The sequence below is a fragment of the Acartia tonsa genome, chromosome 9 (genome assembly GCF_053477335.1).
Source record: "Acartia tonsa isolate MP-2025a chromosome 9, ASM5347733v1, whole genome shotgun sequence".
Lineage (NCBI taxonomy): Eukaryota > Metazoa > Arthropoda > Copepoda > Calanoida > Acartiidae > Acartia > Acartia tonsa.
This window is the reverse complement of record NC_137268.1, coordinates 28,824,521-28,885,468: the sequence shown is the minus strand read 5'-3', so window position 1 is coordinate 28,885,468 and position 60,948 is coordinate 28,824,521. Positions and strand designations below refer to the sequence as shown.

At 32.2% G+C, this 60,948-nt stretch overlaps 1 protein-coding gene across 1 annotated transcript; it reads left to right on the top strand.

The window, feature by feature from the left end:
• Nucleotides 1-349: 349 nt before the first annotated feature.
• LOC145328708 (putative ATP-dependent RNA helicase DDX43) lies at nt 350-20,834 on the top strand. Its single transcript, XM_080172509.1, has 28 exons — nt 350-421; nt 1,286-1,341; nt 1,851-1,910; nt 2,121-2,235; nt 2,545-2,666; nt 2,998-3,049; nt 3,824-3,855; nt 5,560-5,635; nt 6,125-6,190; nt 6,674-6,808; nt 7,070-7,127; nt 7,333-7,399; nt 7,710-7,782; nt 8,136-8,219; nt 8,535-8,644; nt 9,222-9,275; nt 13,350-13,447; nt 13,793-13,842; nt 14,280-14,345; nt 16,286-16,331; nt 17,227-17,275; nt 17,651-17,721; nt 17,911-17,998; nt 18,430-18,486; nt 18,629-18,718; nt 19,650-19,787; nt 20,275-20,356; nt 20,691-20,834. The coding sequence occupies exons 1-28, from the start codon at nt 374-376 to the stop codon at nt 20,700-20,702; spliced, it is 2,055 nt and encodes a 684-aa protein (XP_080028635.1). The 5' UTR covers nt 350-373; the 3' UTR covers nt 20,703-20,834.
• The last annotated feature ends 40,114 nt before the right edge of the window (nt 20,835-60,948 follow it).

The window sequence follows — 60,948 nt, the reverse complement described above, 5'->3', positions numbered from 1 at the left end:
TTGCAAGATGTCAGGGTCAAACAGAGCAACTATTTTGACCCCTCCCTTCTCAACATGCTGATAGAATTCAGGGCTAAGAATCCACATTGCTTGGTTGAGATCAAGAAAACGAAAGATGATAAAGAAACAACCAACAAATGAACTCATTATCCAAATCTAATGAATATTATTGAATATTCTTTGTCTCAAAAATTATCCAAATTTCCTATTGATTTTCAATGAAACTAAAGTTGTAACATATAAGTGATTACACAAAATCGGCAGAAATGAACCCCCCTCCTCAAAACTAAGAAATGTTTCCATTTCTGATTTGTTATTATCTTTTTTTGAATATTTTATTATTTTTTAGATTGGTCAATTATAAAAATCTAAAATGAGTGATTGGAGCGAGGACGAGAATTATAATATTCTTCCTGTTCAGGTATTATTCAGCAGAGATGAAAAAAAACAGGTTTTTAAAAAAAAAGAACAAACCAGTTTTTTTTTTGTTTAAACCAGTTTTTTTTTGTTTTTTTTTTTATAAAAACCAGATTTTTTTTTGTTTTTTTTTTAATAATATCCAAATTATAGGCCAGCCCCCCCCCTCTTTTTTCACCCCCTCCCCCTTTTTCTCACCCCCTAAACGGAGGTGCCTAAATCTGCCCAAAAGGACCCGAAAAAGGGCAGCCCAAAACCGCCCGCCCGATTTGACAACCCTGACTTACAGTTATTTACTGTATTATTTACGTTATGAAAAGATATAATTGGAAAGATATAAATATTTAAAAAAAAAAACACATTTAAACCATACCACCTTGTTTTTTTTGGTTTTAACCACTTGATTTAAACCACGTGGTTTTTTTTATGCCAACTCTGTTACTCAGGGAGGAAAGGGACATTGGGCTATTAATTACACTGGTCTCCATAGTTTGATTATCACGTTTTCTCATACGTTGGCTTAACAGCTTTGGGGACTACTAATGGGTCTATTTTTAAATAGACATTGCTTGATTTTTTTTATAGATAAACGTATACTTAAAATGTTAATATCCCTTTACATGATTTGAATCTATTATTTCTTTTTCGTAAAGAAGCTACTATATAATTCTTAATGTCCGTCCGTCTGTCTGAAAGAAACGGTTAGGGGGAAGCTTGAATTTCTCGACCTCTATCAGAGAAACAGCTGATTTTTTGTCAAGATACTTTGACAATGACTTTTAAAATCACCTTTTCCACATTACCATCAACAATTTTGTGCTTCGCTACTCATGAATATTGACATTGTTTTATTTCTATCTTATTCCAGGAGTTAAACAGGCCAAAAGGCAGAGGTCGTGGTAGAAGGATGGAGAATAATTCAAGGTAAATATATTCTATTTCAGGGATCTAAAGGGATAAGACAATGGCCGATAAATTAATGTACATCCCATTCCCCAATGATGACATAATAAAATTACCCCTTCTGTAGATTTCAATTAGTTGTTTTACGTTTGAACACTCAACTTAATGAAACAACCAATCAAAATTCCCAAAGTTGTAAAGACAACGAATAAGAAACCGTTTTTATAAAACTTTGGGGAATAAAATGCCCATTGTCCCCTCTCTCTCTGATTCTATTTAGTCCGTAAGTCTTTGTTTGAAAACTTTTGCAAAAGTAACAAAATATAAGGCCACGAAAAAGATAAGAAAAATCAGGGCCAACAAATGAGAATTAATCCTTTATTTTTTATTTTTCTATCAACGAACTGCATAATAATTAGGAGATTAAAATACAGACAGGTATTCAAAAAAACACGACTTTTCCAACTATCAACTTTTTCAATATAAACTCCTTTAGAACCTACCTATTGTATTTTTTTGTGTTTTATTAGAGACTGGAATAATTCAAATGAAAGAGTTGGTAACAGAAAATCCTATGAGCCAAGATCAAGGTTAGCTCGATTAGGATTTTGTTTGTTTTAGATTTAATTTCAGAGGTAAAGCTTCTTTATAATTCCAAATTTTTGTCTTGCCAGTTAGAAATGGTTAAAGATGAATTTCTTCATAGTTTTAAAAATACATATCTAAAAAAAACTCCTGGTCAATATCAAGTCTATTGTTGTCCTATCCATGAAAATTATTTAAACATTTTGATAATTTAGGGAGAATGAATGCGAAGAGGTGATGGAGGTTCCAAGTGATTGTATGGGAAAAATCATTGGGAAGGGGGGCTCCAGGATCAGTGAGATTAGACAGGCATCTCATGCATACATCCAGGTAGTAATAGTATGGGGAGTATCATTGGGAAGAGAGGCTCCAGGATCATTGAGATAAGACAGGCATCTCATGCATACGTCCAGGTAGTAATCCTTATATAAATGTGACAGGATATCTTGCCCATCTGACTGTAGTGAAGCATCTTCTAAAGGGTGGCTGTAAAATCTCACAAAATCGTCATTTAACAATTGAATCAAATCTTCATTAATTTATTTGCTATTTTGTCTACTCTATGGAAATGGACGCCCACCTTAAATGGGAAAGGATGTTAATATATACTCCTTTCAAACCTTTGTTTTTTGTAATCAGGCTGATAACAGAACAATTGGAGGAAAGAATTCCATCCTAATCAAGGGAACTACAGATCAAATAGCCAAGGCTAAAGCTTTGATCCAGGAAATAGTTGATGATGATGATTCTCCTAGGCTAAGGTAACAATATAAAAATGTAACAGACGGAAAAAAATGAAAACAGATGAAAAAAACCTTTTAACAGTGATCTTGCGGACGATTTCGCGACCGTTTAGTGTTTACTTTAGTGCAATTGGATGAAATACTTATAAGTCAATAATTTGCAATAAATATCAAAGTGTATAAGTAAAAACATGGCCTTTCTATATTTATTGCTAGACTGACCTTACGTTTTCAATTGATAACTGTGCTCAATAATTAAGTTAGAATTGTTTTTTCGATGTGCTAACACTAATTTATAATGTTCGTTAGTCCGACTCTCTCATTTAAACATGTGGTCATTATTATTTAGAAATTCTGCCCGCAAGGAACCCATCCCACCCGTAAACAATGGAAATACAGAGGTAAATATAGAATTTAGCAAGGGATAGTTGCACGAAGTGCACTTCAATGTGAATCTAGTGAACTGCATATTTTTTTCCGTTAAATAGTTTACATCTATAGGACATATATATTTAAAAGACTTTCAATTTGTACCAGGTACTTTTAAAAATATTAATACTTGAAATCATACTTTTTTATATATGCATGCAACATAAATGACTATTGTTTTCACAAAAACAGCATGATGACAATTTGTTGGTGCCTAATTGATTGTTATTAATTCAATTGTAATACAAAATTATATATACTTAAATGGTATTCTTGTAACTTATACTTTCAACCAAACTTGTTAAATGCGCTTCATGCAACTATCCCTTTTAGAAGCGCAGCTACTTTATAAATAAGATGGTCTGTTCATATTTTTATATCTTAAAAAAATTACTATTGTTATGTCAAAGAACATTATTTCATGTCAATTTTATCTAGCATGTTTATGAAGTATGTTGTATGCTTTGCCACAATACAAATGGATATCATTGTATCAGTTTTTATTTTATTAAAACGATTCTAATCATTTTGATTTCAACAAAACATTTGTCCAAGCGTTAAGATTAATGTCATTGTTTGGTTTCAAACCAAATTGTCAATTCATTTCTTGGTGATTTTCCTCATAGGGCCTATCGAGCATTGACCCTCCCCCCTCCTTATTTTGAAAAAGGAAATAAGTAAGGGTAATATGCCCAACCCCTGCAGGGAGACGCCGATAACTGATTTAATTTTAGCTTCGTTTTTAGGAAGATACCTTCGTTGACTGGAATGCTATAAGGTAATAATAATTTCTTAGTTTAACCACTTTGTAATTTTTCACAGATATATTAAAATCAGGGATAAGGGATGGGAAACCTGACCGAAAATTAGGTCTCAGCCTCCTTTTAAAAGTGATGGGGCAACTTTTCTTTTTTGCCTATAAAATCAACTCATTTCCCCCAGTTCCTCATTGGCTGTAGGCCAATATCCAATAGCCTGAAACTTGCTTTTAGCATTAACCAATTAATTAATAACAAACGCGTCCCCCAGTTCATTATTGGCTAAATTAATTCAACCAAACATAAATTTCTGCTATTAGAAAGACAACAATGGAAACTTTCTGCTATCAGAATGACAACAATATATATGACGTTCAATCACATCAACTTATTATTAAATTTACACATTAATAAATGTCCATATAGCAAAACATAAATTGAGAGATCGTTTTTTGAAGACTGAGTAGGATTCAACATTTTATACTTTAGAACAATGTGAAAAACTCATGTCTTTAGACAATTTAAAAGTTACATTTCATGTGGAATTGATAACCCATCTAAATGATCACAAATACAAAACTAGTTCAATATGTAAATAAAAGTGTACTGTGTTTTGTTAAAAAAAAAATTTCATTAATTTTGGTAAAAATTATTGCACACTTAATTGAACTTTTCTGTTAATATTTAACGTAAAATAATTTTTTTTAAAAATTCTTAATTTATATGTTTGCTATGGAACAATTAGTTGATAGAATGTTACCCATGTACTTATTCAATTCTACTTAATTTATTTATTAAAGCTGGGGAGCTAAAGCGGTGTTTATTTCTATATACAAATTTTGGGGTGAAGTAGATCCCCCCTAAAAATGTTTGAAAATAAATCAGATTTAACCATCTCAAAAAAACTTTTTTAAATGGGGGGGGGGGGGGTTGGCGAAGTAATAACGGGATTCTACTTAAAGCCACTGACATATTGGTTCTTTGAAAAGTTTTTATTATATTTTATGATAGGTGAAATCAACTACCTGAATTCTATTCTATACTTTTTTTCTTTGCATTCATATAATAGCTATTTCATCATTGTTCATAGTTTTCAAATCTAACTACTGCGTCATCCCGAAACTAGTTTTTTAGGCCTAGTTGGAAAATAGGCCTGGAATAATATTTTCTTACGTTTCCCATCCCTTATCCCTGATTAAAATTAAATATGGGAATAAGAATGTAATTATTAGATCAAAAGTATACAATTCACTTAACAAATCCAGTATTGTAAAAGGTAATCAAACCTATTTCACTGCCCCTAATTTTACAAATTCTTATTAAATTGATACAGGTATAGAACCCTTTTATTGTACATCCGTTGTCATTGTGTCTGAAAGATGGGTCATGGCATATTTCCATTCTAAACATCACACATCTTACTCAACAGAAGTAGGAACTTTTTTGGTTGTTTTTGTGTATCACAATGCCGGTCTGACCCAAGAAAAATAAACTATTTCATGATTTACAAAAATGTCCAGCTCTTTATCATGAACTAGTGGCTGCGCTCCTATCATGTTGATTCACATGGATGCGGTGATATATTGCCTAAAACCATACAAAAACATAAATCTAAAAAGGAAATAGCTTAAAATCAACCTGGGACCTATAAAAAGCTACCCTAAAAAGGGAAAATTAGAAAATCAATAGGGTGACAGACAGTCCACTTTTTTTGTAATTTCTAGAGCTGGATTAGAAGAGGATCAGAACAAGAAATGGGAACACCTCCCTAGAATTGTTAAGGACTTCTATCAAGAACAGGTATAGTAATTTCAGAATCTGGTACGTGATAAAGTGAAATATAATTCAGGGATCTAAAGAGATAAGACAATGGTCAATGAATTAATGTACATACACAATGATGATAAACAAATTTAGCTATTCTATAAATTACATTTAGTGGTTGAAACGTTTATACACTCAACTACATGACCCAACCAATCAAAATTCAATTAAGTTTTCAGTTTAATGTAAGACTTGGGGACCAGTGTAATAAACTGCCCAATATCCCCTTCCTCTCTGGAAATTTGACTATTTATTGGTTAATGGAAATGTTTCTTTGTTTTTTATTGCCTTCGCCTTAGCTTTATTTGATCTACAAGCCTTTATACTAAAATAACCGGATGTCTGTCTGTCTAGAGGAAAGTGGCAAACCGACTTTATAGGATATGCGATAAAAAAAACTGTTAGTCCATGTTCAGGATTGAAGACAAATATTTTCCAATCAAAGTTTAATTATTCTTATTTTAGGAAGCTGTAAAGAACCGTACAAAGGATGAAGTTAACTTCTTCAGAGATAGAAACAACTGTATTCAGGTTATTTTAATTATACACATTGTAGAGAGGAAAGTTTCCCTCAAAAGTCCTAAAAGTTTCATAAAACGTTATAGTTGTTTAAGTCTTTTTTTTGTAGAGAGAGTAGGTAAGGTTTATCGCCCCTTGAAATTTCTGGTGCCCTTCTTACCAGCTCATACCAATAACGAAATTAATTCGGAAAAAAATCACGAAACCTATAAGTGTTTTCAGCTGTCGTTAGGGGGCAACACATCGTAAAATTGACGACCTCTCCATTTGCCCCCCAAATATTATTTTAGATTTAATTCCCTTGTTGGTTATACCTTATTCCTGCCTTCTTACACTTCAAATAAATTAGGATTAGATAAAACTACCCAAAGTTTTTAAGCCATGGGTACCAGTTTATTCTTTATCACAGTGTACCTCAATCAATAGACAGAACTGGATTTTTATTAAAAATAATAAAAGTTGGGGTAAAAGAATCAATTTAATTCCATTTTTAAGGTGAAAAACTTTAATCCCGAAGACAAGACTCCAATCAAGAACCCGACAGAAACGTTCGAGGAGGCATTCTCCCAATATCCAGATATTCTCAAAACAATCAGAGCCCAGGGATTCGAACGACCGTCGCCAATCCAGGTATGGACTTTCATGAAGCTTCTCATATTTAAGATTGTAATATTTGTTAAAACCTTTAAAACTAATATTTAGTTTGTACTCTAGTAAATTCAGTATATAAACCTTTAAGAGCCAGTATGATTTATAGTCCAATGTCCTCTCCCTTCCTTCGTAACAGTACACCTGTAACACTGCTGGAAGGTACTTAAAATCACTTGCTCGCGTTCATGCATATAGTTCCCTTTAGGTTTTGTGATAAATAACTTATGCATATTATTTTAGAGTCAAATGTGGCCGTACTTGTTATCTGGCAAAGATGTTATTGGAATTGCTCAAACAGGTCATTGTTGTTTTTAAGGAGCACAGCTACTCTAGTTAGGTATTATAAGACGGCATAATTAAATTAGACAAAAATCAGGACCAAGGGACCGGGATTCTGACAAACAACTCAAAGTGAAAATTTCCCCTTAACCCACTGTGTTCTTTTTCCCCCTTCTTACTTACTTCCATTTAGTTACAGCACAAAAATATTTATGATTCCTTAGGAACTGGAAAGACCCTGGCATTCTTGCTCCCAGCTTTTATCCACATTGAAGGACAAACAACTCCAAGGTTAGCAAAGATAAAAATATTTTCTGTAAGATAAACCCCTATTTACGGGGGGGGGGGGTCGTTAAATGCCAAATAGATATGATTGTAAAGTTAAATCTTTTGGTTGTAGGGTAATTTTAATGCGAAATACTTCAATGCCTATTAAAACTTTTGTCCCAAAAAAGTCACAATTATTTGTTTCTATGTTTATTCTAAGACATCAATTATTGTTGGGAAATCCCCCTCCCCTCCCCCCCCCCCCCCGAAATCATCAAAAAATATTGTTTTGGCGCGGTACATTTCTAAATGTTTTGTATTCTCTTTGTTTCAGAGGACAAAGAGGAGGTGCAAATGTGTTGATCTTTGCGCCCACAAGAGAATTGGCCCAGCAGATTGCTAGCGAGGTAAATAATTCTTATTACATGGTAAAAATATAACAATTCTTTATTAGTACCTACGGATTTTTCGGGTATAGTCCCTTTCGTTACATCGCCTCTTAAGGAATCGCGTTTAGTCGTATTTCCACAGTAGCTTTCCTCTCTTCAGTTACTTTGAAAGTACGACGAAACGCCCCTTAAGACGCCTTATTTCTCGGGATGGTATTTGGCTACCTATTCTATTTTAAAATTCAACTTTGTATAGTTTAGGCTTTTACTGACCAATTTCTCCCTTAGATGATAATGGCGCAGCTTATAATATCAGAAAACCCACCCCGCCCCTCCCCCCCACTCCTCAAATAAAAACATTTAATATAAAGGTTAAGAAGTACGAGTACCGAGGAATAAGATCAGTGTGTGTTTATGGCGGGGGAAATATCAGAGAACAGCTCAACATTATTAAGGTTAGTTTTATTTCTGCGGATTTTTCACCGGTAATTTGACTTTAGTAAAGTGTTTGTTGCATTGGAATATTTTAGTTTTAGAAAACTTTTCATAGTAAATTAAGTTCCCATATTTTGAGGCATCTTTAGGGATAAGACAATGGACGATGAATTGATGTACAGCGCATTGATGATAATCAAAATAGCCATTTCATTGGTTGAAAAGTTTGAACTCTACTCGTTTCGAACCACTCAATAGAAAAATTTGAGAAATTAAACTTATCATTTTGCAATATTAAGTGATTAAATTTTCCCCTCTAACTTTTTTTGATATAGAATGGTGTAGAAATCATCATAGCCACCCCTGGAAGATTTAACCATTTCGTGGAGCAAGGCAGTATCAACTTGGAGAGTATCACATACCTGGTTCTGGACGAAGCAGACAGGTTAGCTCAACCATTACCTCATACGGGCGAGGCTGCTGTCTAAGACACTCTAACGTCAGGTCCAACAACCCAGGATAAATTTAACTAATTGGAGCCAAATATCTTATTTTTCCACCCAAAAATGCGGGAAATTAGGTGAAGTAGCACCCATCAGACAACCAACTCTTTGATTGCACGACCTTTGCTTGAGTTGCGCCTTTTTTCCCCTACTCTAACTATATATATCGCGCACCTGACATTGCAGGGACCTTTTTAACGTCTATAGTAATGGCGGCCGAGATTCGATCCTATCAACTTCGCGACGACAAGCGGATGCGCTACGTGTTGAGCCATGGTCGCGGGTAGTTTGACCAAACCATTATACAATTAAGTTTAAAAACATCCATATGAAATGAATCTAAGAACAAAATAATTATGGATGCACATTGCACAAAGTGAGTTATATTGTATATTGCAGAGGTTCATTGTTCATTTGCAGTTTTAAATGATTAAATGAGTAATCAACTAAAACCTAATAAGTCTTTCATAGGCCTGATAGACTCTAATACATAAATATCTTTCACTTAATATGTTTCAGAATGTTAGACCAAGGATTCGAATACGAGATTCGTAAGACCCTAATTGATATCAGGTATCACATTTTACAGTATGGATTCGAAACCGCCTTATATCCGCTGGATTAAAACTGGTTTTCAGCCATACTGAAACAACATGTATAGCCCCGTATTACAGACAATTTTCCACAAATATTGTAATAAAATTCAAAAAATGAATGCCAGTTTTGTTACTCCAGGCATTTGGCCCCTTGCGGTTAACTAAACAGGTTTTAATCTTATATTTTTTAAATTTAATATCCGCGGAGAGCTGTCTATTACACGATGCTATACATAGTGCACTGCACGCACATGTTACATAAATAGTGACCATATAATATTAATCTGGCTAATACGGTTCATAAGAAGGAAATGAAGAAACATCCGTAATATTGCAAACAACTAACTCTTACATGGCACATTGGGGCAAATCAAGCAAAAAGGGGATTTAATTATTTAGTACCCTTAAAATTCATCCCACAAAAATTTCATTTTATACTTTTTTGTAGGCAACTTAACAACGAACAAACTTGCTTTTATGTTTTTTTTCTGTCATTTGAAAGGAACATGGAGATAAAGGTCATTTAATGAAGGTAGATAGAAAATTACCGGAATAACACCCCACGAAAATAGCCCCCCTTTACCCTATCCATCTATCTATTAATCTCTCTATCCATCCGTCTATCTATTCATCTATCTATCCATCTATCTATCCATCTATATATCCATCTATCTATCCATCTGTCTATCCATCTATCTATCCATCTATCTATCCATCTATCTATCCTTCTATCTATCCATCTTTCTATCCATCTGTCTATCAATCTATCTATCCATCTATCGATCCATCTATCTATCCATCAACTATTTATCTATCTATCCATCAACTATCCATCTATCCATCCATCTATCTATCCATCTATCTATCCATCTATCTATTCATCTGTCTATCCATCTATCTATCCATCTGTCTATCCATTTACTCATCATCTATCTATCCATCTATTTATCCATCTGTCTATCCATCTATCTATCCATCTATCTATCCATCTATCTATCCATCTATCTATCTATCCATCTTTCTATCCATCTGTCTATCTATCTATCTATCCATCTATCGATCCATCTATCTATCCATCAACTATTTATCTATCTATCCATCAACTATCCATCTATCCATCCATCTATCTATCCATCTATCTATTCATCTATCTATCCATCTATCTATCCATCTATCTATCCATCTATCTATCCATCTATCTATCCATCTTTCTATTCATCTGTCTATCTATCTATCTATCCATCTATCTATCCATCAACTATTTATCTATCTATCCATCAACTATCCATCTATCCATCCATCTATCTATCCATCTATCTATCCATCTATATATCCATCTGTCTATCGATCTATCTATCCATCTGTCTATCCATTTACTCATCCATCTATCTATCCATCTATCTATCCATCTATCTATCCATCTATCTATCCATCTATCTATCCATCTATCTATCCATTTATCTATCCATCTATCTATCCATCTATCTATCTATCCATTTTTCTATCCATCTGTCTATCTATCTATCTATCCATCTATCGATCCATCTATCTATCCATCATTTATTTTTTCTATCTATCCATCAACTATCCATCTATCCATCCATCTGTCTATCCATTTACTCATCCATCTATCTATCGATATATCTATTCATCTACCTATCCATCTAACTATCCATCAAAGTGTTCAAAGTGTCAAATTTGGGGTCATAGAATTCATTTCAGTAGAAGGGGAGAGGATGGTGTAAAGGGGGTGGATGGGGATTCTTATTTTAACAAGCTACAAGTTTCACTTAATAATAAATCCATTATAAATGTGGGCATTATTGACATAGATTTTTATTAGCTAATATCTATATTTATAATTATATTATGATTCTTGTTTACTGTTTATATGTATACTAGCGGCTTCGCCCCTAGCCTCTATGGGCTTTGCTCCAAGAGGTAATTAAACAAGGATGACAACATCCATAGAAGCGAATTTCTGAAATGGAAGGACAAACGAACATTAACACTTGTGAAGTGTAAGAACTGAATATTAATGCATGTCTATAAAAGATTGTAATTAAAACTGATTAAATACATGTTACTGTTTAAGGACATACTGACGTTTTTAGGGCTTGATTATAGAGATGCTTTGCTTATAACACTATACCTTAATGTACTAAGAATAAGTACTGAGTATTCAGTAAATCAGATGAATAGGATATTTTTAACATTCAAAACCATTATTTGTTGTCATAAAAGTAAAAAATCAGCTTGTTATAAAGGACCAGTAGATATATTCCCTGAAGAGTAGAATCTAATCGGATTTGTGGTTACCGAGATCTATTGGTACGGACGGACAGACAAACATACATCAAGCTACTTTGTTTTATAGATTAACATCCAGGGATCTAAGGAACAAAACAATAACCGATTTGGGGACTAGTGTAATGTCCCCTCCCTTTCTAAATAAAACTGAAGACGCTAAACATGAATACCATGTAACTACATAATTTAAAAACAAAGCATTACCAATAGACAGACAGATAGACTACTTGCTAATTCATATTTAAAATGATTATAAGAACACTACGTTATTTGAATGTTAGCTTTACCTTTCCGCAGTGAGGGAGGGGACATTGGGCTGTTTATAACACTAGTCCCCAAAGTTTTACAGTTGTGTGTTCAAACATTTTAACTACTAACTTTGATCTACACAAGGGGTAATTTTTTGTATTATCATTGGGGATGTACATCAATTTATTGACCTTTGTCTTCTCCCTTTAGATCCCTGATATTTGTAATAATCCATAGAAACCCTTATTTAGTTACATTAAAACATCAAACATAAAGAGGTTTAGATTTAGGTTTAGCACCCCCCCCCCTTCCCTCCCCTCCCCATCATTTAGTCAAGAGAACTTGAAAATATTCATTATCAACCTATATTCAAAGTCTGATGAAATAAATATTTCTCATAACTATGTTTTTGCGTCTTTTATTTATATGTATTACATCTTACATTTGACTTTAAAAGCGCATTTAAAAGCTTTTTTTACAATCTTTTCTTGCACCCACCTTTAGAAAACGGGCTAAAAACCCCTACGGGGGCGCGGGGGGGTAAATGAAACCAGTACATGCGATTATAATATGTCTTTAGGCAATCAAATATCGTTTTTTTAGTCGGTGGCAACCAGTGAAAACATGTTTCCTGATACTGTCTACTTAAATGTTGATTTTAAAACAAACAAAAATAAACTAAAATCTTGACTTCAACTAGAATTATTTAGGACTAATTTCTTCAATTTGTGTTTTTTTCTTTTATACTGTCAAAATATATGTAATGCATGACTCATCAAAAGTTATTTTGTCTAATTACGTTAATTCTAAGAGATTTTATAATACTTTTAAAATTGTTGGTGAAACACAAAAAGTATGCCTTTTTCTGTAAGAAAATTTTTGCATTTCTTGACTTCCATGCATTAGAATGCTTACTTGAAAAGCGTATTTTTACGATTCCTTTGAAATCTGATGTACATTGGGTATGATAATACTCATAGAATGTTTAAAACTTGATTTGGGGGTGGTGAATTGATGCCCCTTGTTGCCCCTATGTGCATGGTGATGAAGCTGCGCCTCTTACGAGTCAAGGCATTCTCCATACTATTACTATTAATGTCTCGCCTCTTAAATTAGTTATGACATGATTTTGACTGAAATTTTAACCCATTACTTCCCTCAGCGACGAGTAGAAGACCTGTTGTTGACGCTACATGGTATCTTAATAAATGTACAGTTCCGATTTATTAAACCCATTATCGGTGTCGGTAACATTAATGTTCAAAAAAATTTAATCTGCGCCCGATTGAACTTCATATGGACAAAAGCCGGTTGGATGTACAGAAAATTTTACTTCACAATCCATTTAATAAATTTAATTGCCTAAATAAACGTACTTTAAAGTCAAATTAATAGAACAACTCCTTCCCACTCCAAATGCCCATCTAAACCTCGAAAATTGCAAAAGTCGTCAAAAAAAAGCCGCCGTTTTAATGAGATAATGTCCATTTAGACCTGACCGAACCACAGTGATGACCAGTGCTACCTGGCCGGAGAATGTGCGACGACTGGCGGATAAATACATGAAGGATCCAGCCACTGTTTTTGTGGGTAATTAGTCACTAGTCATAGTACCCTATTCTAAAAAGTTGCTACTATTTGACAGATTTTGTTTGCCATAGCTTAGTTTTAGGCTATTTTATTTAGGATGTAAATATTTTTTTTGTAATATTTTTTTGGTATTTTTTAGCAAAAAAAACGCATTATGTTGCCTTCTTTTCAGCTTATACCAATAACAAAATTAATTCGGGAAAAAATCACGAAACCTATACGTATTTTCAGCTGTCGTTGAGGGGCAACACATTGTAAATTTGACGGCCTCTCCATCTGTCCCCCTAATATTATTTTAGATTTTGTCACTTGTTGCCTTCTTTTAATCAATTTTGATTATTACAGGGTCTTTGGATTTGGCAGCCGTTCATTCAGTGACACAAGAGATCATCCAGGTACAGAATTATTATTTTACTAGGAAATATTCGGCATAATTTATATCCTATTATATAAAGTAGTAAGTAAAGTTTGTCCTCTGTCTAACCACTGTAATTAAATAAGAGGCATTTTAGGAAAACTACTCATAGGATTAGGTTTTGTCTTAGGCCATTTTTAAAATAAAGTTAAAATCCTAGTCGTTAGTCTATAAGATTAAGTAGTGAGGTTTTTTTTTGGTTAAAGCTAAAGATCTTAGTAATGGCTGGTCTGATTTGGTTAGGATGTCTCATATACCTCTTATGGCGGGGTTTTAGGCTAATTTTGTCCCTCTTAGAAATTAAGGCTACTTGTAAAATTCCATAACATCTTATTATGGTTGTAATAGATCTATCTTATGATAATTAAATCTTTAATTTAATTTGATGACCAACGATACATCCTCTTTTGTTTAAAGGCGAAAGAGGAAGATAAGATTGATGAGCTGTTCAAGTTCTTTGATTCCATGGGGCCAGAGGACAAGGTTTGATTTTCTTAGTAGCGCAGCTACTCTTAACATATGTTGTAAGGCTAGCTATACTTTGTATTTATTCATCCATGTGTTGTGAAGTAATTATGTTGTGACTGTTAATGGACAAAACAACTCACAATTATGGAATCTCGACCACAAAGATTTTTTTATCCAATCTTGACAAGTGAGGTATTTTTGGAAAGAGGAATATATATAGAAAACGCCTATGTAAATTAGAAAATCAGCAGAAATCATATTTGCAAGTTATTTGCAAAAATCTGCAATGTTAATTTGCAAAATTAATTTCATCCCTTAAATGACAGATTTAGAAAACAAAATTTATGAAATGTGTTTATCTATAAGTTTAGAACATACTTAAGGCAAAAAAAATTTCTTTAGTGTTACTTTTTTCACCTTATATATGAAAAAGCAGTTTCTCACATTTTATGATAGAAAAAGGTATAGGAACAAAAAATATGTTTTTTCTTGATGTAAACACAATAATTGGCATAAAATCTAATATCCTAAATGTAAAAATCAGATATAGAATCCTTTTTAGAGCAAATATAGTGCAAAAAGTAACCAAGACATTTTTGCAAAGTATGAAAATCTAAAGAAAATAGTTCTTTTTGATTTTGATATACATATCATATAAATGTATATAAAATTAGTGATCAAAAACTATAAAACATGTTATAAGTTTTTTCAACACTGTCATTGATTAAATTGCACTTTTAGGTTTAGGAATTGCCAAAGTAGTGAATAAAAGCTCTTTTTATGAAGTGATTAAACAAAATAAATTCCAAATAACCAACTACAAAATGGTCTACTGCATTATAAAAAATGCCTAATTGTTGATTTGAATTTATTTTGTTTAATAACCTAATAAAAAGAGTTTTTATGTGCTACTTTGGTAATGAGTAAACCTAAAAGTGCATTTTAATCATTGATAGGGTTGAAAAAAGTTATAACTTGTTTTATAATTTTTGATCACTAATTTTATATACATTTATCTGATATGTATATCAAAATCAAAAAGAACTATTTTCTGTAGATTTTCATACTTTGCAAAAATGTCTTGGTTACTTTTTGCACTATATTTTCTCTAAAAAGGATTCTATATCTGATTTTTACATTTAGGATGATAGATTTTATGCCAATTATTGTGTTTACATCAAGAAAAAACATGTTTTTTGTTCCTATACCTTTTTCTATCATAAAATTTGAGAAACTGCTTTTTTCATATATAAGGTGAAAAAAGTAACACTAAAGAAATTTTTTTTGCCTTAAGTATATTCTAAACTTATAGATAAACACACTTCATAAATTTTTTTCTTCTAAATCTGTCATTTAAGGGATGAAATTAATTTTGCAAATTTTCATTACAGATTTTTGCAAATAACTTGCAAATATGATTTCTGCGGATTTTCTAATTTACATAGGCGTTTTCTATATATATTCCTCTTTCCAAAAATACCTCACTTGTAAAGATTGGATAAAAAAATCTTTGTTGTCGAGATTCCATAACTGTGAACTGATGTCAAACGCTTGACATAACAGTAAAAACATTGTGATGTCTTGTAGTTATCAAGCGAGGAGATAGAATAGTTATTTCTTTCATCGTATTATAAACGGCTTTCCGCGGATATAGAATGTACAATTATAAGATTAAAACTAGTTTTTTTAGCCCCGAGGTGCCGGAGGCACCGGCTAAAAAAACTGGTTTTAATCTTATGATTGTACATTTCTATATTCGTAGAAAACTGGATATAATACGATGCTAGACATAGTTTTTTCGTATGGATGAGAACCGGTTCCTATCCACCGGATTCGAATGAATACGAGAAAAGTGTTTAAATAATAAAACTTTCCAAATCTTCCTTTTCTTTAAGCCAGTTTATCCTGTAAGAAATATCATTGACCTCGGGTTTGATTATTCTTTGAAATTTTAGGTGATTGTGTTTGGAGGAAGAAAGGATACAGTTACTCAACTTTCAGGAATTTTACAAAACAAAAACCTTTTTTAAATTTACAGTATTTAAAATGTAGATATATTCAGTAGTTCTTAAATTTTTGTAATAAAATTTTATTATTTGTTGGCATAACAATTTTTGGGACTTTTAATTTTTTATTGTTTGGTTTATTAAGTTATGTGTCCAAACGTTTCACTCAATTATTTTAATCTACTGAATGGGTAATTTATGTATTATTATTAGGGATGTACAGTACATCAATTTATCGGCCATTGTCTTATTCCTTTAATTCCCTGAGATTTATACTTTTATGTTTTATATTAGAAATATATTCGCTTCAAAGATTTGAAATATTGTGCTTACATACAATCCATCAGGGTTTCGGATCCGCATTGATTTTATGCGGATCCGGATCCGGATCCGGATCCTCAAAATTTGGTCAGTGCGGATCCGGATCCGGATCCGGATCTTTGACAATAAAAATAAAATCACCAAATTTTTCAAAAAAATTTATTCTTCAATTCGAAGTCAAAAATACTTTTAATTTTCAAGTCTGAACCTAAACCTTAAAGATTGGCTCTCATCAAGAGAATGTCTGAGATTTTATATAAATTTAGGTAGATTTTTCCATTTTTTCCGCATTTTTTGGAGTCTAAGGATCCGGATCCGGATCCGCATTTTTTTTGCGGATCCGGATCCGGATCCTTGGACTCAAAATATGCGGATCCTTGCGGATCCGGATCCGGATCCGGATCCGGATCCGAAACCCTGCAATCCATAAACCTACACTTCAATACCAATATTCAAGAATCAACTCTTTTTTAGATTAATTCATTGGAATAAAACAGAAATTAAATACATTCCTACATTCGATTCTATTACCATTATTGTTGAAGTTATTTGCTTGTTTAAAATTGTAGTTGACCTCTGCTTCAAAGGAATTTCCTGTCAATCCATTCATGGCAACAGGTAAATTTCAAATTGTTTTGTCTCGATCTCATAGAGCAGATAGTTCAAATTTTAAAAGTTTTCTTATTCTTAGTTTAACAACTTTGTGGACTTTGATTGGTTAATTCATTAAGTTGAGTGTTCCAACGTTTCAACCACTAATTTTTATCTACAGAAGGGGGTATCATTCTAGGGGATGTACATAAATTTATCTGCAGTTGTCTTATCCCTTTAGATCCATGGGTTCTTCTGCTTTTGACCAAATTTTGGTAATACTAACCAGACACATTTTTTCGGGGTTAGGAGATTTTATGTATATAATTATAAAGAACAGTTTAAATCAGCTGCTGCTGTTACAAGAACATCCTTTTAACTTTAATTCTGATATTTTGATAGAGCCCAAGAGGACAGAGAGTCTGCCCTGGATGATCTTAAAACTGGAGAAGTCAGGATTCTCATTGCCACAGGTTTCAAATTAAAAACACTAAGCTTATGCATATAAATGGAGCCGGGGGGGTTGGAGTGGTTAATCCAATGAAAAGTTGGGCTACCTACCAGCAGATTATGAATACAATATTTTGCTATTTATCTATCACCCCGAGAGGATTAGATATCCAGGATATTATTCATGATATCAACTATAACTATCTATCTAGATGTTGCTAGCAGAGGATTAGATATCCAAGATGTGACCCACGTGGTTAACTATGATTTCCCCAAAGATATGGAAGAATACGTTCACAGGTTTTTTAACATTTTTGAAAGATGAAAAAAGAACTTGTTCTATTAATTGAAAATTACTTATAAAACTTTAATGGACCTAGGGACCTCTTAAACATTGGTCTCCATAAAGTTTTGTCTGTTTAACACTAAAGTTCTAAATTCCCAATTTCTTTAACGTGAAGTATTTCTGTTCAAATGGAATCATGTATATCTTCGCCTTTTTCTTTGGATTTTTATATTTAGCTTGTATGTTTGTATAAGTTGTAATGTCTATAAACAATAGGACAATTTATTTATAAAGGCAACAGTTTTCATGAAAATTAATCTTATTTTTTAAGTTCTAAAAATAAGCTTTTTACAAACATTTACTCCTATCTCAATTTCTTTATAGTAATAAGCAGCCCATTGTCCCCTCTCTCGCTGGAGAATATTAATTTATCTATTATTTCCAGAATCGGACGGACAGGTAGAGCTGGTAGAACAGGCAAGAGTATCAGTCTTTTCACAAGGAAATATAATATAAAAATTTTTTAATACAATATTTGTCTGTTCTGTGATAATTTCTGTTCTATAACCCCTAGAAAATACTATTTATATAGATCTTGGAGTCTAGCCGCTAGCAACAAATAAATGATTTAAATAAAATATTAGAGAGGACTGGAGGAAAGCTCCGGAATTGATTCCAATCCTGGAGGAGGCAGGACAACCTGTACCTGACTGGCTCAGGGGAGAGGCTAAACGGTAAATTCAGGGATTTAAAGGGATAATTAAAGGCAGATAAATTGATTTAAATTACCAATAATTATATACAACTTACCCTTTCTGTAGATTACAATTAGTGGTTGAAACGTTTGGACACTCACACAACTTATTGAATCAACCAATCAAATTTAGTAAATTTAGTAATATACTGGATAATCATTGATAAAGGGAATCTTTACCTTAAAGAACATCTGTTTGGCTTAAATAGCTTTAAAAAAATCACAATTCCCCCATAGTGTTACAGATGTTTTGACGTACAAAGTTAATTGCAGAGCAGGTTCGCCAAAAAAAATTATTACGTTTTGCGCAATTGATGAATTATTGATTATATTTTAGCATTGCCAAAGAAATAAAGTCATTTGATTTGCTTGAGATTAATAATTCTCGGATTGCTTAATAATCCTTTGTAGCAGGGCTCAAGGTTCTAACATCCCAACTATTTCAGACAACCAGCTTTTTGATAACACGACCATTGTCTGAAATATATTTTTTATTAAATTTCAGTATTTTTTTGTTATTGCATTTTTGTGTTTTTAATTTTACCATGTTTTTGCATCTTGAACAAAACAAAACTTTTGATTATTTTTAGACAAAACTTTTTTGACAACGGTTATTTTTTCATATAGAAGTGAGGGCTGAAATTTTATAGTTATTTATCTATAAAACTTGTAAATAATCCTAAAGCTCTCGTTTGTGTAAAGTACCCGCTTATAGCAGAAGTCTAAAGGGATAAAACAATGGCCGATAAAATGATGTATAATATATCCCCAATTATGATGCACAAATTTACCCCTTTTGAAGATTAAAATTATTGGTTGAAGCGTTTGAACACTCATATTAATTTTAGTGCCAACTAATAAAAGAACATTATTATAAAACTTTGAGGACTAGTGTATCTCTGCATTTATAGGTATGTAATCTGGAAAGAGAAACGGGCCCACGAGAGAGCTATGTTTGATGGCAGGGGCCCGGGGGGACAGAGCTCTGGTAGGGGTGGTGGGGGAGGATTTGGAGGTAGCAGAGGGGGAGATGGAGGTGGCTGTTTCAGGTAAAATTTTCATATTAGAAATAAGATATAGCCAACAAGCGAAATTTTGAAAATATAAACTAAAATTACCAAATACTTTTTCGAATTAATTGTTGGTTACAACTGTTTTGATGTTTATAGCATTTTAATAACTTGCTGTTTCGCCCATAGCCTCTGATAGGAGATGATGGGAAGTACCTGAAAAATAGCATAATAGCAGAAAAGGGACTTTTATAAAATTTCCCTGAAATATTCAAACCATTTGGACCAGCAACAAATTCGAGGGGGGTCTTGTTGACAACCATAGTGGCAACCTTCAGCTTCCATTCGTATCTCATTGATCTCATTATATTATAAGGCCAACAGTTTCATTAAAATAAAAGATTTACGGATACAAATTCCTAAAAAAAACTATATTTTGAGTTTTCTTTTGCCGCGCTCTATCAGCCTTTGAGGTTGACGAATAAAAGACTTTACCTCATAATTTTTAATGAAAAACCATTTTTAGATGTGGTGAAAACGGCCATTTCTCGAGGGAGTGCCCTAATGGAGGGGGTGGTGGAGGTGGAAGGAGCAGAGGCGGCTCTAGGAATGTTTATACGAGTCAAATTATGGAATTTTTCTTTTGCCTAACTACAAATAATCTTTTAAGCTTGACAAAAAAAAGAGTAGGTATATAAAAAAGTTAAGTGCGCTGTAAGAAAACCGTCCTATGTCGTAAAAAATTTTGCATTAACATAATGCACAGGTTCAGTCGTTTATAGAGTTTATCGATTTTTTTAGATAATCTATCTGATTCCTTGAAGATTTACCGTGAACTACCATTAATCCGAATTTTTGCGTACCCAAGAATCGAATTTACAACCTACTTAAGTTTCATTATATTTGAACAAAAAAAACAATTGTGTAAACATCGATTTCAGGTATAGAAACTAGGCATTCATCCATCCATCCTGATTCTGATCTCAACAGCTGTATTAGTAATTAAAACATCCGTGAGTTTCAATTTTTATTCAATGAAAATTCTTTTTGAATGATGTCTTACTCGAAAATTAATTTATTGAAGAGTTTACCTTTTACTAACTATATTTTTAAGTTTGATCTTTTTTTCATGTAGTTGCTTTAATCCTGCCGAGGTTTAGTGTTTATGTATAAAAGGTATTTCTATTTTCTTAACTGTATGTAAATATTTTTTCCAGCATTTACCTATCATGTAATTTTTAATGTGTATAGTACTTTTTACTGTGATAGTCATATTTGATTTAGACAGTTTTAGTTTGTGTTAAATAAAGTAGTTTTTTTCTCTATACATTAAACTATTAATATCTTTTTAAAAGCGAAGCAAAAAATCTTAATTTTAAAGTAACATGATGTTTGATTGTCTATGTGTAGCAGATGATCTCGCTCACCACTGAACTGATATGGATCTCCTTTACAGTTCAACTTTTTTTTAGGTCCATGTAAAGTTTAGAACTATTTTAGGGTAAGGCACCTCTGGTATTATCGTTTTAGGATTTTTTTTCAATGTTTTTTTTGCTTAATGAGGCCTCTAGGGGTGCAGCTGCTAGTAAAGTATAAATAACGTCTAATCTATCGATTTCGGACAGTAAATTTTCAATGGGTTAAAGGCTGATATATAAAAGCTATGATGCATTACTGACTTAACTACGAATACGCAAGACTCCTTTATCTAAAAAATCTTTATTCAAACAAAAGAAGTTTTAACAATAGGAAATCTAAATGTCAAAAATATTTAGGATAGGAGAGGATATAAATCCTTATATAAAAGTAACAGGATGTCTGTCTGTACCGAAGGATCTCGCCAACCGCTGAACTTATTTGTTCTCATCATTAAAGGATTTTTGTGGAAGGTTACAACCAACCTACCACCTTTTGAATTAAAATCGCAATCAGATTTTTTTTTAATTTTGCCTTTAAAACTAAAATTGAAAGTTGGTGGGGGTGCGAGGTAGACTCCCCCCCTCACCTCAAGTGGCAATTTAGGCCTCTAGGAGCGTTTAGGTGCTTTAAATCTAGCAAAACAACATTGGGTGCATAAGATTTATTCTGATTTGTTGCCTCCAATTTTTTACCAATAATTTTAATTTATTGAAGGTTAAATTTTGTTTATCATTATAGGGGTGTATTAATTTACCTCCCATTTACTTATCCCTGCCAATATAGGAGTACGTCGCACAAACAGTTTTGGAATGCATAAATGTTGCTTATCTTACACATTTTTTCACCCCATGTCACTATAAGCAGGCTCAGATCTGGGATATGTTTTACAACAAATAAATAAAACATCCAGAAAACATGTTCCCTTGAATTTTATCCTTAAATATAAAGCAGGGAGGGAGAGGACATTTAATTGTTCATTACACTAGTCCCCAAAGTAATATTTTTTCTTATTTGCTGGATTTTCTAGTTGGTTTAGTAGGTTGAGTGTCCAAACGTTTCAACCACTTTTGAGGATAGGGGCAAAGCAACTATTAACCTATATTATAGTGTCTGTTCTAAACAAGTTATTTCATTCACAGTCCTCAAAACTTTGAGGTCAATGATTAAAGCATCATATTAAACATCAAAGTCAGTTTATACCATCTAAAAAAATCATGAAACCTATACGTGTTTTCAGCTGTCGTTGGGAATCAACACTTAGTAGAATTGACGACCTTTTGCTTGTTGGTTATACCTTATTCTTGCATCAAAGCAATGAAACGTACATTTGTTTTAAGGTTCCAGAATTTGGCAGAAGATAAAATTCATTATTATACATTTTCCGTTTATTTTTCAGTATCTTTATCCTTAAATAAACAGACAGACATCCTGGATCTATGTTTTAAATGGAATAAGAAAGTGTTTTTTGATGGATGTCTTCTCAAGCCTCCCTATTAGAAAACCTTTTTGTGATCTTATTTTATAGGGGAGAGTAGTTTTAAAAAGCCCACCCTTTAAGCTGTAGCCTTTATAATTTAATCTTATTAAGAGACATATAAGCATTAATATGTTATAACAAGAGAAATATAAAGTAATAAGAAGATGGCTTTGGATCTATGGGTTTTAATTATTCACTCGGTCCGTCAGTAATGCTCTAAATGTCATTTAAATTTTATTAAATGCTGCTATTGTAGTTTGACAGCTGAAATTTTATGTGATGCTTCCAAGTAATAAATGTTTGTAAAAAAGGTTATTTCTCATCTGATAGAAAAGACAAGTTGCTGAAATCTTGCATAAAAACTCATTTTCTGAAATATATAAATTAATATGTATCTATCCTATATCGTTTTTTTCCATTTGCTTGGCTGCTCTTATTTAAGTTGCTTATTTACTTATGGAAGTTGTCATCCCTGTTATGTTATAGATATTTCTTAGCTTCGCTTATTCTCCCTTTTGCCATTCTTGATTCAGACTAAAGTTAAGTAGGGCCAAAAAAAACAACACATTCGATCTAAAAAGGAAAATGGCATTTTTGTTGGTTTGAATCCATTAGGTTGAGGTGTAAATGGTTTGGTCTGCTTCGTGGGAGACTGAATACTTGTAATTCCGAGGCAAAAATGCCGCAACCCATTGTTTGATTTAGGTAGTTCAGACAAAGCAGCTAACTTTTTTAAATGATAGGCGTAGTTCTTTACCAGACAGAGAGGGGACATGGAGGATTTTTAATGCACAGTCCCCAAAGTTTTATAATGACGTTTTCTTATTCGTTGGCTTTAAAACTTTGGGGACTTCATTAATGTTGGTTAATCAAAAACGGTGTTTTAAAGAGAGTCAATTTTGTGAATTGATTAATGTTTTTCTATGGGTTCCTTTAACTCCTAAAAAGATATTTTTTTCTCTGACATGTATGTTGTTTTGTTGGAAGGCCATTGTTTGATTTTTTTGCACTAATAAAGATGCTAGATTTAGATGGAAATTTGTTTTCCACTTTTAGTAGCAAAGCTACTTTATACGTGTCTTTCTTCTTAATGGTTTGAATCAAATTCTAGTAGCTCTATTATTATACTATATTTAGTAAGCAGGGGTTATATTTTATAAATATGAGATAGTCTATGTATATGGTTAGAATCTAATTCTAGTTACTCTATTATTATACTATATTTAGGAAGCAGAGGTTATATTTTATAAATATGAGATGTAAAGTATGTATGTATTAGGGTTGGGCCGGATATCCGGCCATTTTCAATATCCGGCCGGATACCGGATATTGAAACTATCCGGCCGGATATCCAGCTATAACTTTTTTTATATTTTACACCAAAAATCTCTGCTTATTAAAATTTTAAATGGCTATAATTTTCTTATTATTGAAGGTAGAAGAACATTTTTTGAATATGTTTATCTTTATGTAAATTTTATATATGAAATCTCAAAAGTTTATTAATAAATTTTTTTTGCTTCTTTAATATCTGGGTAATTTAGACGGTTATCCGGCCGGATATCCAGTAATTTGGCCGGATAACCGGATATTTGCCGGATATCCGGCATTTGAAATCAGCCGGCTATCCGGTATCCGGCCAAAAAAGTATCCGGCCCAACCCTAGTATGTATATTGTAAAGAAACTTCATTGTAAAAGAAGTCATTATTTTAAAACAAATCAATATAGTACTGAATAATGTGTTCCCATAAGATTTCGAAAACGACATTGGATTGAAAATTACACTGTTACTTAAAGTTTTGTAACCGTGTTACCATATTCGTTGACCCAAATACTTTGGGTACTTTAATTAAATTTTGACTTGTTGGTTTATAAAATAGTAATTTTCAATCAAGGGGGGGGGGGGGAAGTTCTGACACATTTGCGTAAACGGTGATTATTGGCTTTATCTTTGGACTGAGAGGATAGGTTATTAGGGATAAAATCATTCTTATATGATGAATTTCCCCCAGATTTAAGATTTTTTGGATAGGCCTCCAGGTTCCGGAGCTCCAGGCCTCCAGGTGGTCTCTGGACAGGTAAAAAAAATAAAAAATTCTTATTTGAACAGTTAGAGGTAAGTTTATAAAACAACATAAGCTTCTTTTTATATATTATTTATATATTTGAAGAAAAAATTACAATCGGCCTCCAGGTTCAGGTGCTGCAGGCCTCCAGGTGGCCTCTGGACAGGTATAAAATCCAAATTTCTCATTTGAACAGTTAGAGGTAAGCTTATAAAACAACATAAGCTTCTTTATATATATTATTCATATATTTGAAGAAAAAATTACATTCGGCCTCCAGGTTCAGGTGCTGCAGGCCTCCAGGTGGCCTCTGGACAGGTATAAAATCCAAATTTCTTATTTGAACAGTTAGAGGTAAGTTTATAAAACAACATCAGCTTCTTTTTATATATTATTTATATATTTGAAGAAAAAATTACAATCGGCCTCCAGGTTCAGGTGCTGCAGGCCTCCAGGTGGCCTCTGGACAGGTATAAAATCCAAATTTCTTATTTGAACAGTTAGAGGTAAGTTTATAAAACAACATAAGCTTCTTTATATATATTATTCATATATTTGAAGAAAAAATTACATTCGGCCTCCAGGTTCAGGTGCTGCAGGCCTCCAGGTGGCCTCTGGTCAGGTATAAAATCCAAATTTCTTATTTGAACAGTTAGAGGTAAGTTTATAAAACAATATAAGCTTCTTTATATATATTATTCATATATTTGAAGAAAAAATTACATTCGGCCTCCAGGTTCAGGTGCTGCAGGCCTCCAGGTGGCCTCTGGACAGGTTTAAAATCTAAATTTCTTATTTGAACAGTTAGAGGTAAGTTTATAAAACAACATAAGCTTTTTTTACTATATTATTTACATATTTGAAGAAAAAATTACAATCGGCCTCCAGGTTCAGGTGCTGCAGGCCTCCAGGTGGCCTCTGGACAGGTATAAAATCCAAATTTCTCATTTGAACAGTTAGAGGTAAGCTTATAAAACAACATAAGCTTCTTTATATATATTATTCATATATTTGAAGAAAAAATTACATTCGGCCTCCAGGTTCAGGTGCTGCAGGCCTCCAGGTGGCCTCTGGACAGGTATAAAATCCAAATTTCTTATTTGAACAGTTAGAGGTAAGTTTATAAAACAACATCAGCTTCTTTTTATATATTATTTATATATTTGAAGAAAAAATTACAATCGGCCTCCAGGTTCAGGTGCTGCAGGCCTCCAGGTGGCCTCTGGACAGGTATAAAATCCAAATTTCTTATTTGAACAGTTAGAGGTAAGTTTATAAAACAACATAAGCTTCTTTATATATATTATTCATATATTTGAAGAAAAAATTACATTCGGCCTCCAGGTTCAGGTGCTGCAGGCCTCCAGGTGGCCTCTGGTCAGGTATAAAATCCAAATTTCTTATTTGAACAGTTAGAGGTAAGTTTATAAAACAATATAAGCTTCTTTATATATATTATTCATATATTTGAAGAAAAAATTACATTCGGCCTCCAGGTTCAGGTGCTGCAGGCCTCCAGGTGGCCTCTGGACAGGTTTAAAATCTAAATTTCTTATTTGAACAGTTAGAGGTAAGTTTATAAAACAACATAAGCTTTTTTTACTATATTATTTACATATTTGAAGAAAAAATTACAATTGGCCTCCAGGTTCAGGTGCTGCAGGCCTCCAGGTGGCCTCTGGACAGGTAAAAAATCAAAATTTCTTATTTGAACAGTTAGAGGTAAGTTTATAAAACAACATAAGCTTCTTCTTATATATTAAAAACTACTTGCCTAGAAGGTGAATCTATTAACGATGTGTCCATTATTTCAGATCTTGTTAAGTAGTCTAAACTGCCAGTAAATGTTTATATGAAAATTATGTAAAAAAAATTTGCACCCCATCCTAGATTATCTGAAATTAAACATTTAGGTATTATCCTCTTAGGATTTATTTTTCTTCAATTTAAAATTTTGAGTACAATAGAACCTGGCCGCGGCTCTCGGCCTTCTGACCTGCCTAGCCATGGGTACTCAGCTTTTAGCCTATAATCTAACCAAACCTAATTGTAAAAAAGTGCCGCTGCCAGGTTTTATAGTTTAGTCGGGGGATAGCAAAATTTTCAAAATTGAAAAAAAAATTTTAAGAGGATAACGCCAACATATAATATTATTAGGTCCTACACATTGAGACTTCAAAGGTTTAAATTGTAGGAGTTAATGACATTATCTTTTTTTATTTTTACCTGTTCAAAGCCCGAATCTCCTGAGCCTGGAGGCCAATTGTAATTTAAAATTATACTTATTATAATATTATTTTGGAGGCCATTTGTAATATTGTCTTTAAATATATAAATAACATATAAGCTAATTTTTTTTATAAGTTTACCGCCATCTGTTGAAATAGGAAATATTGATATTTTACCTGTCCAGAGTACAACTGGAGGCCTGCATCACCTAAACCTGGAGGCTAATTGTAAATTATTCTTCAAATATCTTTAAAGCATCTAAAAATAAGCTCATTTTGTTTTTTATGTAAACTTGACCTTTAACTGTTCAAATAAGATTTTTTTTGATTTTTTTAGCTGTCCAGAGACCACTTGGAGGCCTGCAGCACCTGAACCTGGAGACCGATTGTAATTTTTTCTTCTAATATATAAATAATATATTAAAATAAGCTTATGTTGTTTTATAAACTTACCTCTAACTGTTTACATAAGAAATTTGGATTTTTTACCTGTCCAGAGGCCAACTGGAGGCCTGCAGCACCTGAACCTGGAGGCGGATTGTAAATTTTTCCTCAAATATATAAATAATATATAAAAAGAAGCTTATGTTGTTTTATAAACTTACCTCTAACTGTTCAAATAAGAAATTTTTATTTTTTACCTGTCAAGAGGCCACCTGGAGGCCTGCAGCACCTGAACCTGGAGGCCGATTGTAATTTTTTCTTCAAATATGTAAATAATATAGTAAAAGAAGCTTATGTTGTTTTATAAACTTACCTCTAACTGTTCAAATAAGAAATTTGGATTTTATACCTGTCCAGAGGCCACCTGGAGGCCTGCAGCACCTGAACCTGGACGCCGAATGTAATTTTTTCTTCAAATATATGAATAATATATATAAAGAAGCTTATGTTGTTTTATAAACTTACCTCTAACTGTTCAAACAAGAAATTTGGATTTTATACCTGTCCAGAGGCCACCTGGAGGCCTGCAGCACCTGAACCTGGAGGCCGATTGTAATTTTTTCTTCAAATATGTAAATAATGTATAAAAAGAAGCTTATGTTGTTTTATAAACTTACCTCTAACTGTTCAAATAAGAAATTTGGATTTTATACCTGTCCAGAGGCCACCTGGAGGCCTGCAGCACCTGAACCTGGAGGCCGATTGTAATTTTTTCTTCAAATATGTAAATAATATATAAAAAGAAGCTTATGTTGTTTTATAAACTTACCTCTAACTGTTCAAATAAGAAATTTGGATTTTATATCTGTCCAGAGGCCACCTGGAGGCCTGCAGCACCTGAACCTGGAGGCCAAATGTAATTTTTTCTTCAAATATATGAATAATATATATAAAGAAGCTTATGTTGTTTTATAAACTTACCTCTAACTGTTCAAATAAGAAATTTGGATTTTATACCTGTCCAGAGGCCACCTGGAGGCCTGCAGCACCTAAACCTGGAGGCCGATTGTAATTTTTTCTTCAAATATATAAATAATATATAAAAAGAAGCTTATGTTGTTTTATAAACTTACCTCTAACTGTTCAAATAAGAATTTTTTTATTTTTTCACCTGTCCAGAGACCACCTGGAGGCCTGGAGCTCCGGAACCTGGAGGCCTATCCAAAAAATCTTAAATCTGGGGGAAATTCATCATATAAGAATGATTTTATCCCTAATAACCTATCCTCTCAGTCCAAAGATAAAGCCAATAATCACCGTTTACGCAAATGTGTCAGAACTTCCCCCCCCCCCCTTACTTCAATATACAGACGGGATCATTTTGTTAATTCTAATTGAGAACGTATATAATTTTATCTTTCTATTGTCTTATCCCTACAAAAACCTGTAAAACTTTAATCATCTCCCATTTACCCATCCCTACATTTAACTCCTTATCCGTGTTACAATCTTGAAGTCACTTCCTTTTCAACCCAACTTTTTAGGATTAAAATCAGGGAGGGAGGGGACATTGGACTTTAAATTGTACACGTACTCTCAATCAACGATATGTCCATTGTTCAAACTTTTATTTTTAAAAAGGGGCAATTTTGTTTTTCATTATAAGGGATGTTTGCAATATAATATTCAGGGATCTCAAGGGATAAGACAATGAAGAACTAATTGATATATATCCCAAATGATGATAAACAAAATTAACCCGTTTAAAGAAAACATTTTGTTTAAAAAGTTTGAACATTACTTATTTGGAATCAACCAATAAAAACTCAATAAAAGTGCCAAAAGTTTTTAAGCCAACGAAAAAAGTTAAAACATTATTATAAGACTTTGGGTAACAAATAATTTACAATCGAATGTCCCTTCCCTCACTGCCAAACTCAAATATTAAGAATAAAATGTGTAATTGTCAGGGAGGGGGAGGATATTGGGTTATTTATCATACTAGTCTCCAAAGTTTTGTAATAACGTTTTCTTATTGGGTGGCTTGACAACTTTGGGGGCTTTTATTGAATTTTGATTGGTTCGTTTATTTAGTTGAGTGTCCAAATCACTAACTGTAATCTACAAAAGGGGTAATCATTGGGGATGTAAATCAATATATCGGCCATTGTCTTATCACTCTAGCTCTCTGTGTAATTGTAGTATATATGTGATTGTGATGAAAAAAAGGTGTCTTGTCATTCAACATTATTTGGTCAAGTCAAGACTAATCAGGGAACTTAAGGGATAATGCAATGGACGATAAATTGATATACACTCCCAATGATGATATACAAAATTACCCCTTTTGTAGATGAAAATATCTGTTGAAAAGATTGTACACTACAAACGAATAAAATTCACTAAAAGTACCCAAAGTTTTAATACTCTTGTAACTTTGGGTACAGTTTAGTGTTCCCTTCCCCCCTGAGAGGGATTTAAAACTTTAAAATTGTGTGTTTGAGTTTGATTTTTAACAAGGATGACACCATCCAGAAAAAAAACGAAGGGACGTTACTTTTGATATTCAAGCTTGAGGTGGAGTGCATCAGCTTATACTAATAACGAAATTAATTCGGAAAAAATCACGAAACCTATATGTGTTTTTCAGCTGTCGTTGGGGGGCAACACATCGTAAAATTGACGACCTCTCCATTTGCCCTTCCAAATATTATTTTAGATTTATTTTCTTGTTGGTTATACCTTATTCCTGGGTGTGCATTATTGTGACATTGCTACGCTTCCAACATTGTGTGCTTTATCGTCCTAGGAATCAATATTTTAAAAATCTGTTTAGGATATTTATATCATAAAAAAAGTTGGTTTGAAAAATGCTAACAAAAAATGATGATAAATTTCATAACCCTGTAAGAGAAGTTATAATTATAATTGTGTAATATTTATTTACGTAGACGCTAATAGCTTAACCTTAATATTGACCCGAGACCCTATATTTACCATATATGTGAAAGCACGTAGGGATCTTAAAGGATAAGACAATGGCCGATAGATTGATGTACATCCCAACTGATGATACACAAAATTAATTTGTAGATTATATTTTTTAAAACAATTAAATAAATAGTTTTAATAGATCGATACGGTAGAAAAAAATGGTTTTAAATAAAAATAAAGTTAGAAATTTCGGCCAATGGGTCTATCCCCCTTTTTTTCATAAGGTCAAAAATAGCTCATTAATATTTCTCCAAAACAGACTTAGTGTGGTGTGCATTCTCTTCCGTACATGTAGCACATTTTTAAATATTCAGAACCACAATTTATTACGAAAGCACAAAATTGCCCCTTTCCTTTAGCTTCTCTTTTATTAAGAGATAAGACGAGGAAACGTTCAATTGATACAGTTCCCCAATGATGATAAACAAAATTATCTCTTCTGTAAGCTGAACATTACCACTTTGTATGAAAACATTCAAAAATCAATAAAAGTACCCAAAGTATTTGATATATAATAAGATTATTGGTTTTTAAACTTTGAGGACAAGTTTAATTTACAGCCCAATGTCCCCTCCCTCCTTGCATCATTAAACACTTAATCCTTTTAATGTGTCTTCTTATTTTTGCGTAAGTGAATTACCACTAGTTGAAATATTTTTATACCAACATTATGGTTTACAGGTGAAAATAACTGTTTCGAAAACCTACGAAGTAATTTCAAAAAATCCGCCAATCCTAAGTCGTAAGGTTAATTTGTCCTACAAGATATCTTTAATCACTGAAACGATAGAGTTCTTCTTTATAATCAAGCAATACATAAGTCCCAGGAGGCTTATTCATACTTAAATTTAGGCTAGTTGGTTTTAGGCTATTTTTCTGCCCTTTCACTAATTAGATACAAAAGGTGCAGTCACTAGTTGATTATCATTGACTGGTGCAAATGATGTAGGAAAAATAATTTGCTTTTTTTGTTGAAAATGGCTCAAATGTTGGAACACAAGAAAATATTTAATATCTAATGAGAATAAGGGTCAATATGTCTATTTTGTGGTTTAGAGCAGGGTTACCAAGGGATAAGACAATGGACGATAAATTAATTTACACCCCTCCTAATTATGCTAAAACAAAATTAACTCTTTTGTAGATCGAAATAATTTTTGGTGGAAAAGTTGAGACACTGATTGTTTATACAACCCAATCACAATTTAATACATGTCCCCAAAGTTTTAAGCCAACAAATTTCATTCGAATATGGATGTATTATATTTTATTTACCTATTCTATGTATTCTCTGAGCTATTTTGTGGTATGATGATATTTCCTTAATATTTTTATCAGAATGTTTTGTAGCATTTATTTGGCTTACTTTAACCAAAAAGATCTTATTAACTGCTCTAACTCAGTTCAGGGACGTCCGAGCTTTTTTTTTTTTGGGGGGGGGGGGGGGTTCAAAGGTTTTAGAGGGGTGATCTAATGTATATTTTGAAATTTTTGAGGAGTGTAAAATGACGGGTTTCAAATTTTAGGGTATAAAAAAACCCTACCCTTGGACGTCTATGCCTTCGTTTTCTTTGATTTTACATTTTTTAAAAAAGGGAAGTTTTAATAGTTCCAAAATATTTTTTATGTTTTATGTCGTGGATTATTACTATCTTTCTTCTGCTAGGGGTGTAGCCACTTTAACTTTTAAATCATTTTTCTAACACTCTTTAAGATAATTACTATGATTGAGCATTTACTCTCATTTTACTTTTTTATATTACATTTTTGTGCTTCACTACTTATGAATATTTTTATCCTTGTCAAGATTTAATTAAACGTTGATTCTTTGTATACAAAATTTAAATTAATTACACTGCTACCGTTTTTTTACCTTGTTGTTTTTTAGGTTAATTTATTGTGTAAAAGGTTTCAATAAAAGGAAAGATTCATTCGTGGAGGTCAAAAGTTGACGTTTTTTCCACCCATGAAAATAGCTCACTGTCAGAGGTGCCCTTACATTTCAGCATACAAATATTCAGAACCACTGTGGCTAAAAAATATTTACGGTTTCTCGCATAATGCAAATGGACCAGAAACAAAATATATATAAAGGTAATTTTTATGCTTATATGAGGTTAGGTTAGGTAAAGGTTCCGTGAGCTTAGGCATAGTTATGTAGTTTTCTTAAGGATAGGACCCTCCGTTGGGGGCTATGTTTTTTTTTAACTATTGTATAAGGTAGATTTCCATGGTCTTAAAGATATTTCTAAACTTCTCCCATTGCTAGCTTGTACTTATTAAGAAGAGGATTAGATTTAGATTATTTTATCTATCTAAAGCTGAGAATTTGCTGCCAATATATACATCTCAATGTCCTCTCCTTCCCCGATAACAATTATTATCAATGTCACGCACCTAACATAAAAGCAGAACCCAAAAATGCCATTATTTGATGTGTTCCTTGCTGCGCTATTGCTGCAGGTAATCAAATATGTAGTAATGTTAGAAGACCGGGGCTGTCAAGACTACTAGTCTTAACAAGACATTCATTTTATGGTCTCAAATTAGCCACACAAAGTGTCAGAGATTGATGGAAAATGTCGAAAAAAAGGGTTTGAGTCAAGTGAAGGTACTTCAACAAGAGATTTATGAAATCTAGATGATCAATCAGACAATATAACTCGTCCAACTGATAAAGGAAATTTCTAGTAGGCGTGGTTTTTATAAAACTGTCCTTTTGTACCAATATTTGTACATTTTCTAACCCATGATGTAATCAGATTGTTCCTACCATGTTTTTCTGCTGGTCCAATTAAAAGATTGTGGATCTAGATTTACTGTTTTTATTTCTTCAATGAATATTTGATTTAAATATTACAAACTATTTTATTTTAGTCTTTTTTCAACGCCCCAAAAAATACCCAGTAATGATTCGCTTTCCATAATAATGTTTTTTTTTGTAAAGCATTAGAATTAGATATTTAATTTTTATTTTTACTAAAGTCTATACTGAATTAATAATAAAAAGTACATTCTTAATTTTTGTGAATTTTCTCATATATACTTTGTACAAACTTACAAAAAGCTTCGCCTCTAATTATTTCAGTTTTTCTTGTTTTAATTGAAATTTTTGAGAGTTTTATTTACCTAAAACAATCGAGGGATTTAATTTATTCTTCATAAGATTAACTCAGGTAGTACTAGGTACCCAAAAAAAAAAACATCTATTATTCGTTGGTCTTAAAACCTTGAGTCTTTCGCAAATATTGATTGGTTTGGTCAAATGGCAAGTGCCCAAACAGTTTCACCATTTCCATAATTGGATACGTTATTTTTGAATATTTGGGATTTACATCAATTTATTATCCATTGTCGAATTTCTTAAAATACTGGGCTAGTACTCTTTCTAAAAATCTTTTCATTAAAACCATCATAAATGAGCAGGATACATTGACTATAAAAATAATAAGGATTTAATTTATATAATAATTTTATACTCATAGTTTTTAAAGGTTTATTTATATAGATTGGAAAAATCCCAAGAGAGTTCCTGACCCTCCAATGGCCATAAATTCTTTTGCCTTTAGGAGCACCGTGTTAAAGAGCGTGATTTTAAGGTTCGTATTTTTACAAAAAAAAAATACATGGAAGTATGCTAGTTTAAACAATAAACATATGTTATGTTATATTATATCAATAGATTCAGAGAAGGTTTTAGGCTATTTGGCAAGGGGGGAGGTGGGTTACACACTCTTGAAAGAGTTGAACAAAACAAAATAATTCTTTTCATTTAAACAAAAATAAATTTTGAAGGGTACAGCATTGCTGCAGCCTTCGCACACCCCTGAAAATAATGTGCACGTCTGTATTTGAAAGAAAAGATAAAATTCTGGTAACATTTAAAACCAGGGATCCTAAAGGATAAGACAATGGACAATAAAGTGATAAACATCCAAAATAATGATCAACAATAAAAGTTTTGACCAATTAAAATAGAAAAGTATCTATCAATTTTAAGCCAACAAATATGATAAAATAAGTTTGGGTACCAGTGTAATTTATAGTCCAATGTCCCCCCCCCCCCTGGCCTTTAAGAAAGATAGAGATGAGATGTTGGTAACATTTGAAACTGACAAATAGATATTGCTACAAACTTCATATTTTTTCTCACTGAATATTCTTCACATAAAATATACATAGAAATATTATGCTATATTCATAGAATTTCCTCGGTTAGCTTAGATATTAGCGGTTTACTAAACCAATCTTTAGAATACAAGTGATTCAGCAGTGTAATTAAATGCTCAGAAAACCAATTTTGAACGAATATTTTTCTTGCCACGCGCTTCCTGTGCATTTTAGGTCATTGTTTCAGATTTTTGTAGGCTTAATTAAACAAATTATAACGCAGTATAAAAGATTTTTTTTGTCTGGCCGTTTGACCGCAAACTTCTGTTAAATCATCTTTTAAAAGCGAAGGTTTTTTTATAATTAGGCTTACTCTGTCCGATATGGACAGTTAGCTTTTTTCGTGGAACGGTTAGCTCTTGTCTTTAACTTAAACAGGTTAGAATCGAAAAAACAAGAATTCTTTAGTACTATAAAATAGTCCCACGTTATTTTATTGCTATAAGATCAATGTTAATATTTTTCCCTGAAAGCATTTTGGAGGTAACCTTTACCCTTTATATCTTAGGAAGAACCCAGTATTTTTAGAAAAGAAACACAACACAACCCCGCTGTGTTATAGTACCAATAATAAAGGGGATAAAAACTATTGGCCGAAAAAAAACGAATTACGTCATATTAGAATATTGTTCTATAATGACGTCATTCGGGATACTTCGTTTTTAAATATATCCCCCTTTTTATGGGCACTATAAAGAGCTTCAAAAAACATGAATTATTTATATTTTCGAGCCTGTAAGTTGGGCCTGTTTTTGGGCCAATGCATTCTCCCTAATATTTTTCTTTTTACTTTAGGAACTAATTTTTACGACTTTAGTTCGACACGGTGTTGGGCCAAGATTGTCTTAGTCGAGTTTTATTCAATATAGGAGGGAGGGGGGGGGGGGGAGTCACTGAATAAAAAAACGGGGATGTTACCCATATTTCTGTGCAAAACATAATTGCACAAATTCCATTTGCGGAACCAACAAAACTGGAAAAATTGTGAACCTTGCAACGTTTTTTTGCACACAAACTTTGTTTTGAAATGCTTAGGTTCTGTAGCTTTGTCAGGTGCCTCACATATGCAAAGACCTATTTCTTGTTTACATATTCACCTTCATAATTTGGGTCAGCGAAAAGTGTCTTGTGTGAAGTCATGAAAATACGTATATTTTACATCTCTTTTTCATGGGTTTTCTTTCTCACTTCCCCTTTAATCTTTCCTTTTTAGACGTATTTTTATGACGTCATACACGACAATTTCCGCTGTCCCCCATAATTTTGTTTTTGTAAAAACTATTTTCCATCCCCTTCTAACTCTACAAAGAATTATTCCAACAGAGACCTTCTAACTCTTTCTTAACCAAACTTGATATACAATAAGCACAAAAAATACTTTTTAGTAATTGGTCATATTAATGCAATATGAGAAAACATCTGCAATAAGTCGAATTAAATTCTTTAGGGTCGCATTTTTTGCGGAGGGGGGGGGGGTGCAAATATGAAAATTATCTAAAGTTTTATAAAAACTTTCTTTTATTCATTGGCTCACTACATAAGGAAACTTTATTTAAATATGATTGGTTGTTACAAACAAACAGTATCAGGACTTTTCTACCGATAATATTAATCTGCAGAAGGTGTAATTTTTTTCATAAATGAGGGCGTAAATTGTACATCAATTTATCATCCATTGTCTTATCTCTTAAAATCCATGATAATGATTTCAACGTATGAAAAGACAGACATCGTATTTTTTTTATTTTTAGAAAAAATATCAATTACCAGAGTATAATTTCGTTTCATAATTGTTTGGTATGGATGTAATCATCCTTGTTTGTTGAAATTTTTCCATGATTCGATCATGTCTTTGTTACGTATAGTTATGGATCATCAAAAAAAAAAGATTTGTAGTTCGGATATTGTACAATGTACATAATTTTATGACGGTTTCCATCTGATCGCAATTGGAAAACAAACATTTTTTTAGAAAAGCTAATTTTTAGGTTAGGTTAAGTTAAATAAAAGTTTGATTAGCCCGATGGGTATTGTTCCGTATGGAGATGGCCCCGTAAGGGTAAGGAATAAGCGAGTTTCCTCAAAAATAGAAACAAGGGAGTAATGGTCCAAAATAGGTTAGAGTGAAAGATCCTCCTTTATTCAACTACCACTACCAGAGCTCGATAGCCGCAGCCACACTCAGCAGCTTTTCTGTGCAGCCGAAAGAAAAAAATTCCTGTCTTTCTATTCATCCACTCTGGAGACCTCACCTAACATTTAGCTTTTGTGATTTGTTAAGTTTCGCTTTTATGGATGTTGTCATTCATTTTCATATTTTATTATTATAGTAAAATAAACATGAAAAAAAGACTTCTTATCTAATCATTTTTAAACATTGATACTATATTATATTAATTGGCTTGAAAAGCAAGCCATATACAGTTTTTATATTATTTAGATTTTCAATATGTTTCTGTTTTACAACCAATATTTGCTTTTAAAGGACAAATAAAAACATGGTTAATTGGGTATTTCATAATACTTGCCCCGTAAATTCACTGGTATATTAAATATTAGATTTTAAAACAGCTAAAAACAATCCACGAACCTGATTAGAGCTTCCCTGAAATGGAAAACTCAACCTGACCAGTACGACAGTTAAGAAACCTCATTTCACTCCTAAGATAAATACTATGTTATGATTGTCGTGGCTTAAAGTACAGTTAATAAAGACCTCCTATTACAACTCAATAAAACTAGAGTCTGAGCCCTCAGCATCAAGGGACATTAAATTTAGGAGTGGGTTCAATTCCCTATCACTTTAAATAGAATTTTTATACATAAAGGTATTCTAAAGTTGGGATGATATCTTTATGTTTGAAAGGTTAAGTTAAAAAACTGCCCATCCTCTTATGCAAGCTTCTCTGAAAAACAAAATTCAAATTTGAGCCACTAAATTTTAAGAATTAATTTTATAGTAGAAACATCCTGATTTATACATTCCAGATACTCATGGTAATTATTCATCTTTTTATAAAAGGTGAATTCATAAAATTACTAAATTTTAGATTTATCAAATTTTGATTAAGTGCAATATTTGAATTATTAGCTAAAATAGAATGTTAGATAACTTTGTAATTTTTGATTGAAGTGTAGTTATTCTATGACTACTTTAGACTGATTAAAACTACTGTTTTACCAACGGTTGTGCAGCTAGCATCTAGGGGCTTTGTATTCAAAGGACGGATTATAAGGAGGCAAAAATAAACAAAAACCTTCTTAAGACTTCTGAAATGAAGGGTTAGATAATTATGTTTGCTTAATCTTCTTCAATGAATATTAGTTGTTTTGAAAGAGCACTATTCATGTTTTTATTCACCTAAGGGTCAATATGAAAAAGTAATTGCTGTTTTCACAATCCTACTAATTTTATACTAATATAAAAAGGAAAATTTTTTTGAAATGTATTTATTTCTGTTTTTATTTATTAGTTTTTTATGTAAAATATATCCTTAATTTTTCTTTATTATAAAACTTTAATTCTAACTAATTACACTTATAACACCTTGATATAGAAAGAAGTTTGAAGTACCTTTGTTGTAACTTTAATATTTTGGTGTATTCTTTAATCTTTCAGATGATTTTTTTGTGGCTATTTTGAAATATAGATATATTTTATATGGACACTCATAGAAATAATGTTGATAAATGACTTGATAAAGAAAGAAACTTTATACATGACCTTTTTACATACCAAAAATTATTAATTGGCAAGCTTATATTTAAAGTAATTGGACATCTCTCTGTTAGTAGGTATGTTTGTTTTAACAAAAATTCTGGGGGTTGAATAACTTTTTTCTATGAGTGATTTCTTTTCGGAGGGCGAAGGTACCCTCCCCCAAAATAGTTATGAACCTTCCCTAGACCTATTAGAAGTTTTGCTATAAAGGAGAACCATAATGGTTTAGCGGTTAGCGAGATCCTTCGCTAGAGACAAAAAATTTACTAGTTTATATAATAGACTAGCGGCTTCGCCCATAGCCTCTAGGGGCTTTTTTCCTAAAAGTTCAGGGGAGAAATTGAAAATTTTTCTACATTTTTTTTTAGATGTTTCATGTATTTTAAACATTTTATAACTTTTTATAACTCTTTATAACTTTTTATATTTATTTATATTTTTTTAAAACCTATAAATAACTTAAAACCACCACAGGACCAATATGTATATACCCTGAAGAGTAGAATCCAATCGGTTCAGTGGTTACCGAGATCTTAAGCTTCAGACGGACGGACTGACGGACAGACAGACGAACGGACAGACAGACATCATTCTACTTTGTATAATAGAATAGCAAGTAGTAAGGTTTTTAAATCCTAAGATCTCACTAACCAAATGAACTATTTTATTTCTCGATTTGAGGGAAATTTAAGTCTTTGGATGGTATTAGGCTATTTTTACAGATGATAGGGGTAAAGTCAATATTATCCTTTTCCTAATATTTAAGTAACTCGGCTACTAAAAAAGAACTTGCAAAATCTTTCAATGGTTGAATTTCATCAATTGTTTTTCTACAAATAGTTTTGCAAAAATTCGCAAAATGTTAAAAGCTTGTACCGCAAAAAATGTGATTCGCAAATTCTTCAACAAAATTGATTTTGTTTTCCCATCAGAATCTAATCTTGGGAATGAATTTACTACCCTGTCACAAATTGTGTAGTTTTTCTATTATTTTTAAGTAAGTAGTCATAATTTTATTAGAATTTAGTTATATCCACTTTTATTCAATGCCAAATAGTAGACGTAGATATTTACTAAAAGTAAGTTGTTTAATATTTTATTGGAACCATATAGTCGACAAAAAACCCACTGAAATTGGTAGTTAAATTATATTTTTTGATAAAAAACTTTTAAAAAAGTTTTTAATATGATATAAAATTTATTATAATTCAGACCATCTTCCTAGAAAATTTCTGGTAAAATATTTGTGAGTTTGATATAGCACAAAGTTGTGAAAAATGGTTAGTATTACCATTCATTCCTTAAGGCTTTATTTTAATTATTGCCTTATAAAATTAAGGCATGAAAAAGTTGTCTGATTATTGTAAAATATTTGTGTATCAAAGCTACTTAACTCTAAAAGTATAAACAAGCAGGTTATACGTCTTTTTTAAGTTACACCCATTTCATTCAATTTTTACGCTATAGAACGTCCAAATTTTATAACATTTAAATCTTTTTCAAAGGTTTATGTCAATTAAATGCTATCTAACTAAAGAGGTTATTTTTAAAAAAATGCTATTTAAAGAGACATTTTGACTGCTATTTGGACAAAATATGTAAAAATGTATTAGATAATTTACAGAAAAAATTAAAAATGAAAATAATAAGCTGGTGAATTTAGGAACGAAGAAAATTTTCTTCAGATGTTGTATCCCTTGTCCCTGATATGGAATGCGCGCAAGGCCCTGACAAATATCCACCTATTAATTTGTGCTTGTTCGACTCCTCCTCCTTTCAAACCCTAGCCACGCCCACATACTACGAGGGTTAAAACACTTCCGTGTTTCACATAACGACACTAAGAACTATATGCTTTTTTTTATTACAGCACAATCTACCATGCCCCCTTTTATTTCACTCAAAATATTTAATTCATTTGCTAATGTGTGTTTTGGGAATATAAAAATGAGAGGTTTTTTCTCAAATTGTTATTTTTAGGGCAGGTTCTGGGAAGAACCTTAGTGTTAGGTCATAACGTAAGAGTTAGATGTAGGAGAAGTATTACATCGGCATATTTACATTATTTTAAAACTAGAGGGGGGACAAGGACTAGGGAATGCAATTCATACAAACAACTCTAAGTGAATATTTCCCTTCAACCCTCTTCACTTTTTTCTCCACCTTCTTACCTACTTTCCTACAGCTACATAAAAAACAAGTTTTATGCCGACTGTACACCAACAAGTTATTTAATTTTCAGCAATTTCATAAGAAATTAATTGGCTGAATAGCAGCCTCTTGGGTGGGGAGGGGGTACTTCAGTGCTCGACAGGCTTTTTTTGGGAATGAACGAAAAACTCTATTTGGATGGAATTATAAGCGGAAGTGAATACACATACCTTACTTCTCTACAAAGTGATTGGAACGCCCATTCACATGGATCTAGAGATATTTTATCTGCTTTTGTCTAATGTTACACAATTTCCCTCAAACTGCCTTTTCGAGCACTGTATCCCCTCCCCCCTATTTTGATATAGATTGAAAATAGGGGAATTGGATGCAGTTTTTCCTTTATTAAGGTCAGGTAAGGTTAGGGTATCTAAATACTGATTAGCCACGCAAGATTACGGCCCCCGGAGGGTTTAGGTATTTGAAAAAACAACCCCCCTCTTATATAAAATTCTTACAAAAATAAGGGGAATGTGGTAGTTTTCTCTTCTCATCAGACACTTTATAATTTTGTAGAAAATTTGTCCATGTTACTTACCCATACACTTTAACTGACAACTAACATTCTTAACATTTATTATAATAAACTTAGTAAGGTCTAGATTCATTTAATTTATAAAGAATTTTTTTTTTTTAAATTATTTACATGATAATAATCGATATATAATTACTTGGATGTTGCACAAGATGTTCAATTCATGTACTATAATAAATTGATACTCCGAGCTGACTAGTCCCCACCCTTCCACCCCCTTTACACAATCTTCTCCCCTTTTACTGGATGAATGAGCTGACCAATAAATAAGGTCCAGTTTAGCAACCTAAATTAACAACAAATTTATTCCCTGTTAATATATACACGTATTCCATATTTTTTATAAGCAAAGATACAAAACTCACTTTGTACATCCGTCTGTTTGTGCGTCAATAACGTCCATTTCATCACCTGAGAATCACTGAGAATCCATATTATGCCGCATTGTTACAGGAATTACATAACATCCTATTATTCAAATGTTTTGAAATCTACAAATGAAAGCAGGATTTACGTGGACATATTGAAATTTTTTCTATAATTTAGTTTGCTCTTATTGTTGGTCAGTTCTTTCATCCAGTAGGAGGGAAAGGGATGGGGTAAAGGGGGTGGATGGAGGGTATTGTTAATTTAGCCAGCTGAGAGCATCATTTTATAAGAGTATTCGAAAATCTGGTGCAACATCCAAGTAAAAATATATTATTTATCTAAATCTTCTTAACTCTATTATATTTGTTAACATATGAAAAAGCCCTATTTATTATTAAATCGACATCATTCTATTAATCACAATTCCAAGCAAAAAAAACTTACAATGCTTTAATTATAGGACAAATGAAATTTAAAGTATTTAATAATATTTCTCGTATTCATTCGAATCCGGTGGATAGGAACCGGTTCTCATCCATACGAAAAAACTATGTCTAGCATCGTATTATATCCAGCTTTCTACGAATATAAAAATGTACAATCATAAGATTAAAACCAGTTTTTTAGCCTGTGCCTTCAGCATCTCGGGTCTAAAAAAAACTGGTTTTAATCTTATAATTGTACATTTTATATCCGCGGAAAGCCGTTTATAATACGATGCGAGAAATAACTATTCCAGTATGGCTTCGAATTCATTAATATCCGCTGGAGGAGTAAAACCGGTTCTGAGCAACACTGAAAAATCATGTATCGTATCGATTTATAGTCAGCTTTCCGCGTACATTAAAATGAAAATTTATAAGATTAAAACAGTTTTGTTAGATCCGGCGTTCGTCCCTCGAGGATAACAAACCTGGTTTTAATCTTAAAAATTTTCATTTTGATATCCGCGGAAAGTTGTCTATAATACGATAGATAAATAACAATTTTGGTTGTCTTGTTTGTTGTTAAACTTTTCTAGAACTTTGGTATGTTCTTATGTTCTTCCATCCGTAAATGATAATGGCTGATTTTTTTTTCTATGCATGTAAGAATTGTCCGTCCTAGCGGTTTCAAACTTTGTATAATGATTTCTGAAACAGTAAATACAAGGAAGAAATTGAAGAGACTCTATGATCTTTACTAATTGATTTTTATGTACATTTGATTTATTGAAAACAATTATTTAAATCGAAGCTTTATTATAATTAGGGTTGGTCCTTCCGTCCGTTCGTAAATGTTAACTCTTTTCGTAAATTCAAACATGTTAGAATTGTTTTATCGATTTCAAACTTTGCTTGTGATTCCTATAGCACTTTTTACGATTTAAGCTGAGTATCAACTCTATAACCGTTACCAGTCCTAACGTCCATTTAAAATAGGCTGATTTTTTACTTTTTTATAGCAAATTTTTGAAATATATAATTATCCTAATCGACCGATTTTTGGAATAATGATTCCTATTACAACAAGGTACAATGTTGTAAGCCAATACAGTTTATGACACTTTACAAATATCATTCAAAGTTTGCAATAAGACAATTCTAACATGCCTAAATTAACGATAAGATCTTATATTTACGTAAGGACGGACAAGCCTAATTATAGAAAATCTTGGGTTTTATTAAGGAATCCTTTTTGGTGTGAACGCAATTTTATAAGGTTTACCATAACTTTAGGTGAGTTCTATAGACTTTCAAACATTTTATACTAAATCATTTTAGGCTTATCTTAAAATAAGCACAATATGCTGTGTCAAAAAGTGACGCAAGGTTGCTAGAACTCGAGTTTTAAATGGTATTTACAAACTATTATAAACTATCAAATGCTTTTTGCGCGAGGGTAGTAAAATTCAATACCACATCTCTACAGTTTTTGCCGCGTTCTGTGCAGAGATAGGCTCAGAAATAAATATAAAAATTCTAAAACCTCAATCTCTTAATTAGACTAAAAGGAACACACTGTAGGAACAATCCGACCGCATTATGGGATGAAAAGGGTACACTTTTTGGCACAAAAGGGAAGTAATTAAGTCAGTCTTGAATAGTTTTTTTGCATAAAGGTTTGGAAAATTAATGTTGTTCATATTATGCGGTTGAATCATATGTGGTTAAAAATAAACAATCTACTTTATCTGCTAGTAATTCCCTTTAAGATGGACGAAATCTTAATTATTCATCTAGGATAATACATCTAAAAGCTTAGGCTTGTTGTATATGAATATACACAAGAGATCTATAGATAAAAAGGGATAGATTAATAGATAAGTAGACAGTAGGATTTTTTATCAAAGCCAGGCTGCGCTAGTTTTTGGATGTTTTTCAGAGGCAAAGCTACTCTTTAATTCTTATTAACTAGCGACAGAAGGACTTTAGGGGCACTAAATGGAAGGGAAGGAAGGGAGCAGAGGTAGAACATCCACTTATGATACCTTCCCCCAAAAAGTAGTTATGATCCTTTCTTGGACCTTCCCGTTAAAAGAAGACAGGCCAGATCGTCATTTTGTTACTTTTATTTAAAAATAAAGTCTGGTACGCAAGTCTTATACAGTAATATTCAAGTAAACTAGCAAAATAAATAAAAAACAGAAATCTCCTTTGGACTGAAAGTGAACCATATAAAAGTGCTTGAAAAAATATATAATTTTAATACTTGTATTGTTTAGGTTAAATTATTATAGCCCTAAGAGGCTAATACCACGCAGTATAAATGAATCATAGGGCTAAAAAATGTTTTGTATACTAATGACAATTAATTTCATTAAAAGCGCAAGATAAGAATGCTTTTTAAATTAAGTTAAAAGTTAATTCTATCATTTAAGCTTGATAAATGTCTTAGGGTCGGTAGGGCAAATTTTCTTAGGTCCAACGCCATCCCCTAGAGGCTATGGGCGAAACAACGGGTAGAAAATAAATCTTCACGTATACATGTAAATACATTTAGTTGTGAAAAGATTAGATACCTTTCCAAATTCTTTAATTCTTAGTGTTTTTTTACCCAATTTACTTCGGAACTTTTTACGGGTGTTCAATCGAAAAAGGTAAATTTGTAACATTCAAGTTATTTTCAGCTACTTCAAAATTAACGACATTTTCTCCCCTGATATTAAAGGAATGTCTTAAATTTGAAGTATGTATCTTTTCCCTAATGTCTACATTATCGGTTCATTTAATTTTGTTTCGAGATTTGTGATTATTTTGGCTGTTATTACAGATAGAAATCAGAAATATATAAATTCAAAATCTACGAATAACGCTATCTAATAATGACACAAAAATTGTTGTTAAAACACACACAAAAAAAAACAAATTATTGCGGATTTTAAAAACACATTTTTTTGTTGGGGTAAAAAAGCTAATTTAATTTTGTGATGTGTTTCCCATGTAAATTTGGGTGGGCATACACTTTCGCCAAAAAATATTACAGGAAAGGAGGAGACATTTTACTGTAATTTACACAGGTATCCAATGTTTTACCTGAAATTTACATATTTTTAATTAAAGATTTTTCTGAAAAGAAGCTGAATGCAAAGGAGGACCATATCGGTCAAGCAGTTAGCCAGAGACAAACTGCACTTTTTTACTATTATACAAGGATAAGATAGATTTTTGCGAACATGAAACACTTTATGGATATGATAATATGCGGCTGGGATGAGACACCGTAAATTTGCCATGTCATAAACAACTAAATTCCATGCGGTAAATAAATATTTTCCCTACATTTCAATATTTTTAAATCAAGGGGACAAATCTGATGAACATAAATTATGTAATTACCCCAATAGCAGTGACGTCTAGTAATGAGGGGGAGGGGAGTGTTTTTATTACCCCCCCCCCCCCCTCCAAATTTGTTACACATCTTTGCACCACATTATGATGGTCAAACAGTCGTTTCGTAATTGCTGTTGATGATACACAAAATTACACCTTCATTAGATTAAAATTATTGGTTGAAACGTTAAACACTTAACTTAATGATCCAACCAATCAAAATTCATTAAAGTCCCCAAAGTTGCTAAAACCACGAATAAGTAAATGTTATTATAAAACTTTGGAGACTAGTGTAATAAAAAGCCCATTGCCCCTCTCTCTCTGGATACAAATAATGAATCCCATAATTATTTAGTAGTTCAGGGATATCAAGGGATAAATCAATGGGCGTAGATTTATATACCTTTTCTGTAAATCAAATCTGTTGGTTAAAAAGTTTGGACACTACTAGTTTGAAACGGACCAAATAAAGTACCCATTTTTTAGCCTACAAATACGATAACGTGGTTATATAACTTTAGGTACCAGTGTTATTTACAGTCCAATATCCCCTCCCTCCCTGGTTATACAGGGTGTTTCTTTTTAATGAGTTAAAAGTATTGCTTAATTTAACCCACTTGCCATTGACAGAAATTAATAATCTATATCTTAATTTCTTCATTGATGTAGGACATTTTGTATGAGAAAAAAATATTTAGCGATTTTCAACAAATTCTGCCTTAAAAACCGGTTTTTCTAAAGTACCTATATTTGGAAGATTTTTGGATCATGACAAATTTTAAGAGTATGCAAAAATGCGTACATTTTTAAAAATCAAATTGCGCGGCTTGTGTTAATAGTAGAAAAATGTTACGCATATCGTTAGAATTGTCATAAACTCTAGTTTTTGGAAATATATGTAACACATACATGCTATTTGTAGTATAGAAGCTACATTGGAAAATGTGAGAAATGTTGAAAATTTTAAGTAATTTTACCATGAGCTCCTAAACTATACGTAGCACAGGAATAGTTCTTAAACACCTCAAAACTAGAGTTTATGACGATTCTAACGATATGCATAACATTTTTCTACTATTAACACAAGCCGCGCAATTTGATTTTTAAAAATGTACGCATTTTTGCATACTCTTAAAATTTGTCATGATCCAAAAATCTTCCAAATATAGGTACTTTAGAAAAACCGGTTTTTAAGGCAGAATTTGTTGAAAATCGCTAAATATTTTTTTCTCATACAAAATGTCCCACATCAATGAAGAAATTAAGATATAGATTATTAATTTCTGTCAATTGCAAGTGGGTTAAATTAAGCAATACTTTTAACTCATTAAAAAAAAACACCCTGTACAATAATATTCAGTGTCATTTACTATGGAATGTCTCTGTTAATTTATGTTTCAGTAGCGCCCAGGGATGCAGATCTTTATTCATAAAATCTAGAATAACAAGGACAATATACATTAAAGCGGAGCTTTAAAGTCAGAAGGGAGGCCAAATAAACAATAACTCTTTTACAACTTAATAAGCAGAACATTAATTTTATTTTAAAATTATTGTCAGTATGGCTTCAAAAACGATTAATATCCACTTGATTAGAACCGGTTCTCAGCCATACTGAAAACTCATGTACTGTATCGTTTTACAGGCAACTTTCGACGAATAATGAAATAAAAATCATAATATCAATACCAGTTTTGTTACCCCAGGACTTCGGCCCCTCAAGGGTAACAACACTGGTTTTAATCTTACAATTATTCATTTTAATATCCGCGGAGAGCTGTCTATAATACGATGCGATAAATAAATCTTCCAAATTAAATTCCCTGCTTGTTTGTATATTACATGCCTAGCTCCCCGAAGCTGTCTAGCGAAAAGTTCTAGTGTTAATACAAAAAAAAGCAAATCCTTAATTGTTAATTTAATAAAAAAGTAAAACGCCAAATAAACCAATAAAATGTCTTCTTGTAAAAATACTAGCGTATTTTGGATTTTTTAACTAGAAGAAACATTATTTATTTATTTTAGTGGCAAATTTAGATATACTTTTTAGTGTACTATTGGCGGCGCCTCTAGCATCAGGCGATTAGGAATTCGAGGAGGAGAATAGTTAGAAAAATAGCTTGAAACCACCCTAAAACTTAAATCTGAAAATAATACAGGCTAAAACCATCACAGGGCATATGTGAAGCTTACCTAAAAGAGTTATTGAGATCTTAAGCTTTAGACAAAACATTGCCCCGTAACTAATGGTCATTTTTGCCTTTTTTTGTATGAACACTGCATATTTCCCGTGGCAATTAGTCTCCTAGAGCTTCAAATACCAATATGTCAATCATAAGATGGTTAAGCCATAGAGTAATGTATAAAGAGTGTACAAAATGGGGATAGTTAAGTCATAGAGTAATATCAAAGAAGGTATATAAGCAATGAATTGGATGGTTAAGCCATATAGTAATATCATAAAGAGTGTTTTTATATTTTTTTTATTAGATAATAATTATTAGATGGTTAAGCCATAGAGTAATATTATAAAGAGTTTCTATATATTACTTTTCTAATATTTACCCACTCTAAATCAAATTGGTTTTAAAACAATTCTTATGAACGGGATGGGTGAATAACCCAACCTAAGTGGATAAAGTTATTATTAAGTGGCAGTTTAAAGATCTGGACATTTAAATATTGAGCAAGAATTGGAGGATTTAACTTAAACTATAAGGGTAGGTTTTCAACAGAGATCAAAGGAACAAAAGTTTTGTGTATATTTCCATCTGCCTGTCTGAAGCTAACGTTCTCAGTAACTGCTAAATTGGAAGGCCTCTGACTTTCAGGAAAAGTTTGTCATGCAATATTTTTGACCCTTCACTTCCCCTTAATAAGTAACAATTACCCAAAACCAACCCCCCCAAAAAGTAAATGCTATAGGGGGGAAATTAAAGCACCGCCTCTCATTAATTCTAAATTGTACTTCAACTTACTTTTCTCTTTTTCTGGATTTAAAGTCAAGTTAGACAGATTTTCAATCTTTGTTTGGAACATTTTGGACAGTTTTGATTATATCTTCATCAAATATTAATACAATATTCAATTCAGTAGTTCCAGAACGAGATACTTCAATATTAGCGAAGCTTTTTGAAAACATCAATTCACATACATGTAGTCAGTGATCTTAAGGTATGAGACAATAAACGATCAGGGGAAGAGAGACAGCTGGACTCTGGGTGGGTGTGTAGCTATAGTTTCTTAGTGTTTGGACCTAAGTAGTCATGGTAAAGGACAAGACTCTTATGCTAGCACCAGGGTCAGCTCAAGGTCCACACTAAAGTACAAGTACTTGACCAACTGTCTCAAGGGACCTACACTTTATTACCTCACCCTCGCTGAGTATGGCAGGTGTCCCAAATTAAGTCATCGTAATGAACGACGCTCTCCACAGAGAAACTGTAAGGGTTGCACTGATATTACAACTGGACTGTAAATTAAATTGGTGCCCAAAGTTTTATGACAATGTTATATTATTCAAAAACTTTAGGCTCTTTTGTTTCCAAACTAGTAGTGTCCAAACTTTTAAACCAATAATTACAATTAATAAATATGATAATTTAGTTTATCACCTTTGATGAAACATTGTGTATTTTGTCCATTGTCTTATCCCTTTAGATCTATTTGGACGACAAATTAATGTGCATTATCCTTTATATCTGGTTATAAATGACTGGTTCAAAGGTTTGTGCACTGGTAATTTGAACCGAGAATTAATAAAAGAAGTCAAATTCACTATTTGATAATAGTGAATTATGGAAAAGCTTTGACTAACAAAACACAATTATTAGAAAAAAGACAACTATTTGATACAGTTTCTATGTATAATGTTCTTTTGTATATTTAAATTTAAATTTAGATTTTATTCAAAAAAAATTTTTTGGAGCAAAGCTACCATATAATTCAATTTGTCCGTAGCGCTATGAAAAATGTGATTTTTACTGCTGCTATTTAACATATTCAACTAAAATATTTGTTGAATATTTCCTGTTATAATGTGCCTTTACTTTAATTAGTTTGTCGGTAATGCTTCAAAATAAATGTTTCGTAATTTTATTCTATGAGTATTCTCGCATATTATCTCTCTTTGTTTTTCATTTCTTACGACAACTGAACATCAGCTTTATAACTCTGTAAGTCCTTACATGATTTTGTGTGCTTCGCTACTTATAAATGTTGTCATCCTTGTTTAGTCTCTTTATTTCAGTAGCATATCTCAAAAAATCAATTTAAAATCTGATTAATCCAAAACAAAATCTGAGAGGTTTCTCCAAGGACCTTAAGGGATAAGACAATGGACAATTAATTGATTACCACTTCAGTATATTAAAACTATTGGTTGAAAATTTCGAATTCCACTAGTTTCAAAGAAACTAATAAAATTAACTTAACCTAATTATAGAAAATCTTTGCTTTTAGCAATAATGATATGTATAAAGGTCATTAAATGATAACAACCCAATAATGGTAAGTTTGGCTTACTTTTGATATAAAATTGATTATAAATAAAAAATAAATCTGATTATAATAATCACCAAACTTATTTTGATTCTAATTATTAATGTAAATCATCTACCTTTCAATTCTTATCTGGTTTATAAGTTCATACAAAATGCATAAAATAATACATGATAGCGAAATATTTTGATATTTCAGATTGCTGTTATTAAACTAGTTTGTGTAGTCAGACATTTTGGTAATGATTATATAGTTGCTACGCTTAATAAACTGTTAAAGAATTTATAATATGATAAGTTTTTAATAAAAATAAGATTCTAAAAGGCCTAAATTACCATGCATAAAAAGTACAAAATCTTTGCTTTTAGAAAAAAATGCTTTTTAATAATAAAAAAAGTTATTCTGTTGAAAGAAACACTATACTTATAGTCCACTAAAGGTGAGAATTTGTGAATTGACACCTTATGCGATTCCTATGACCATCACAAATGTTATTTAACAACTGTAGCTTTACCAGAATTAATGGGTACCCTTATTGTAATATTGACATAACTTGGTTCTTAGAACTAGCTTATGAATACTGCCCACTTAATATTGGTTTACACTGTGTATTCATTTCCGCACATAATTCATGATATTATAATATAGAAAAAGCAAATTATTAAAACAGCACAAACCGCACAAGTTTCATCATTGATCAGCCCTTCTAATTTATTTGCTATTTGGTCTTTACAGAAATGGAGGGGGCATTGGACTGTAAATTACATTGGTAATCATAGTTTTATAAACACGTTACGATTGCTTAAAAACTTTGGGTACTTCTAATGAATTTTGATTGGTTGTTTCTGAGTGTCCAAACTTTTCAACCGTTTTGAACTAGAGCAATAATACCTGAGGATGTGAAAATATGAGGAAGTTAAGACCCACCCCTAATATTTCCATTCTAACCTGAAGCAACATTTTACAAAATTGATGTCCCCTCATTACTGTAAATATAGTGCTAAAAAATAAGAACTAAAACACAGGGATCTAAAAGAATAAGACAATGGCCAATAAATTGATGTACATCCCCAATGATGATACACAAAATTACCCATTCTGTTTGTGCTGTATCTTAAGATTTTGTAAACTTCTGAACAGATTACTCCATTATTTTCTGAAAAGCTTTTTAAAAAATTTTTCCTAAAATTCACAAGCTTATTAAGGACGATCTTACATTGGAAAAATATGAACTTAAAAAAGCTTATAACATGATGCCAAATCGTTTTAGAAATTGCCATTTTAGCTGTGCTTCTTTAAAACCTATGCAAAAATAGCTAAGTTTTTCTGTTTCGAATGCACAACTTATGAATATTAACCAAACTTATTCATTATGCAGCATTCTTAATCATTTAACTAGGGTTAAGCCGAAAAATTTAGTTTTTTATTATTATAAATGGATTTTGTCATTCTGCTTTTTTCAAGTTGCAAAACTGCTTGATAAAGGCCATGATATTCTACATGATTTTTTTTATTGATATTAAAAAAAGCATTACAAATTAACTTAATAGTAGCGAAGATACCCTTAAAATTAAAACTACTGTAAGTCTGTTTGTCTTTAGTCAGAATTTTTTTCAAAAAACATCCAATGTATTTTTGCCAGCTGTAAAAACGGCAACGTACCGCCAATATATATTACATAACATTTGGTTTATATTCAAAATAACGGCTAGGCCAATTAGGAACGAAGTAATCCTTGTTCATTTTCATAATTTATTTCCTTATTTAAATTCATAATATTCATTCTAACCCTAGAAAAGTTAGGCTACGGGCCTGACCAAAATTTAAACCCTGCAGGAGAAAACCTATAATTACTTATTCTTATCAACAATCAATACCTAACTATATGTCTGTCTATCCGTAACTAAATGTCTGTCTATCTCATTTGTTTATCTATCTATCTATCTATTCTTACTTTATTTATTCTTATCTACAATCAATACCTAACTATATGTCTGTCTATCCATAACTAAATGTCTGTCTATCTCATTTGTTTATCTATCTATCTATCTATTCCTTACTTTATTTATTCATATCCACAATCAATTCCTAACTCTATGTCTATCTATCTCATTTGTTTATCTATCTATCTATCTATTCCTTACTTTATTTATTCATATCTACAATCAATACCTTACTCTGTGTCTGTCTATCTCATTTGTTTATCTATCTATCTATCTATTCCTTACTTTATTTATTGATATCTACAATCAATACCTTACTATATGTCTCTCTATCTCATTTGTTTATCTATCTATCTATCTATTCCTTACTTTACTTATTAATATTTACAATCAATACCTAAATATATATCGGTCTTATTTGTATATCAATCTATCTATCACTTCATCTATAAATATAATGATCTATAAATTTACGAATATATCTTTCTTTTATAAAACACTAGCGGCTACGCCCCTAGAGGCCTCTAGTGGCACTTTAAATGTTTTTGTTTGATAAAGTCTCCACTATAATTTTTTACGTACGATACCTCTTTATTTGACGTTGAAGTCTCCTAAACGTTTATTAAAATTTCGATTTTTTTGTCATTTCTCTTGGGAGGGTGGTGGTACCCTCCCCCAAAATAGTTAAAAACCTTCCCGGGACTTATGAGAAGCTACCCTGTTAAGGAGAACCCGATCGGTTCAGCGGTTAGCGAGATCCTTCGGTACACACAGACAGACACACAGACAGACAGACACACAGACAGACAGACAGACAGACAAACATCCTGTTACTTTAGTATAAGGATTTAATGTATTCAACTATCTATCTATATTCGTTTTTTTTATCTATTAATCTATATATCTATCCTATAAAATTTCTATTCTTGTCAACTTATCAATACCTATCTATATGTCTATCTATCTTATTTGTCTATAATTCTATCTACCTACATGATTATCACTTTAACTTACTCTTCTCTACGATTTATAGGAATATAAAACTGATTTAAGTTTGTTTAATCAATCTATCAAGGGTATTATAAAACCTGTTAATACTAAAAGCTTTTTTTGACAAGAAGAAATATTATAATTTTGATTATAGGTGATATAGTATCATTGAATTTTTTTTAAATGACTGTAGTCAAATATTGATTTAATATCAACACTTAAAACTTTGGATATATTAAATTTTATATTGGTAGCCAGTAGCGTTGGGGATGTATATCAACTTATCGTCCCTTGTCTTATCCCTTAAAATCCCTGCAGGAGACTATAAATGAGTATGACATTGTGTAGTGTGGTGATTACTTACCCCCTGACGGGCACATAACATGTTAATGATATGCTCTTTATAAAGGAATTATTCCCGTAGCCCTAAGGCTAAATCATCTATCTATCTATCCGATTATAGTTATCTATCTATCTTTTAAACTAAAGCCTTTATTTAGGAATCATTCTCGTTATCATAAGACTGAATTATCAATCTATCTAACCATATTAATATATGTATATGGTTTTTACAAAGAGATTATTCCCGTAGCCCTAATGCAGATTTAACTATGTATCATATGTATTCTATCCACTTAACTACCTATCCATGTATTGTATATGTTTGTATGTTTGTATCTATAAATGTTGTTAATAGAGAAATTATCCCTCGTAGCCGAGGTCTGTACTATCTATCTACAAAGAAATTACTTCCATAGCCGTAATGCTGAATTTTTTATCTACCTATCTATCCATTTATCTTTTTATCTATTTATCTAACGAGTTAATTATGGTTTTATGCATACATATATCAATCTATCTATCTAAATGATTGTCAAATGATCCTATCTTTCACTATTTGATAATAAATCGATCAAACAATCTAATGGTTTTCTTAGCCAATAGAACAATACTTTATCTATTTATTTGTTTATCTTTATATCCATCTATCCATCCATTACGACAATAAAATGCTTCTTTATCTTTTTATCCACCTATCTAATAATAAGTTGAATTATCTATCTATCTATTTGATCATAATTTGTTTAAATAACCTAATGGTGATAAAACAATTCTTTTTCCATTTATTTATTTATCTTTATTTCCATCTATCCATCCATTACGGCCATAAAATGCTTCTTTATCTATCTTTCCATCTACTCTTCGCCAGTTAAATCTATCTATCTATTTCAATATCCAGGATCTATCTATTTATCTATCCATCTAACTAATCATCAATTAAACCACCTATCTATCTATTTGATGATAATTTGATAAAATACCCCCCGGGTTTGTTATGTCAATAATATAATTGTTACAGAGGGCCTAAAGTCAATTATAGTTATTATCAGGGATGCAGGGATAAGACGTTGGTGGATTAATTATTACTCCCCTAAAACTTGAAATAAAAGTTTTTTCAATCCTATTATATAGAGTAAAGGTTATGGTTTTGTCTATTAAGATTTCGATGACCACTGAACCAATAGAGTTCTCCATGTAATGGAAGTTACACATAGGACCTCAAATGCTTTTAAGGAATATTTCTGCCCCCCCCCCCCTTTTTCACTCTCTCTCTCTTTCTTTCTGCAAATTCAGATCCCCTGGATGCTAAAGTACAGCCATTAGTTACCTAAAAGCGCAAAAAAGTCCTTTCATCCGTGTGTTTTTTTAACCGAGCGCAGTACAGAGCTTTTATAGTTTCAAATATTTTGCCAGCCTTGTAAAGCCGATTTTACTTCTAAATCTACAATGTACAAACGTTAAGTTTCGGCCAGCCGATTGACCGCCAGTAACAGTTAAAATTATTGACTGATCTTATCAAAACCAGATTTATTTTCCATTTGCTTATCCCTTCATCCATGCTTCAAACTATAACACAAACATTAAACTCAATAATAGTTTTATTTGATCTACTATGATTAATTTCGTTCAAGAATTATGACAACTTCATTTATTATTCTTGTATAAAACTAATAGAATATCTGTCTGTATTTAGCTTAAGAAATCGCTCACAATTGAGTCAATATGGTTCTCCTTTACAGTTACAGTGAAGCTTTTGTTAGGTCCAGGGGAAGATGTTATCTAGTTTGGTCGAAGGTACCTCCACCCTCCCAAGAGAAATCGCCCCTTTCCTAATCAAATATTAAGTTGAAAGTGGAGGCTCAACTTTCTCCTTTCCTTTCTCCATCAAGTGTTCTTAGAGGCACCTAGGGGCGTGGCCGCTAATTTACAAAAAAGTAAATTTCATCTAATTTCATCTTCATTAGAATGGAAGACAATTGGTGTGTAGACTTTATCTTGAATTAAAAGTACATGATTCTTTAATGAAAACATTGGAAATCGGAATAATAGATTTTACTACAAAAACACTTTTTGAAATTTAAAGTAACGGTTACCCTAAATCTGTAAAAAAAACTTATTTTTGGTGAACCAAAAAATCATTTCAAATGAAAACAATATTTTTTGTCATATCATGTGAGAGAATCGAATCTGGGTTTTACTTTTTAAAAGGAATCTCAGCAAATATGTTTTTATTTGGTTTTGATGGAAATGGTCCGGTAATTTTTTTTCTCCAAAGTTTTAAAAAAGTTTTTTTTTAAAGGACTGCCATCTTCCATTTTTCACAACTACATGGTTTACACGATTCAGTCTTCCTTCATAAAACTAAAAAAATGAGTGTCCCCTAAATGTGTGATGATCTAGGCTTGGAACGTCTTTACCTCTTTCTGTGTGGTGTGCTATCACTCCCGCAGAAGGTCTTGTTGTACCATATTGTCAGAAGTCATCATGATATTGCTTATTATTGAAACAGCACAAGATGATACTTTCATTTGCTTACTAATAACAATAAAAAGCCCCTCAATTTTTTTTGCTGTTTTGTCTTTTTGCAAATATGAAATCAGGGATCTAAAAGGATAAGACAATAGCCGATAAATTGATGTAAATTGTACATCCCCAATGATGTTACGCAAAATTGCCCTTTTAGTAGATTAAAATTGGATGTTAAAATGTTTGAACATTTTAATTAAAGAACCAACAAATCAAAATTCACTATAGTACCCAAAGTTGCTAAGCCAACGAATAAGAAAACGGTATTTTAAAACTTTAAGGACTAGTGTACAGCCAATTGTCCCCCCTCTCTATACTTTGTGGAGGTATTGATTTAGCGGATTTGAATGAACACCTTTCTTTACACCTCTCAAATAACACAAGTCATTTCCTGCACTAACATTTTATATTGATGTGCATACAATGATGAAAATGGAAAAAATTTACTTTTTAGTAAAATCTCCCATTATTTTTGATTTTAAAACAACGCGTTTCTAGTATCTGCTAGATACTCTACCCCCACAGAGCCTATTTATGAAAAGGGGAATATTCTAACCCTTACCTAACCTAACTTGATTACAAAACAAAATATCAAAAAACTATATATGGGTTTTGAGGAATTTTTAACCCCTTTGTCATTATTTTCTTCTTGAATTTATGATGTCAACAAAATGTAAAAAAATTGATTTTTCAAAATTTTCCTAATAATTTCATTATATTTCCAACTAATATTTGGCCAGGTTAGTGACTTTTCAGTTTATCACAAAGCAAAAAAATTAAAATAAAGCTTTTTTGAGTCAAATAACTTTTCATTCAGAGTTTTATTTCTTTGAATTTTTTCTTGCTGTTTTATTTGATGATTTTTTGAATGATATCATTTTCAATTCAGAATTCACACACAAGCCTTTACTTTTAAATGTAAAAGGGATTCTGCATCACAATAAATTGATTTTTTTATGGGGAGGGGGGATGGGAGTTTAAATATAACCTAATATTATTATTTAATATTATTTTCTCCATTTAAACCTAATTTGTGATGAAACCAAATTAGTTTGTAAAAATGCTTTAACAAAGCAGGGCTTATACCCGTGGGGTTCTTACTTAGCCTAGCCCTTTTTGGGGAATAACTTATTATCGTCAAACCTATGTACATGTCTTTTGGCACAGACAGTCAGCACTGATTGACATCCTAACTATTTAAATACTGAACACAAATTTTTTTTTATTCATGCCTGATCCTTTAAGCTCTGTTGTACTTTTCATTCATTTGAAATACGATTCATGCTTTCCAGCCTAAAATATATCCACTTTTCTTTGATTCATAAAATGGTTTTTAGAAGAAAAGCTTTTCTATCATTAGAGTCGGTTCGGTAGTATGTCCGAACGTCTGCCTGTCTCTAGCAGTTATCACTTGACGTTAATTTAGGTAAGTTAGAATTTCCAACTGGGTAAGGTGATTCAATAGATAGGTACGGTTTAAAACCATAGCTACTCTACAGTCGTAACCAAAAGCCCGTATGCTCTTTATAACATCTGATTTAAAATTATGGTGAAATGTTCCATAGTCAAATATATTATACTAAAGGCTGCGCATCTGGCATCTAGAGATTGAAAAATAGCCTTTTTCCATCCAAAGACTTGAAAATGAAATAGCCTAAACCTATCATGGGACCTATACGAAGCTACCCTGAAGTGGAAAACTCAATCGGTTCAGTATTTATTGAAACCTTAGACTTCAGACAAAACAACCTTTCTACTTTTTATAATAGGATATATTTTTAATCACTCTACCCCACCCTAGGATATTGTCTAAGTCGATAAAACCTAAAGTAACAGGATATCTAGCTGTCTGTGTATCTAAGTATAGTTATACATCATGCTATCCTAGTGGCCGATATGATTCTCCTTTACAGTGTAGCTTCTCATAGGTCCAGGGAAGGTTAAAAACTATTTTGGAGGATAGTATCTCTATCCCCCTAAGAGAAATCCTACTTTATAATTATTAGGTATAAAACCAACAATCCAATTCTCACAGACCCAAACTAATTTTTCTCACTTATTTGTTTTTGTGTTGAATCACATAATGATTGTGGGGCAAGGGCATAATCATTTCATAATAAAATACAAGAATTTATGTTCTTATTATCGTCATGTGGACCTTACATCTACCTCTAGGGGGTACTCTAAGGCTGCATCGATTTTTATTTTGTTTCAAAATAAAAACAGCTAGTACACCCTCCTTATCTTTGAAGAATTTTTAAAATAAGGGAAGATGGTTCTATAAATGAACCTCGGAAGAACTGTAGCTGCAGTGCACTGACCCTTCGGAGCTACCCTTTACCCAATATAACTTAGCCTAACCTTACCTAAAGTATATTAAAAATGCACAAAAAATACTCCCCTCTAATTTTCAATTTATTTTAAAACAATGGAGGGTGGCTGTGCTCGAATAGGCACTATGAGGGAAACCACCTTTGATTTAGATTTTTTAAAAGTGGCCACAACAGACTATATAATTACACAATCTTAATAAACGTCTTATTATAAAAAATGCTTTGCTTCTATGGATATATGTCTTTATTTAATGATCTTATGTGCAGATTAATACAATAAAATCGTCTCATGCTATCATGATCTAGTGAGAAGAAGTCTTTAGACACCCAGGGATTAAGGAATAAGGCAATATATGATATATTAATCTTAAATACAATCCCACCCTTTCATGATGTATTTTTAATTTCGAAGTGTGTGTGGCCTTTATGGCATTGAATACAAGTAGTTTTGTGACATTTCATCGACAAATGTTATTGTAATGAGTTTAAAAATGTCGACACTTTAAATGATCAATAACTGACATATTATCACAATAGAGATAAAATGATATTATATCTACAGGAACTATAAATGTGTGTAACGAAGGACCTCGCTAACTGCCGAACCGTTATGGTTCTCCTTTACAATAAAAGCTTCATATATTACTATTTAAGTGTCTTAGTGGTATCTAGGGGCGTAGCTATAATAACATTACTATTAGATCGATTTTAAGTGATTTTAATAAACGATTTAAGTATAATTGGGTTGTTCAAGAAAAATCTTTAAATATTTCATTGGCGTATCCCTGTTAGCCTGCTGTGGACCACCCTGATACAGTTTTAGTGTCAGGTTTATGATGGATAGAACTATTCTAATGTCTTTGGATTTTAAATTCTTGCTACAAGAACAATCGTTCACATTTGAATCTCAAGGTGGAAACATCTCCAAAGTTGAAGTGAATTAAACCTGTCTATTATATAAGTTTATGATGGATCTATAAGGTTTAATATTCCCTATACAAATTTACCCCTAACTTATTAAATTTATTTTTAAAGAGAAAGTTATTTGTTTCCTTTTTTTCCAAGCTTGTATTTTTTTCCTCATTTATCTTTTTTTTTATATAAAATTTTGTTCTAGCTATACACCCCTGCTAATTATTTCACATACCCCTTCCCCACCTCCTCTTTTAAAAAAACCATCCCCCTACCAACATAGACAAATAATATCAAAATGGATTGTGATGGTGAAAACACAAACCCAACGGTGATTACTCTCCAAGCTGAAATAAAATCTTTATCCAGTGAAGTGAAAAAACTATCTAAATCATTACAAGAAACCCAAAATTTAGTTAAAACATTACTAGAAAACGGTAAGGTTAGTGATATTTCAGCTGAAGTTAAAAACATTAAGCAATTACTTGACATTGACAAAAAGCCAACACCAAATCTAAACCTAAACAGTCACAACCCATCCCCTGATCTTGCCAAAATTGGACGCTCTGTTCATATTGGCAATATAGGTTCTGTCATTAATGTCAACTCCAACACATGGATGTACAAAGACAGCCACTGGGACCAAATTGCAGCTCTATTTGGTAATAATGCTGGAATTGTCAAAATCCAACAGCTGCGCCACAAGCAGTACAATGGAAAGCTTGTCTTTCCAGTCAATGTGTTCTATGCATCTGAAGGACACAGAAAAAGCGCTCTGACAGCTCTGAAATCCCATTGTGAAGCCAATGGAGTTTCCATGCCATCCTGTCAGTTTGCCCTGGCCTCCTATCCAGAACTGCAACACAAGGTTAGGCTTGTGACACAAACATTGCACGAAGCTAAACACCATGGTTTGGTCCAATCCTACTCCATCACAAACTTCACCACAATCAAAGGCGGCACTCTCATTCCCCTTTACCAATTCAAATCACATGGAATCTGGTCAAAAACCAAAGATGCTGCATCTGTGGCAGTGTTCAGTGCTGAGAATGCTCCTGGCATGGCTGATACATTGAAAACAGAAAGAGGCCTTTACCTGAAAGAAGCAATATTCCAACATATCGATGACACTATCCCACAATACCTCCCCCCTCCTCCACCCCCAAAACCAACGCTTAAGGACATGCTGCCAGAATCTATCAAATCTCCTCAATCTAAATCTCCATCTAAACGCTCTATGAATCAGGATTCTCAAGATTTTATTTCAAATAAAATCATGAGAAAAGACTCGCAGGTATCCATCAACACACACACATCCTCCCATCAAAATCAGGATTCTCAGGATTTTATTTCAAATAAAATCATGAGAAAAGACACACAGGTTTACATCAACACACACACATCCTCCCATCAAAACCACACTCCCCTACCCCCTGCACCTGTAGCACACGGAGATTACAGCCTGCCCCATATAAGTAATACCTCAGAATTCCCCCCCTTCCCCCCTCCAAACTTTCCAACCCCTCTCCTAAATCCCTCATATTGTTTTGATCAAGGAAGTAATTTAAATACAATGGTCTAAACTAAACCCCCAGGATGAATATATACAATGCAACTACAAAACATAAACTCTCTACAAGTGTCTTATCCCTGATTGAACTAATGTCTTTTATTGTAGCCTTCTAGTTTCTATGATCAATAAAAACGAAGATTTTCTACAATTAGGCCAACATGTCCGTACATACGTCTGCAATCCTGGCCGTCCGACCGCAAGCAATGGATTACATTTGAAATGTGCTGAACTCAATCTTTTTTTTTACATCAATTCTACTTATACAATCGTTCTTGAATTTTCAATATATTATTCTAAGAAAAACAAAGAAGTTAATTATCAATTTTTTTAAACAAAGTATTTTGAAAAAGTTACTGCATCTTGCAACAAAGTAAGTACTATAACGCTCAGATCTATGAATTTCTTCTAGTTAGGACTCCGCCTTTAAGAATGTTGTCATCCTTGTGTAATAGTTTTTTTTAAATAGGGGAAACACAAGCTTTTTAATACAATAAATGCGAAGCAGTGACAAGCTAAAAACTTTGTTAATTAACATTTCTCGTTTAACAATTATTAACATAGTAATCTTATTTAATATATGTAAGGGACCAGAACTATTTAAAGGAAACTTCGCACCTAAAAACAGTTGTATCATTACAAAATTATAAGATAAAGAAAGCAGTGGGAGTGTCGAACTGTGACGTCGGGGGAAGGT

Bases quoted from the DNA above. Each gene is read 5' to 3' on its own strand.
- LOC145328708 (XM_080172509.1), top strand. From the start codon at position 374: ATGAGTGATTGGAGCGAGGACGAGAATTATAATATTCTTCCTGTTCAG. The intron at 13,448-13,792 runs GTAATTAGTCAC...TGATTATTACAG, and splicing joins TCCAGCCACTGTTTTTGTGG to GGTCTTTGGATTTGGCAGCC. The intron at 17,999-18,429 runs GTTTTTTAACAT...TATTATTTCCAG, and splicing joins ATGGAAGAATACGTTCACAG to AATCGGACGGACAGGTAGAG.